The 72,089-nt window shown below is 40.0% G+C and overlaps 1 protein-coding gene across 1 annotated transcript; it reads right to left on the bottom strand.

The window, feature by feature from the left end:
- Positions 1 to 20,092: 20,092 nt before the first annotated feature.
- LOC122641384 (protein FATTY ACID EXPORT 1, chloroplastic-like) lies at positions 20,093 to 52,857 on the bottom strand. The gene is made up of 6 exons (XM_043834595.1): positions 52,673 to 52,857; positions 28,886 to 29,129; positions 22,601 to 22,768; positions 20,809 to 20,855; positions 20,644 to 20,684; positions 20,093 to 20,351 (listed from the first exon to the last, which is right to left on the bottom strand). The coding sequence occupies exons 1-6, from the start codon at positions 52,769 to 52,771 to the stop codon at positions 20,258 to 20,260; spliced, it is 693 nt and encodes a 230-aa protein (XP_043690530.1). The 5' UTR covers positions 52,772 to 52,857; the 3' UTR covers positions 20,093 to 20,257.
- Between the last annotated feature and the right edge of the window lie 19,232 nt (positions 52,858 to 72,089).

Raw genomic sequence — 72,089 nt, 5'->3', positions numbered from 1 at the left:
CGATCAGATACACAGACGCTCTTATATGGACATGTACTATGGATTGGGGTTTGACAGCACATGTGTACATCCCCTAGATTCCATAATGATGGTGTTGATTAGTGGGGGGGTTGTATATGATAAATAGTTATCATATAGGGAGTTATTTGGAATTTGCTAATTTAATTGGCTCTTTATTTAATTAATGGTTTTTTGTGCTAATTGTAATTATCCATTAATAATTAAATAAAGTAGTTAATTAACACATTCCCTATTAGATTCTGCTTCTTCACCTAGTAAAGGACTTTGAGATAGACAGAAAGAGCCAATCAAGAGATATATCAGGAGAGAGAGAGTTAGACTCTCACTGTGATTATATTAAATCCTATTAGGATTTAATTTAATATTTTTTTATTTAAAAGGAGACCAAAACGTGGGAGAGGAGGCTTCCACGTTTTTCAAAGCTAAACCCTATCCACGTTTTTGGCTCCCCCTTCTCTCTCTCTTGTGTTTTCTTCTTCTTGCTCTCTAGTTCTTAAGGGCTAGGGTTTTAGAAACCCAGATCCAGTTCGAGATATGTTGGGATTGGCTTGGAGAACCTTGGTAGCACCGGTTGAGGTTAAGATCTGTCTACTCGAAGTGCTTCTTGGAGGAAGAACGACTATCTATTGGAGGAGCAACACTTGAGGCTCACTAGGTTAGCAGTTCTTGAATAATTTTTTTTTGTTTTAATTATTTAATGTTCAAGGGATGCAAAAGAAACTCGAATTGACCTTTTCCACTACGCATTCGAGTTAGGGATGGATCCCCCTTGCCATGTGATGGACTAGGGATGAGTTTCTTCGTCCCTACTGTAATAATAAATTTTATGGGACACATGAGGGAAGGAGAAACCCTAACAGGGATACACCAGGGTTCCCATGGGCGACCATGGAAAGCCCTAAAAATTAAATGGAGCACCCATGAGACACCATGGGCTAACCCAGGGCGTGCAAAACCCTAAGGATAAATATCTTGGTCTCCCTAGGGAACCATGGTCTGATCCCTAGACCGTTGTTTGACCCACAGTGTGGTATCAAGCCATCTTTCCCATCCATGAATATTGCATAATTAATGGTTAATATGATTATCATAAGTGCGATGCAAGTTGGCACATGGGTGGTTAGAATATGGTTGTTGTAACAACCTTCCCATGTGCACATGGGTAGTTACAAGGTTGTTAGTGTAACAACCAACCCATGTGATGATGGATTTGATTTATTTTATTTATTTCAATTATTGAAACATGTATCCAATTAAGGAGTGATTATTAATTTTATTAATTTAAAATTTTTTTAATCATGTTTATATGTGGGGGGGGGGGGGGGGAGCGCACGCTGCCAAGCCTCTGCGCACGCCCTACCCCTATTGCCTGCCTAAGTGCGCATTCCCTTTGCGGGCTGCTGCCTGCAGGCAGCAAGCCTAGAAGCTGCAGCTTACAGGTTGCTGTCTGTGGGCAGCAAGCCTATGGGCAGCAGGCCTGCGGGCTTGGCCATGGGCTGCTGCCCGTGGGCCTTGGGCTTGCGAGCTGCGCAGGGAGTGCCTGTAGCCTGCGCAAGTGGGCTGCATGCACCCCCCTTGTTTTCCCTCCAGTTTAATTAAAAAAAAAAAAAAGGGAATTATTTTTCAAAACAGAATTTTATTATTTTGTTTTGTTTTTGGAGGATGATGATGGGTAAAGAGATTCCCTCTTTACCCACTTGCAATTAAAATGCGATTTTAATTTGATGGGCTTGGATACATGTTATCACATGCGATGTGGTGGTTCAATAATTGAAGGAATCCATGTTTTAATTTTTGGTTCACTTGCTTTAATGCACATGCATGAAATTATATTATGATGTGATTATGGGAATGGCATTCTAATAAATGGATGGATTGTTTATGTATGTGATACATGGGGTTATGGGTGGATGTGTTGCTTCTCTCTCTTTCTCTCTCTCCCCCTTTCTTTTTTATAAACAAATGTACTCCACCCCATGGGCAGCCCAAATGGTGGGTTGGTTTCTCCATGCGGGGTTTCTTTATTATTATGGAAAGGAAAGTGTATAGAATTTTTCCTCGATTTCCATTATAATTTTAGAAGAGTTAGGACTCCCAGGGCATGTAGATGTGATCCACATGTGGCGCTCAAAGCTTATGGAGATGCAAGTCACCTACTTTGAAGACGTGATCGGGCAGAGGAGATGATCGAGGTGTGGCATCCATGGCATGATAAATGCACCCAAAGTTATTAGTTTTATTTTTTTTGGGAGGGTTCTTTAATTGCTTCTGATAAAAATGCCGCCATCCCATAATCACTTTTAATTAATGTTGATTAATTATGTTATTTTATTCCATCCATAATATGTATGTGAGAGTTGCTTAATCCCTCTTTAATCATAATACATGTATGATATGGACTAGTCTTAATCGGTAGACATGTCCATGGCCTCCTATTGAAGATAAATGTAGATATCGTATGATATGCCCCGCATACGCCTATAGGACATTGCCAGGACCACTGTCACATTTATCTATATTTACCTCTATCAAGATACGTTAGGGTATGGATAGTGAGAGGGCACTGCGACAGTGGGCCATCTTTCATGATTCCATGATTCTAACTAATGTGATAGGTAAGTACATGACTTGGGTGTGTGTCAGCCGATAGGATCTGGACATGGTACCCAGGTGGCTGAAAATATTAGAAGCCCATGAGGCGAACAGCTTAGTCCACACTACCACGGTGTATATAATGACTCCCGACAGGGTAAGTTATGCATGCAAGGGTTGTAGGTATCCAATTCATCTTTTGGGTTATGAGGAAAACCCAAATCATGAAAGACCATTGATATGTGTGCTCAATTTATTATTTTCAATGGTCATTAATTAGCATGTGATTATTTACTTATGCATGTGTAGATTAATATACGATGGCTGCCGTTAATTCCAACCTGTTAACACTCATTAGCGAATACAAACTTAATGGTACAAACTATGTCGATTGGAACCGGAGCATTAAGTTGCTCTTGACTGCTGAAGGACTGTACACGGTTCTAGATGAACAAGTTCCTCCTCAACCCGACCCGAACGATTTTGAGGCAAATGAAGAGATGCAGGAGTTTCTCATGAGGGATTCCAAGGCATCACTCTATATCCTAGGATCGTTGGAAAAGCCAGTTGTAGACTCAGTCAAGGATATACGCACTGCTGGGGGTAAAATGGATAAGCTTGCTGAATTGTTCAACAGACAGTTGACACACGCACATTCTGATGCGGTGAGTCAAATTCATAACTCCAAGATGTCCCAGGGGACTCCAGTAATGGATCATGTAATAAAAATGATCAATCTGTTTGAAAAATTAGAATCCATGGGGACTAATTTCAAGCTGCGATATAAGACTGATGTGATCTTAGCGTCACTCACTTTTGCCTACGCACCATTTAGGATGTCCTACAAGATGTCCGAGAAGGAGATGGAGCTCACCGAGCTTGCTAATGCACTGGTAGAGGCTGAAGCGTCCTTGAAAAAGGACAAGGCTGAGGTCAATGCAATTGAGGCAAAGCCTTCTTCAAACGGGAAGAAGAAGAAAAAGGGAAGTAAGGCCAAGACCCTAAAAGCCAAGGGTGGGAAGTCTGGCAATAAAAGCAAAGGCAAGTGCTTCTATTGCAAGAAGGAGGGTCACTGGAAAAGAAACTGTCGTGCTTACCTGGCAACTTTGAAGGACAAGAAGCCTGATGAAACAGAGGCTATTAAAGAAGGTACATGTGATGTTCACATTCTTTATGAGTCTAATTTGTCTTTTGAACCGACCAATTCTTAGTTGGTGGATAGTGGATCCACTGTTCACATTTGCAATGATTTACAGGGGTTCAAGGAGATAAGGAACCTGGAAAGAAATGAAGTGCGTCTTCGGATGGGCACTAGAGCTGAGACCATGGCGATGGCTATGGGAACTTTTATTTTAAATTTTAGTTCTGCTAGTTTAGTTTTAAAGGATTACTATTATGTACCCTCTTTCAAGAGGAAGATAATTTTAGTTTTAAAACTTGTTTTGGATGGATATAGTTTTTCCTTTAATTCTAAATTGATTATTCGTTTTAATAATTCCTTTGTGGCATCTGGATATATGCAAAGTGGTTTGTATTTTCTAGATTGTCCTATTAGAACGAATGTTGTTTCAAATGTTTATTTGAAACGGAAAGCAGCTCCAGTGAACTCAACATATCTGTGGCATCTAAGATTGGGTCACATTAATGTGGACCGAATCAGTAGATTGGTGAGGGATGGGCCCTTAGAAAGTCTGAAGGTGGAACCATTCCCCACCTGTGAGTCATGCCTTCAGGGTAAAATGACCAAGAAACCCTTTAGCAATAAAGGTGCTAGAGCCACAGATCTGTTGGTGTTGATACACACTGACGTGTGTGGACCCATAAACATACAAGCAAGATATGGGTATGAATACTTTATCACGTTCACCGATGATTACGCGTAGGAAATCGGAAGCCTTTGATAAATTCAAAGAATTCCAAGCCAAGGTTGAAAGACAACTCGATAAACGCATCAAGTCCTTACGATCAGATCGTGGAGGGGAGTATCTATTGGATGAGTTTAAAGAACATCTCATATCCCAAGGGATAGTTAGTCAACTAACTAATCCAGGCACACCACAACAAAATGGTGTATCCGAACGACGCAATTAGACCCTATTGGATATGGTCAGGACGATGCTCACTTATAGTGAGCTGCCTCTTTCTTTCTGGGGGTACGCTTTAGAGACGGCGATATATATCTTGAATAGGGTTCCATCTAAGTCTATAGCCAAGACACCCTTTGAGTTGTGGAAAGGGCGAAAGCCCAGTATTCAACACCTTAGGGTATGGGGTTGCATAGCACATGTGCGAAAGCAACAGATAGACAAGTTAGAATCTAGGACTTCGAGATGCTATTTCTTAGGCTACCCCAAAGGCACGATAGGCTATTATTTCTATGACCCAGTTGACCAAAAGGTCATTGTAAGTAAACATGTCACATTTTTGGAGGAAGAAATGATGACCCAGAGGTCCGAACCAGTAGTCATAAAAGAGCTATCAGATGGCTCAAAAACGTCACTTCCAGAAGTGAGACCAACTGGCATACCCATTGAAATACCAATACCTGAGGAACCTCGATGCAGTGGGAGGACTATTCGACCACCCACCAGGCTAACTCTTCTAACTGAAGAGGAAACAGTGGAAGAGTTCCACATGGTATCGGTTGAATTGGATGATGATCCGATAACATACTCTGAGGCTCTAAAGGATGTTGATGCCACTAGGTGGTTGGAGGCAATGCGCTCTGAAATTGATTTGATGCATTCCAACAAGGTCTGGACTCTAGTCTATCCACCGCTTGGCGTCAAGCCTATTGGATGCAAATGGATCTTCAAGAGGAAGAAGGGCGCAGATGGAAAGGTCGAAAGATTCAAAGCGAGACTGGTGGCAAAGGACTATACCTAGAAAGAGGGTATAGACTGTGAGGAAACCTTTTCACCAGTGGCGATGATGAAATCCATCAGGATTTTATTGGCTATCGCCACACACTTGGATTATGAAATCTGGCAGATGGATGTGCAGACTGCATTCCTAAACGGGTTCCTACAAGAGGAAATCTACATGGAACAGCCAGAGGGGTTCTCTTCCTTGGAGGAAGAAAGAAAGGTGTGCAAATTGCAGAGGTCTATTTATGGACTGAAGCAGGCTTCCAGGAGCTGGAACATCAGGTTTGATCAATCAATCAAATCATTTGATTTTGATCAAAACATGGATGAACCATGCGTTTACAAGAAGATTAGTGGGAGGGCAGTATGTTTTCTTGTTTTATACGTAGATGGCATATTGTTGATTGGTAATGATGTAGGTTTTCTTTCATCAGTAAAACAGTGGTTATCCACAACGTTTTCGATGAAAGACCTTGGTGAAGCTAGCTATATCCTTGGGATCAAACTCATAAGAGATCGCCAGAAAAGGATGCTAGGCTTGTCACAGGCTACCTATATAGACAAAGTCCTGGCCAGATTTAGTATGGAGAACTCCAAGAGGGGAAGTGTTCCCTTCAGACATGGAGTCAATCTTTCCAGATCTCAATGTCCTCAGTCTCAGACAGACATTGAAGAGATGAAGAGGATTCCTTATGCCTCAGCAGTATGGAGTCTTATATACGCTATGTTGTGTATGAGGCCGGACATTTGCTATGCAGCAGGTATGGTAAGTCATTATCAATCTAACCCTGGACACGAGCATTGGAGTGCTGTCAAGAATATCCTCAAATACCTGAGAAGGACTAAGGAACATTTCTTGGTTTTTGGATCTGATCAGTTGTCAGTATTGGGATACACAGATTCGGATTTCCAAACTGACAAGGATGAAAAAAAATCCACGTCCGGGATGGTATATCTAATGGGTGGAGGTGCCATTGTGTGGCGGAGTGCGAAATAAAAGTCTACAGCCGACTCTACTACAGAAGCAGAATACCTTGCAGCTTGTGATGCAGCAAAAGAAGGTGTTTGGCTGAAAAAATTCCTATCAGATTTAGAGGTAGTCCCTGATCTTGTCAACGGCCCTATTCCCCTGTTATGTGACAACAAAGGGGCCATTGCACAAGCTAAGGAGCCTAGGGCTCATCAGAGGAACAAGCACGTGCAGCGGAAGTATCACCTCATCAGAGAGATTATCCAGCAAAGTGACGTGAGTATCTCTAAAGTGGACACAACTAAAAATGTGTCTGATGCCATGACAAAGGGTTTGTCACCAGGTGTGTTTGAGAAACACATGGAGGGCATGGGTTTAAAATGTATGGGGAATTGGCTTTGATGTACAAGTGGGAGATTGTTGGACAAGTGTGTGTCCATCAAACCCGGTTCTGTCCGGTTCAACCCGGTTCACTTTTATATTGAACATTTATACATTTTAGTTTAATATTGTCACATGCGATATAAACTTTTTGAGCATTATGTATCCGTAAGTTATACATAAAATGGTAGTCACGACTAGGGTTTGGGCTGGGCACCCTTATCATATGGTCGTCGCATTAGGTATGCCTAGACATGTGATGTTAGGGTACGAATGCGAGTGCTCACATGTTTGATGTGTGCATTGGCGAAGAATCTACTTTGTCGATTCCCTCATGTATTACTGCCAGATGTAGGAAGGGATAGACATGTGTCACCGACACCCTGTACCTAAGGGAACCCTATCACTGCAAAGTGTGATCGCATTCTTTGGTTCATCAATGACTGAGACTCAAGCGAGTCAAAGCCGGTGTTCTGGGAATGCGTGAACACTTTGTGAGTGAAGGAGTTATCCAACACAGTCACCACTGCCCGATTGGGGAACACCAAGATAGAGACTGTCTGTGCATGGTCGGATCAGAATCTGGATCCAGTGCTGTTTTGAAAATGGCTTTGCAAAAATCTATTTTACATAAAATGATACATTATTTATAATTATTTGAACAAAGTATTTTATCGAGTTTTGCGGAACCCGATTAGATGCATAGACGCTCTTATATGGACATGTACTATGGATTGGGGTTTGGCAGTACATGTGTACATGCCCTAGATTCCATAATGATGGTGTTGATTAGGGGGGGTTGTATATGATAAATAGTTATCATATAGGGAGTTATTTGGAATTTGCTAATTTAATTGGCTCTTTATTTAATTAATGGTTTTTTGTGCTAATTTTAATTATCCATTAATAATTAAATAAATTAGCTAATTAATACATTTCCTATTAGATTCTGCTTCTTCACCTAGTAAAGGACTTTGAGATAGACAGAAAGAGCCAATCAAGAGATATATCAGGAGAGAGAGAGTTAGACTCTCACTGTGATTATATTAAATCCTATTAGGATTTAATTTAATATTTTTTTTATTTAAAAGGAGACCAAAACGTGGGAGAGGAGGCTTCCACGTTTTTCAAAGCTAAACCCTCTCCACGTTTTTGGCTCCCCCTTCTCTCTCTTGTGTTTTCTTCTTCTTGCTCTCTAGTTCTTGAGGGCTAGGGTTTTAGAAACCCAAATCCAGTTCGAGATACATTGGGATTGGCTTAGAGAACCTTGGTAGCACCGGTTGAGGTTCAGATCTGTCTGCTCGAAGTGCTTCTTAGAGGAAGAACCACTATCTATTGGAGGAGCAACACTTAAGGCTCACCAGGTTAGCAGTTCTTGAATAATCTTTTTGTTTTAATTATTTAATGTTCATGGGATGCGAAAGAAACTCGAAACACCTTTTCTGCTGCACATTCGAGTTAGGGATGGATCCCCCTTGCCATGTGATGGACTAGGGATGAGTTTCTTCGTCCCTACTGTGATAATAAATTTTATGGGACACATGAGGGAAGGAGAAACCCTAACAGGGATGCACCAGGGTTCCCATGGGTGACCATGGGAAGCCCTAAAAATTAAATGGGACACCATGGGCTAACCCAGGGCGTGCAAAACCCTGAGGATAAATATCTTGGTCTCCCTAGGGAACCATGGTCTGATCCCTGGACCGTTGTTTGACCCACAGTGTGGTATCAGAGCCACCTTTTCCACCCATGAATATTGAATAATTAATGATTAATATGATTATCATGAGTGGGATGCAAGTTGGCACATGGGTGGTTAGAATATGGTTGTTGTAATAACCTTCCCATGTGCCCATGAACAAATGTTGATGGTAGATGGTTCTAGACATTTATATTTCTAAAATTTTCATGGATTTCAATTTTAGAATGCATAGGATAGATGGATAATTAAAATGGATACATATCTACAAGTCATGGATGAATATCATTATTAAACTGTGATTTACAAGGTCGTGGATGTTAATGTAAGTGCATGGTTATAGGGGATACATTGATGAAATTTTTTGGAAATGAAAGGAAAACGAATAGGAAACAAAAAATTTAACTTCGTTATTTAACGGTGGCTCACGAATGCTTGCATCCATATATTACCCAGATTTTGTGGCACTACAGCCAATCCCCATAACCACCCTGTTTAACCTTTGAGAGACCAAATTTAGACAAAAGAAAACATGGTTTGAAATAGGGGGCAACATACATCCTCCTGACAAACTAATAATAGTCAAACCAGGAGGGATCCTAACCCTGTAAGCCAAAACACTATAGAAATCCAAGCAAACAACAACCATGTCACGGAAACCTTTCTTGCCAACACTGATCCCAACCATGAAACTCTGATAACTCGTGCAGAGTTCAACCAACTCGACCAACGCCTCCACAACATCTCGGGGGCTTTGTGTAGTCTGGTCCAAACCATTACTAACCGAAAAAAATCAGATCTTCATGTTGAGCACAGCAAAACTGCTTCAACACCTCTAGCACGTGCTTAAGGAAGCCACACGATTGTCACTCGGACACTCCATGAAAGCGGAGGTGAAACCAAAATTGGCCGAAGTAATCAGATAAGATCATGGTGAGACCTCCCTCCCCGCAGCCAAGAGGGCGACTAAAGAAACCTGCAAAGGAACAAAGGCAATGATGAGCTCGACAGGATCTATCCACCAATAAGATAGCTTTCACTAACGTGGTTGTAGTTGTTCCTCTCCCCCACCAACTTCAGGTTTCCTGTTATTAAGTCATACAATGCCTTAACAGATTGTCAAGAGCATTTGGATACATTCAAAGTTGTGATGGCTCTAACAGGTGCGGGTGATGCCATTTTGACAAGAGCATTCAGTACCACTTTGGAAGTTCTAAGAAAATAATTAGCATCTTTCCCAAGTTAGGTGAAGCCTTTACTTATTATTTTATGAGCAGCAAACCTCGTCATCAATCTTTGGTCAGTTTGATGACAATTTGACAATGATTCAATGAATCACTTTGAGACTACCTCAGACCCTTCACCCAAGAGAGCACATTGGTGAAGGACTTGAGTTCCCATATCTCCTTTACCACTCTCCTTGCTAGAATCCGAGACATCGAGTTAGCCAAGTCAATAGCGATGGAAAAACCGAAAGATCTTATGGGGTTGTTGTCAAGTTTTGAGAAATTCATCAACCTGGCCGAGATGATGGAAGCCAGGAAAAGTTACGATGGAGTAGCACCACAAAAAAGGAAACCCCAAGAAGGGCAAGAAATGAAAATCAACTACTATGACAAGAAGTCACACCATGACCAGATCTATGGTCGACCAAGGAGTCCCCTCAGACTAGAAGCCATCTACACGCTCTTAACCCACACTCTTACAAATATTTTAAATGCAATTCAGGATCAGGGTATCTTTAACTGGCCCCAAAGGATGCCTCCCACTATGATGTGCAAAGATCATTCCAAATATTTTCGTTTCCATAAAAAATATGGCCATGTGATGGACTAATGTAAAATACTGAAGAAGTAGATTTAATAGCCCATCCAAAGAGGTTACCAACGACAATACGTCAAACAAGATGATGCTCGAATAAGGATGTACCTGGAAAGATGGAATCAGACAAGAGAAGGTCCAAGAAGTCTAGAGCTCAAGAGAAGAAGTTACCAAAGACTCCCAAAGCTCTCTATGACTATAAATATGTCAGATCCTAAGCCCTTCAATAAAAGCCTGCTTACCGACATGATTAGGATCATTAATGGCGGTCCAGCAGCCGGAGGCATCTCCAATTCAGCTCGCAAGGAATATGCAAGAGAAGTACTCAACACAGAGCGGATCAATCAGAAGTTAAAAACTGGTCAGGTCATATCTTTCTCGGATGATGATCTATATAACATTCATCTTCCATATGATGATGATGTCATCATAACCTCTACAATTGCTAACTTTGGAGTCTAGTGCATCTTGGTTGACAATGGAAGTTCTGCAGACTTCCTCTTCTATGAGGCTTACCAGAAGATGAGGCTTGAAGATAAATAGTACAATAGACTAATGGCCCCTTATATGACTTCTCAGTAGCATTTGTATTATATAGGGAGTCCATAGTGCTGCCAGTGAAAGTTGGTGTTGAGCCTTTACAATCTACGATTTGGACAACCTTCATGGTCATTTCAGTTTCGACCTCATACAATGCAATCTTTGGACGGCCCATCCTCAACACCCTAAGAGTTGTGATCTTAACCTATCACCTCAAAATTAAATTCCCAACACAGAATGGAGTTGGCAAATGTATTGGAGATCATAAGATGGCTTGGAAGTGTTACATCAACAGTGTGAAAGGAAAAGCGATGGCAAATCAATCCCTCTCCATTCTATTGAAGATCTAAGGGACAACTCCAATGAATAACAAGGAGAACCTACAAAATAGTTCATTTCTACAGAGATCAAAGAGGCAATCCATCTCGAACGGTACAAAAAGAAGCAGGTCTGGGGATGATCGGCATGACGAGCTTATTCAATTTCTAAGATGTAATGTTGATGTATTCTCCTGGTCGGCAGCCGACATGCCAAGCATGGCCCGAGAAGTTATCAAGCATAGGCTCAGCATTAACCTAGCTCTGAAATCGGTTAGGTAGAAGAGAAGGGCTTTTGCACCCGATAGGCAAGAGCATAACACAGAAGAAGTCGACAAACCAAAGAGTACAGGCTTCATCAGGATGATCTATTATCTCCAATGTTGTCATGGTCCCAAAGGCCGATGGAAAGTGGTGCATATGTATCGACTATTCTGACTTGAATAAAATATTCCCTGAGGAATATTACTTTTTTTTTTTTTTTGATAGGTAGGGGGGATGTAGGATGTGAACCAGGAGGCTTGAACTCAAGACCTCCTGGTAGCAATGGGCCTTTACGCACCACTAGCTACCAAGTGTGCTAGGCACTTGACCACCCTGAGGAATATTACTATTACACATGTACCCAAAATCCCATTCTAATTTGAACTTTGTGTGTAGATCTGGCAGCGGAGTACGCCGAGGACATGTGGGTTATGATACTCAAGCCATCGCATAAGATAATTGATTGGGCGATGGGAGAATCTGTCAAAGAAAGGTTCATTTATAGGGATAAGGGAGGTTTGTCGAGTGTAGATGATTCATAGATTACCCTCTAACCATATCCCCGGAGTTTGAAGAGAGCCGGAGGCAATATACGAGACCACTTTCGAAATGACTGGTGGTAAGTAACTAACCATGACCTACTTAACTTAACCATGCATGGTAGTTAATACTTTGAAACATTTTAATCATTTAAACGAAGTCCAGGTGTGTACGAGAGCACCAGAGAAGACCCTGGGTTAATTGGAGAACAAATCAACCCTTAAGTAGCATGAATAGCACCATGCGGCTGATGGATTCCATCAAACGCATTATCAGTCGCATGTGCTATTGTGCCAAGAAAATGATGTTTTTGAACATGGGTTGAGTGGGACTCACCCCCCGATGGATCTATGATGTGTATGTCATATCTAGGGTACCTGTACTCTCGAAACACCTAGTCTATGGGCCTACATAGTCCAAATAGTGATTTAAATTGATTTAAATGGGACTTTAAAACTTGCCAGCCAAATGGGCCTTAGTAAGGCTCATGTATATAAACAAACATAAGTTTTTTGAACTCATTTCATTTCTCCAACACTCAAATTCGTGGAGAGGAGAAGAAGAAGAGGAAAGGAAGGAAGAGAAGGTGGATCCATTTTCCCCTTGTTGCCCCTCACCCAAGGTAATCCTCTCTATCTCTCTCTCCTCTCATTTATGTAATTTAGGACTTGGGGTTTTGGGTGGAGACCATGGCTTCCACTTAAGGCCATCATTAAGGGCTTTCATTGGAGTCCTTGTACTCCACTTCTCATCCCCAACTCGCCCCTTTATAAGTCATTGCACTCATCCCTTTGGAAGAGGAGGTTAAGGTTAGGGTTTGGGTTTTGTATGTGAAATGCAAGATTAAAGCTTAGGTTCCTTGTAGAACCATTAATTAGGACTTGAATGGAGCTCATTAAACTCCATTCTCACCCCCATTCAAGTCCCATTGCATACCCAAGCTTCCTTGTATGGAAAATGATCCAAATAGGGGCTTTTTATGTAAGAACCTTCAATGAACCAAACTACTACACCCCAACCCCCATCCTAGGGTTATGGTATGACTAGGATGCTTACCAACATCCCAAACCACTACCAGGATCTCGATGCAGTGGCTTGAATCACAATCACCTCAATATAATTCTCACAATAATATCAGAGTATGGAAGAAAAAAGAATAATACATTTCAAATTTAAAATCAAGAGTGCGGAAGCGTTTTATCAATGAATAAAAGGGTCTGAAAGTTTAAGATCCTAATGTATATTACATTTTATCCCCAAACGATTTACCACAACTAGAGTTATCAGTTCTATTACAAGATTACACGATGCAAATGATAAACAAAAAGGAATAAAAAGATGAAATTGTGCCCCAACGGCACAGTTCTTGAACTGAACACCAAAAAATCAAGTCCTAGGCCACCGGCTCGAATCGGTTCACATCAAGAGGAGGAGCATCATCAAAACATCACCTGCATATATCTAAAAGGGGTTACGCAACAAAGGTTAGCTCCACTGAGCCAATGAGGGAGAAAAAGGGATGCACAAATACATAGTTCAGAAATAGTCCATGATGCATGTATATGTTAGTACATTTTCCACCTAACACATCAACTAAGTCAATGGGTATATGCTACTATAACAACTTGCAAGACACTGTGGGTCCTTCCATTCTCACCACAGTGAAACCTCAATTATAACCATGGCCCCCGTGTTGGACATAGCCTCATACCACCCAGAGGCAGACCCTAATAACCAATGACTACCTCTGGCCTAGCCTCTCACACTCTCCACAGGTGGTAAGTGCCCTGATTACCCAACACCTAAACCCCTGTTGGTAAGGATCGTAGCATAAAGAATGAAATCCTAACCGCAGTTATACTATATGGAAACCTATCGTATTGAGAAGTATTCCGGGTGCATCAATGTCCCATACCATTTAGCACCCGGGTACCAGCACAACACCGCGCATACAGTTCAACATGGCATACAATAGAAGTTCATGTAATCATGGGGTCCAATGTCTGCACTTCCCGGCACCGAACCCAACCCAAAGTAAGAAATACAAATCACCACAATTCTCATATCAAATCATCAATTAAGAAATAATATACAAATATGCAAAATGCTAATAATGATGCATATAGCATGATAGATACATGTTAAGTTAAATCAAACCCATAGAATCACCTAAGACCCACTCACCAATAGTTAACTTATCGATTGTGTTGCTCGTTATCGTTTGACATGGTACACGCTCTCCCGTAGTAATTTAGTTACCTAAGGATGCGTGAATACAAGTGTTAGGGTGTGTAGGGGGGTCCTAAGAGGGTCCTCAAAGGTTACTGTTAAGTGTGACAAAACAGAGCACGAATGGACACATCAGCACCTTGGTCCGTCCAGGCCAAAGGTCCAAAACACAAAGGACGGATTTACGAATGGATTCTGCTTGTTGGATCCATTCATAAATCCATTCTCAATCATGAAAAAAACCGAATAGAACAGATTCATGGATGGAGTCAACATGTGAGTCCAGTCATGAGTTCGTTCAGGTATAATGCCTTGAAGGCAAGGATCAGATCCTCGAACGGAGGCACGATAATGGATCCGTTCGTAGATCCATTCAAGGTTAAGCTTGAAATCTTTAGATTTTCAACTTCCAACCTCTTTCCTTGAGGTTAAACAGCCTTAAAGGCTAGGGAGGTGTGTCCTAAGGTTCTCTAATGTCACAATGTCATATTACATAGCAAGGAGATAGGGGATTTAATGGATTAAATCCCCTAAGATTCCTACCTAGGGTTTCAAGTCTTAGAGACCTAAGTTCAAGAGGAAAGGTTCAATGGGGTCTCAAGTACATTGCATTAGGGTCAATTGATCCATAAATGGATCCATATTTGAAGTCTCCATCCAAGCCTTGGGTTCTGAGTGGCACCCTAGACAAAGCCAAACCCATAGATCCCAAAACCCAAAACGAAGGGGGAGGGAGATCGAGGGGTAGATCTTAGCACCACCTAGGGTTACCTAATTAGCATATTTAGGAGTCATTTATGGGTGAAGGTAGACCCATTAGACTCCTCAAAATTATACTTAGACAACCAAGAACTAAGCAAGGTTACCAGGGTACAATTCCAATTCCAACATTGCTATCATAACACAATAGCATGGTTTGGACCCACTTTGGAGGACCTTAAACTCAAATTTAGTCATGGGTTTCTTTAAATAAAATGTATCCCTTTAAATCTAGTTTATAATGCAACTTGAATCACATCGATATGATGTATATAGACCAAGTTATGGCCAAAATAGTGAGCAGAGGTCAAGTAGTCAGTAATTCTGGGGATGAACGGATTCTGTTAGGTGAGTCCATTCGTGAGTCCGTTCATAGTCAAACAAAATCGAGAGGAACGGACATACAAATGGAGGCACGATGGTGAGTCCGTTCGCACCCAAAACATAGGTTTTAATCTCATAATTCATCCAACTTGATTCCCAAGGCCATTAATTGCTCCAAAGGCTTGGGGAAAGTGTTCTAGGGTCTCCTAGGGTGAAGGAAACCTTTCTAAACCAAGGTCTAGAGGGGATTAAAGGTTTCAATGGAGGATTGATCCTCCCATTATGAACTAAACCTAGGATTTGAGAGGTTGAAGCCTTAGGCTTTCAATGGGGTTAAAGGGAAGGTTAATGGACATTAGGAGAGTGGAATTGGTCTCTCCATAAGTCCAAATAGCTGTACACAACCATCCCTTGGGTTCCAAACCTCAAAATCCAAACCCTAAAGCTAAGAAATAGAACAATGGAGAGGGAGGAATGGGAAGGACACTTACCACTCATGGAGGAAAGAAGGACTAGGGCTAGGTGAGCCCCCTTTGAGCTTACTCCTCCATCTTCTTCTTCTCCTTCTTCATCTTCTCCTTCTTCCTTGGCTTCCTCTTCTTGACCAGACAGCAATTGGGGAGGGAAAATGATGAACAAGAGAGGAGGGCAACAAGAGGTAGCTTCCTCCTCCCTTTCCCTTCTTCCTTCTTCTTCTCCTCTTTTCCTTTTCTCCTCTCCTTACCATGTTTTTGTCTTGAGGAGGAAATGAAATGGCTGAGGAAGAAAGCTCATGCCCTTTTTATAACTTGAAATAGGCCTTAGGGCCTGTTTGGATGGTAGCCAAAAGCTCCAAAACTCATGAATGCTCTAATTGAGCCATATGGGTCCACCTATATGACTCAACAAAGTGAGGGAAAGATAGGGGTGGGGTCCACCATGCCCAGGAACTCATGTACGATGTCCGGCACACAGAACAAGTGGGTCCCATAGGGTTCTCTTCACAAAAGGGCCAAAATAACACAAACGGATTTACGAACGGACTTATCAACAGTGGGTCCATTCCTGCTGAAAATGAAAACACAAGGGCAAGGCCATCGAGCCTTGACCCGCACTTCAAGGACTTCAAGGGGGTATGTATACATAACATCTAGAGTTAAAAACTCACCCTTGGGTGGTGTCATTGCCCATCAAACCAAAATTCCAGCTATCCCCTTGACTGCCACGACCCAAGGTCACAGGTGTTGACCGTTGACAGCGTCGCAACACCTACAAATGGAAAATCAATTTAGCCCAAAAATTTTAGGGTGTATTTTGGGCATGGTTATCACACAAACTCTCCCTGAATAGAGTGAATCTTAGGGTTCTAAACCACCCTTGGGTGTAGAAAGACCACTCAAACAGCCCCTTATGAGCTCAGCCTTGATGGAGCCCGAGCCCTAGCTAAAAATCAGCAATTCGAGCATCTTGGGCTTGTGTGACTGATCAATCCATTGGCTACATAGAAATGTAGCTTCTACCCCCATCAGCCACACAACATAGTTTGGCTACTGTCAAGGGGCAGATGATGGAGAACTTGTGTGGTGCCTTGTATTAACATAAGTACACACATAATATAGGCTTAAACCTGAATTTTTAGGGTAACACCAACCTTCGATGAGGTTGTTACACCCTCAATCTCACCCTTTTGATACCCATTACACTCACCCCTCTTCCTCTTGTCATTTATTTAGCCTAAAGTTTGAGACCTAGGTTAGGGTTTGGAATCCATAGCCTTAGGGGGTGTTGTGTAAGTGAGGTTTAAGACTTCAAATAGAGTCTTCACACACCGTTACTATCGCTCCCCTACCTTATTTAAGATCCAACAAACCCTAGATGCTTAGAGGGTATATTTTTGGGATTTTGGGTTTCAAACCCAATGTGTGTATTAGACCATATTTAGGAATGATTCCTTGGGGTATACACACTCCCCTTGGGTGTAAAAAGGTCCCCCAACAATCCCCTTGGCTTACATAAGCTCAACCACAGCTGAAGCCTGAACCATTGCTGATTCACAGGCAAACTGGGATGTGCGGCTGATCAACGCATCAACCGCATAGCTTACACAGCCTCTGCCTCCATCAGCCGCACAAGGTAGTTTGGTTGCTGTCAAGGGGCTGTTGATGGAGGGATTTTGTGGGACTTTAAACCAACCTAGTACATGACTAATATGGCCTTAAACCTGAACCTTTAAGGTAATAAAAACCTTCGGTGAGATCGTTCGGACATGCGGGAATCCGAGTTTGGAATCGATGCATCAAGTCAAAGAAGACTAGGTGAGTGTGTTAGATACTTGAATTGATTTTTGGAGTGTTTATAACCTTGGATTATGTGTATGATGCATTCATGCATATTCATCAAATGCTTGTTACTCATACATGCTTGGTATGCTAAATTTCTATGACATTCACTATGCTTGCAAGGCTAGGAATGTAAAAACTCATCATGCTTGCTAGTTTAGGATTATTACTCAGTATGTTTGTTTATTTTACGTTTGATAAGTTTCATTTTGTATGTTATGATTTAAATGTTTAGGTTCTATTGTACATGCTTGACTTGTATATGATGGTTTTGAATATTGTGTGAAAATGGGCTCCGGGAGCCAAAGGAAATGTCAAGCCCGTGATCGCCATACTACCATGACATCATGTTGCATTAGATTCAGCTTTGGAAACGGGTTGCAGCGTGGTCGATGGGGATACCGGTGTCGTATTCGCTGTACTTATTCGCATGTGTATGTCTATGCTTGAGGTGACAGGAGGACAGTGTGGCCAATGGGATTCCGGTACTGTGATCGCTGGCCTCATGCATACATGTATACATGTGAGAACTATCATAATACATTTATCGTGCTTGTGTATCTGTTTATCCGTGGTATGGGACGCAGATTTATTTATATACTTGCTAGCATTTATCGTATAGATTGAATGATGGTTAGGATGATTACCCAGTGCTACACCCCTTGCCAACAGGAGGTAAGGTGTTGGATAATCGATGGTTATATCCGATGTACTAGAATAACATTCTCGAACTTAGGAAAACTGTGATAGTTCTGGTACCAAGTGAGAGCTAGGATTATATCAGGGGTTTCCTGGGAGGATCGAGGGATAATGTCGAGACTGACAGGCTTCCAATCACAATCAGGGCTACTACTAGGAGATGAGACACTTATCGGTCCAGAGGGTACCACCTGTGTTGCAGTAGCACGATTACCAAAGACTTGAGCATTTATTGTTAGGTAAGGGTGTCAATCGGTTCGGTTTCGGTTCTAATTCCATGCTTTGATGGTGTGATCCAAAATCAAACTGAGAACCGACTCGGTTTTGGAAGTGGAAACTGAATCCAAACCTATTCAGTTCGGTTCAGTTACAGTTATAATTTGTTTTTTCAATGCGGGTCTAAATTGGTTCTCCAATACGGTTCCAATTTAGTTCTCCAATACAATTCCATCCTACTAGGCCGTCAATTGGTGTTGCCTTCTTGTCTTCTCAAGAAACTCCATTTGTATAAATAAAATGCTCACAAAACCTTAAAGGAACTTGAAATATTAATAAATAAATAAAAATCCCAAATGAGTTATCCACTTTCATATCTTATCTTTTAGCTTACCCATCAATAAAGTAAGAGAAACACATCAAAATTATAGTTGCAAAAGGAAGTGCAACACCATAAAAAAATAAAAAAAAAGAAAAAGGGTTATAGGGTTATGGATTTAAGTGTGGTATTCTCTTTGGTTTCGATTCAAATTGACAGTTTTAAGTGAAATTGAAACCGAACCGAACTGAATTAAATGCTCATATACCAAAACCAAATCGAATTTATTTGATTCGGTTCTATTCGATTAATTTGGCCAAATCAAATTTATTTGATTCGGTTCTATTCGATTAATTTGGCTCAGTTTTAGATTCAGTATTCGGTTTTGGCTTGGTTTTGACATCCTTATTGTTAGGTGAATAATATTAAAATGAACCACAGCACCCACAGCACTGCATCATAAACTATGTGTATGCTTGTACGTTCTGACTCCTCACTGAACTTAGTGAAGCTCATTCCATGTGGATATCTCCTTTTAGATTGTGATGCAGGTATTCCTGTGTTGGTAGGCACAGATGTTTTTTATGTTGCTGTTGACCCAATGAGGTCTAGCAGACATCAGAACCCAAGAGGCATGATGTTGGATGCAGATGTGATGACTGTGCCTATAAGACACATTGACCAAGAATGTTGGCCTCACTTATCTTTTTGATGCATTGATGTATTTTTAAATCTTTTGATACGTTGATGCATACTTTCTTATTTATAATATTTACGTCTTGATTAAATATTGAATAGTAATGAAGGATAATGAATACACAGTTTATTTATATGATATCACATTGTAGATTTTAATTTCTAGATTTTGTTGTTAAATCTTATCTTCCGCTGCTCTAATGTATTTGATTTTGGTTTTGGACGGCGAAATAATATAATTTCTCGGTGGTCCTACCAATTGGATGGTTGTAGGCATCCTAGTCACACTACTCTAGGTTTAGGGAGTGAGGGTGTGACAGTTACGCTTTATCTCGCATTGACATACTCATTGAAAGAAAAGATAAAAAAAACTTGATACTCAATGTATTAAGCTAAAACATTACATGAAGACATGTAGAAAGATGATAACATTCCACACAACACATCATATATACCTTCTTAATGGCTTTTACTGGCTACAGGTTCTCTCTCTCTCTCTCTCTCTCTCTCTCTCTCTCTCCATAAACCATCGCCGCATTCTATTTATATCCTTCTGATCCCAGAGTTATTCATTATGAGTGAACTAAATAACAAAACCTGGGTCTCATTCACTCACAACTTAAATACACCTCATATAAAAGATAATATCGCATGAAAGAGCAGACGCATTCAATTTTACTTTCCGTTAAGATGGAGCACCTTTGGCTGACTTCAACTTCTTTGGTGGAGGGTTTCCTCCAGAGATCACCACATAGGAAAAGAAACACAGCATTGCAGCACTGCAATTGAAATAAACAATAATCAAAATAATAATAATGAGAAATGTTCTCTGCACTGGGAGCGTAGGATGCACTCAGACATGGGGGAGCGGCGAAATTATCACCCCACCCCCCTGAATGATCGAAATGACCACCTTGTTCTGTCCCGTGTATGGGCGCAGCCTGCACCCCGGTGCGCTCCCGGACAGAGAACAACACCCCTAACCACAATAATAACAATAACAATAACAACAATTGTTTTTGCGTCAGGCCTAACACTCTAGACTTCAATCAAGCTTTGATTGGGAAGTACCTAACAATGGCATAGAATCCAGCGGGCAGTAACTTCTTCGTCTGCATCCACAATATCAGACTATCACATATAGTTCCAGCTAAGGAATTGAATGATCACAAAAGCATGGTAATAGGATGTTACCACCAATCAACAAATAACCCAAAAACAAAAGAAGGCATATACCAATGAATAGGTCCGATAATAATTCCCAAGAAGTGCTGCTGCAAGTGCTGTAGGATCAGAAAAGCACAGGTGAAACACCAACAGATCAGATAAGTTCAACAATGAAAAAGTAAACTTGATAGAGTTCTACTGCAACAACCCTTAACAACAGAGGGTCCAATAATTATGAGCGTTTCCAGTATCCCAATTCACCATTCTTGAGTATTTTTGCATCCAGAACAATATGAAATTTAAAGCTCAAATTCTCAGTTCATAAAATTTCTGACTTCAAAATAAGTCTTAATCACAGTTCATCATCATAAATAAATTAACCCTAATGCTTCTAAGAATGGAAAATTTCTCACATTCTTATTGTATTAGAAAAATGGAATGTGCTATATAGCAGATATAATGCATCAAACTTGATACCTGTAAAATGTCTCAGTTAAAACTTTCCTTCCTTTATTTTCAGGGAAACAGAAAATCTTTCTGTCATGTAAAAAAAACGAACTTTCACAAAGTGGGAGTTTTTTTTAATCCCTTCCTGATGATCTTCTGGTTTAAGGTCCATTTGTGAATTCTTGGCAAATGAAAAGGGAGTACCAAGAATACTACTTCCGAATCAAGTCTGGTCAATGTAACTTTCATTGGTAATGAGACGGAGGTAGAGTAGTTGCCTAGTTTGGAAAAATCTCAATTCTTAAAAGGATTCAAAGAGTTACGAGCAACACATACTTTACACACAATCCCAGCACTGCTTTCATGGAAGGAAAATGGCAGCTTGCTTCATAGGTGAGATAGTATATAACAGGTGCGAAAAAGAACGCTGCCTGGTCACGTGGAACCTGTGCCCAAACACGGGCACAGAATTACCGCCCTGCACCCCGTGAAATTAAAAATCCCATCCACGTTGATGCCCCTGCGCACACTCTCATTGGTCTAGTGCTAGTGCAGGGGCTAGGCGACCAGGCAGAGATCTAGAAAACTACTCAAATTAACTCCATTACATTCCATGTCTTAAAAACTGGTTCAAAGAATTTTTTGTTTTGGAGTGGGGATGTTCAAAGGCAAAGCACATTTAGTTGTTTTTATTTCAGGTCACAAATCTATCCATTTAATTTGATGGCAATCAGGTTCATGTACACTTTGGCACAAATCCAAATCAACTTAAAAATTAATGAGAATTTGTGTTTTTATTTTTTATTTTTTAGCCAGGTGTTGGTGACTGATTTGGCCCTAAAAATTCAAGAGTTTTGGAAAACTCACTTGATGAATCATTTGAGAATTATCTGGGAAACAAGCAAACGAATCGGAATCTTTAGAAAAAATCAATAAAGTAATTTAGAGAAAGAGGGTGCAAAATTTTTTGTCCCAAATTTCTGAAACATAAACGTTTAATAACCCGAATTAAACTGAACTCAACTCAAATCAACTAAGTCTTTTCCTCACTAAATTGTAATACTCAAATTAAATCTACTCTCAAATTTTTTTTCCATTGTCCATTTCTTTAACATTTTACAGTTTTTTCTTTTTAAATTTGCAAATCAAATTAAACCCCCGAATCCAAATTTGTTAACCATGGTCGCAATATGTGCAATTAATGCTTCCTCATACACTAGGAAGTGTTAACTATTAAAACAAGAAGGCCCTTAAGTTGGGTACTTGGTTAGCAGTGTCTGCATTGAAGCCACTTGCACACATACAGTTGTCATCACCAATCATATCTATCAACTTTCTAAATTAAAAAAAAAAAACATTATTAATACTTCAAGAAAGAAATTCTGAGTGTCAAAAAGTAAACAGATAATTCTACCTGCTTGTCCCAATATAAATGGTAAGCTGGATTTCCCTTGCCTCCAAACCTTTAAGCTAGTGGTGCTCAGGGCCAACAAAGCACCTCCAAAGAGCATGCCAGTGATTAGAGTTGTGACATTTCTCGAGAAAACAAATCCAGCAAGACCTCCACTTAAAACAAGCCCACCTGTGATCAACCAAAAAATATAATTAGTAACTGGAACTGATAATCACCTTAAACACCAAAAAGCACAAGATTAGCAAACTTGAACATTCAACTACAGAACATAGATCTAAACAAAAATAACCCAACCTAACCTGAAGGGAGAAAAGAATAATGATGAAGTACGATATGGTTTACTTAAACCACAAAGCAAAACCAGAGCACAACTATACAAGTTAGGTAAGACTGATGAAACACCGGCAACCTGGTGGAGGGCCGGTAGGAAAGAAATTGCAAGGGAGAGGAGAAATTACATAAGAAGAAGAAGAAAGGGGGGAGGGGGGAAGAAGAGTGCACACGCACAGTAACAGAGGCTACTCAAACCATAACTAAAAAGGACGTACCCATTGCACGAGGCTCCTGCCACTACAGGGTCTGGAGAGGGTCATAATGTATGCAGCCTTACCCCTGCTTTCGCAGAGAGGCTGTTTCCAAACTCTAACCCGTGACCACTTGGTCACAATGGAGCAACCTTTACTGTTGCACCAAGGCCCGCCCTCAAACAATGAGGAATTACATCATATATAAAGAAAAATAAAAGACTCCTAAAAATAAAGACTTCACTCTCTAGCTAGGAAACTTGTTCAAATAAAGAAACTAAGAACAATTGGGAAACCAAATATCTTATGCAACTAACTTCTAAAATAAACTAAAAGACATTATTTCTCCAAATAACATAAATTCCTAAAATCCTACTAAATTCCAAAAACTCAATCCGAACCCGGTTCATCTTCGTCTAGCTACCCAAATTTGGGTCGGGGTCGGCCCAAGGTAGTGTATCTACATCACAAGTCACAACTCATCAGGCTTGGACAAGAACTAATCAAGCTCCCCAGCGCCCAAGGCATCGGAGGGGGCTGGACACAAGGCGACCAAGGTGTCGCTTGACAACTATGCTTTGGATTATATATAACACCTTGACCCCAAGCCTTTTCAAAGGAGGCAAGGCGAAGCATGTGAACCAGGTTAATAACTGGTCTAGATAGCCAGTCATAAAAGGTCGTACCCAGTGCACGCGGCTTCTGCCACTGCGGGTTTGGAGAGGTTCAAAAATGCACACAGCCTTACCCCTGCTTTCACAAAGGCTGTTTCCAGACTCAAACCCATGACCACTTGGTCACAATGGAGCAACCTTAACGTTGCACCAAGGCCCGCCCTCTATCTAGATAGCCAATCATGAAAGCCTGAAAGGTCAAATTTTGCATGTGAATTAGGTAAGAAAGTATAGGGGATGATCCAAAATGATTAGCATGTAGTACAAAACCATGGCGTGATACCAAGTACGGAAACATAAAATACGAAAGTTACATCCAAAGATTTGAGCCATGAAGGGTTTCAAGAACAAGAGTATACATTAATAATAGAGGATCCATTACATATCTTTCAGTGACTTTTAGAATTCATGTACAGAGGAATACATGGCTATTTTTATGAAGTATGTTTCCAATAAAGTCTTCCTAATCACGTGGTGGGTTGATCCTTTATCTGCTTGCTTTTTGGCCTTTTGGGGAATCTTGCCATTTTCCTGTCTTTCACATGGCTTCTTTTTTTCCATGTTAATATATAATTTTAGGGCAAGAGATCTCTACTTGGTTGTATGGTCTCCATACAAGTGTCTGGGCCAATGGGGGAGCACGCCTGGGTATCTACTGTAGTGATTCAATTGCAAGGTCCTATGATGCAGGTGCAATGCCTTGGATAGACCCAAACTGATTTAGGTATCCATGTGAAGATGACCTGGTACAATTGGATCTTTAGTTTCAGTAGGACATTTAATTTATTTATTAGGGTTTTTATTAGTTGGGATTTTCTCTTGTAATCTTTTACTTTGAATGGGTTATCTATTAGTGGTAGACTCCTTTCTATATTTTAATAGGTTAATTAAAGATAGAGTTGATTTAGGATTTTATTTCAGTTATGAGTCTCAACTCTCAATTAGGAGTCTTTATGTTTAATTTCAGTTTTAGGTTACAAATAGGAGTCTTTATGTTTAAGTTTTGTTTTAGGTTACAATTAGGAGTCTTTATTTTCTCTTTAAATACAAGTTTGTAACTGTCGCCTTACTCAGATTTGAGAATATTGAATGAAAATTGAGTTCGTTGGTTGCAGCCAAGAATCGGCGAGTGTGTGCTCTCTCTCTCTCTCTCTCCTTTTCACTTCCCAGCAATCATTCTCTACTCTTTTTTTATTGTGTTCTTTAAATACCATACCTATACTGTTACTCTGTTTCTGGCGGTAGAATCAGACCCATATTGTTGGGTTGAACCCCTTTGTGTTTTGTCTTCTCCCCCGAACTTTGATTCCCTGACATTTATCCCTGGAGTGATTCTGCAGTTGATCTTTTCTAGCGATATTCTATTATCTGTATGAATCAAAACCTGCAAACCAGGTTGTTCCAAAACCACCACTAGATCTGATTTCAAGGGGTGAAAGTCCTCTCTTCACTTGCTGATTGGGTTGAACCTTAGTTGCATTCAAGAAATCTATCTATCATCTACCTCCCCTTAAAATCCTAGGTCAAACCGAGAAGCACTGAAGGAGTGCTATCCTTCGAAAGCCTGCTGGTTTGTCTGCCTCTTGCTTGGCTGAAGGTTGAAGACAACCCCAAACCCAAATCGTGGGTTTTGTTCAGGGTAAAATATACATACCCCCCTAAAATGTACCCCCCTAAAATGTACCCAATATTCCTCATGCATCCCTAAGGTTCTGACAATTCCACACACACCCCTTGAAAATTCCACGTACACCCTCTACTTTACAACCTAAAGCCATTTAATTCCACGCCGTTAATTTCAGGCGATAAATGCTAACGGATCTGAAATTGAAGAATGTAATCAGTTATACCCTTGTTAGGGCATAATTAACAAAATGCCCTCATCATCCCCAAATAGTTTCCCCAAAATCCATCTTCCATTTCTGAAACTTCTCTCAAAACCCATATACCTAAATACCCTTAGATAGAGATTTACCGGCGGCCGCTGCAATCGATTAAGAACGGAGAAGAAGAAGAGGGCAAGGGCTAGGGTTTTGATCTCTAATGGCTACCACACTTAGAATGGAGAAGAAGAAGAAGAGAGCAGGGGCTAGGGTTTTGCAGAAACAAGTAAAACGGTAAAATTAAAATCAAAAGTTTTTTAGCCTGCTAACAATAAGAAAGTTTATTTATGTTCTAGTTCCTGATTCTGACAATTTTGGTGTTGCATTAATATTTCCTCTCTTCATCGAAGCCGGAGAGATTTTGGATGGTGAAAACGAAAAAAAAAATTCCCTTTTCCGAGATCGCTTTGCCTCAACAATTCCAAGAGCTCCAACCAATGGGTGGAGGAATTGAGATGTGAGATCTTCGAACCTAGGAGAAATATTGAAGAAGCATAGGAGAAATCGCTATAAGCCTCTGTTCCTCAAGGTGAGGCTTATATTCTCATAAAAAATTGAAAGTCATTAACATTCCGTGATGAAATCGTTGAAGCTTTTCCCTCCCGTGATGAAATCTCTGAAGTTGCTGAAGCGGTTTCTTATGCGATGAAATGCATCTTCTACTCCAATGACCACAGAGAAACCAAGGATAGCGATCAAAGATTGAACCAGATCATATAGAAACAGAGCACAAGAAATGAATGCTTTATGCGTTTAATCTCTCTTCTTTCCATGGGGCAATTTGAATGTTATTTGGGCTTGGCATTGAATTTAGAATTGTTTTAATTTATGCGTTGGTTTATCTGTTGATTTCCATGTTCATTACTAGCAGCATCCATGACTCTGATTCTAGGCTTTTACGGGTCTATGAATTTCCAGTTGAGCCCAAAATACTCTCGATGTTGAAACCAGTTGGTCTAAAACCCTAATCTTTCTATTGCATCAGAATCAGAGAAGAAGAAGGTTGATGGGCCGTATCTGAGGGAGGATCTAAATGGGGAGATTCAAGTTACTTCAGCTGCTTTGAGGTCAATTGATAGTTTGATTCAGTTTGATAAGCCCCTTCTCCGCAGTAACCGCTCAAATCATCCTGATTCCCATCTAAGAGAAGATCCATTAATGGATTGGAGTGGATTTGCAGGTTTGGGGAAGATGAGTTGCAGGTTAAACCAATTGGGGAAGATGAGGGTTGGGCAAAAAGGTCTTTTCAAATTACAGGGGGGGTTAGAAGAAATGGTAGTTTGGCCAATAAAAAAAATTTTAACATCTGACGCCTGAAATTAACAGCGTGGACTCAAATGGCTTTAGATTGAAAAGTAGGGGGTGTACATGGAATTTTCAAGGGGTGCATGTGGAATTGTCAGAACCTTAGGGGTGCATGAGGAATATTGGGTACATTTTAGGGGGGTATGTGTATTTAACCCTTTTGTTTATAAGTATTTCTTAGTTTCCAAAACTACCCTCCTTATTCCTTTAATCCACTTATATCATATTTTACATACCTTTCCAAGTTTGTCCCTAGATAATAAATAACAACCCCTATCATATCCCTTTCTCTCTACTTACCTAGTTAACCCTTGAAAATTCTGGTTAATTTACAATTGTGCCATTGCACCTTGTAATTGAGTTATCTATTATTCGAGTGGGGCCATAGGCGATCCAAATAGGGTTTTCGAACCCTGCATCTGCATCATCCTAGGTGGTGTGATTCCTATGGCTGGTTGGTGGTGAAGCTGACCTAGGCTTGCTGGTGATACCAAGTCATATTCCACTACTTTTCTCCCATCTTCTCCCTTTCTTTTTCTTCTTCTGCCTTGATGTTCTGTCGATTTCTAGCTACTTCTTTCTCTCCTATTGTGGTCATCCATAGGTAATATGTATTCCCTCTTATGTTCTTTTTATTAACTATAATATATCTATTTGTTAGCCATTATTTCTGCAGGTTTATCTTTTGTTTTCCTTCTACAGTTTCTGGTTTTACCATATTCTAACAGTGGCTTTGTCATATTGTTTTTCCCAATACAGCCATTGGATGGGCTTCAACTTTTGATATTATCTTCTCCTCCTTCCTCACTACCTTCAACCATAATTTGGTAGATATTTGATCCACAAATTTAGAGTTATTTTAGAGTTTGCAATTCTGTTTTTTTTTTTTTAGTTTATATTTTCTGTTCTTGCTTGTTTCTTCTAATCCAATTTTTTGTTTGCCTTGATATTTTAGACACCTAGCCTATCCATTAGGAGCTCCATTCAACCCAAGTTTCAGTCCTAGCAGACGAATGGATTGAAAGATATAACACTGTCCAGTTTCTGCGCGATATTCTCAGTATTGTTTCACTATGATTCTGGCTTTTCTAGTAGGTTTTCTGGTGTTGCTTTTTTCATCCTAGCAAACCTCATCAAGAAAAGGGAAAGAGGGGGGGGGGGGACAAGGGAAATTGGGGGAAATGGCAAGAAGAAGAAGACAGAAGTAGTAGCAGCAACAGCCGTAGAAGCTGGATCTGTTGCCAAAATGCAAGGGTCATTGCCGCTACAACCATTGCTGCCGCCTCCACCGGATAAAGAAGCAGCCAGAGCTGTTGCCAGATGTTGCCGCTATAAGGGATGTACGTACCTGGAACTCTGGCTGCAACCACCACCTCTTCCACCGTTGACCACATCAAAGAGGAAGAAGCATTTGTTAAATAATAAGTTTAAAACATATATATTTTTTAATTATATACAGTGCTCCCTCATATTTTACAAGTAAAAGGAAAAAAAATCATTTTACATATTAATACCTCCTCAAAATTACGTCTTAAAGGAAAGAAAAGCATATTTTGCATCAACCCCCCCCCCCCCCCAAAAAAAATATGCATGCCTTAGTCACCTAGGCACCTGGCCACCGCCTGGGTTTGCCTTGGCGCCATGACAACTATATTAGCAGTAAAACCTCAGACACACAAGCACAAAATTAAAGCATAATTAATAGCTAACCAAGTATTATCTCATACCAAATAGTTGGGATAAGGCTTTACTAAGTTGAGTTAGATTTAGGTTTCAAGCAAAAAAGCATGCTTCACAATCCCTGTAGCAAATGTTATGGACCTGCTTTGTTTAATAAGTTAAATGCAGCATAATAGATCATACACTAAAATTTTATCATTAACAATGAAGCTCACTCACCAAATGGGATCCCAAAACAAAAATCATGTATCTTTGCTGCCCTTTTCTGTTGGGTGACAACTTGCTCCTGTAATTGGTCACCTACCCCTAACTTACCACCAACTTGTTCTTCATTATTTGGATAGGATTTCATTGTACTCTCAATATGTGACGTTGATGGATCAGCGGTATAACTTAAGGTAGTCATAGTCTCTGAACGAGTACGTTCCATTCCACTTCCTTCAAGGTGCATAGATACTGACAACTGAACAACAAAAAGTCTCAGCTATTAATATCACTCCAGATTTTTTCAAGAACATTGCCATATAACTGGAATTAAAGAACCAAATATGCAAAGTACTCGAGCACTATTTCTATCAACAATCAAAATAGGCATAGAAACATGACAAACACCACCATGGAAATTGCACCAAAGAATGTAAACATTACGGCAAAACATTATTGCATATTTGTGCTGAATGTAAAAGGCCTGCCAAGGTTAACAAAGGTGCAAAGGCTCAATACATATGAAACAATACAGAATTGTGTATCCATTTTCCAGCCAAACAAATACACTTGCATTTGAAACAGGTCATTCAGTATGTAGGCATAATATCTGATTGAGAAGATTTGACAAAAAGAATTCCAAGAATGCGAGTAACCAATTGATGCTCCTACGATTGGCTATTAAAGTGTAAGCTATAGAAGGATCTAACCTGAATTATATAGTCATAAAGGAAGAAAATATGGACTAATTGGTGAAACAGACTGAAGGAAGGTTAAAGATGGGATTATGAAGCAAGTAGAAGAAGGTAGATACTATGTCTTGGAGGCCATACTTGAAGGGAGAATAGGATAGAGAAGAAAGAAGAAAGAGGTAGAGAGAGAGAGAGAAGGAACGAACTAGGTAGCTCCTAATTTTACAACTGAAAAAATCCAGCTCAAACTAATTCCATTTCATTCAAGTTCTTTTGTTATATATGATGGTGACTATCTCATCATATAGACTTTTCTCACAAACTCTCCTACTAATGACATGCATTGAACTAATAAAACTACATACATTGGACACACTAATGAACACACTGAACACAGAAGACCAGATCTTCCTAACTCTTTAATAACATTGGAAGACTAAAAGACTTTGAACAGTCATTGGAGTTACAGATTCAAAGGACCTTTGCACTAACCCATGTACTAATTCTACCAAAAAAAAAAAAACCCATGTACTAATTAGTAGATTAGAAAGATATTTAGGATTAAACAGCCTCTATATACATTGAACCCAAGATAAAATCTATCCGAGCCTCTATATACATTGAACCCAGGATAAGATCTATCCGAGGTCATGGATCCTTGCCCTCCTATACGCTCTATCCGAGGTCATACTTGGAACAAGACCTAGACTATGCATGTCCTTCCTCACAACCCCTATAGTCATTTTAGGCCTGCCCCTAGCTCCTTCTATAGGGATCATATCACTCCTCCTTATTGGGGCATCCCTAGGCCTACGTTGAACATGACCAAACCACCTCAAACGACTCTCCTAGAGCTTGTCACTGATAAGGGCAATTCCAAGTCAGCTCTTATATGCCCATTCCTTACTTTGTCCCTCCTAGTTTTTCTACACATCCAGCTTGACAACCTCATCTCTGCTACACATAGCTTCACAATATAAAGGCCGTACCCAATGCACAACATTCCCGCATTTAGCAGGGTCTAGGGAGGGTCAAATGTACGCAGCCTTACACATAGCTTCACAATATGACATTTTTTTACTGTCCAACACTCTACCCCGTACATCATAGCCAGTCGTACAACAGTCCTATAGAAATTATCTTTAAGCTTTAAAGGAATACGTCGGTCACACAACACTCCAAACGCACCTCTCCACTTTAACCATCCCACTTTAATTCTCTAAGAAATATCCTCCTCTATGTCACCTTTTTTATTTATTATTAACCCCAAAGATCTAAAATAGTCACTTTGTGGTATCTCTCGTTCCTTAATTCGCACTTTGTTAGTATCTATCATAGTGTGACTAAAATTACACATCATATACTCGTCTTCCTTCGACTAATCTTAAATCCTCTTATTTCCAAGGTTGATCTCCATAACTCTAACTTCACGTTAATCCTTGCTTTTGTCTCATCCACCAAAATGATATCATTGGCGAAGAGCATACATCACCGGACCTCATTTTGGATGTTCTTGGTTAGGTAATCCATGATAAGCGCAATTAGATAAAGGCCTAATGCTAATCCTTGATGTAGCTCAATCGTAATTGGGAATTCTTTCCTCTGACCTCCCACAGATCTCACACTAGTCACCACTCCCTCGTACATATCTTTAATAACATCTACATATTTACCCGATACCCCTCTCTTTAGGAGAACATACCAGATTAAATCTCTAGGGACTCAGTCATATGTTTTTTCTAGGTCAATAAAGACCAAATGGAGATCTTTCTTGTTATCTTTATATCTTTCCATGAGCCTCCTCAATAAATAGATAGCTTCTGTCTTGGATCTACCTAGCATAAAGCCAAATTGGTTCACTGAAATATGAGTCTCTCTTTGCAAACGGGCCTCAATAACCTTCTCCCAAAGTTTTATAGTGTACCACTATGACTCATAAGCTTTATACTTCTATATTTATTGCAATATTGGATATAGCCTTTCTTTTATAGATCGGGACTACAATGCTTCTCCTCCATTCATATGGCATCTTCTATGCGTTCATAATCTTGTTAAATAGATTGGTTAACCAATAAACTCCACAACCTCCTAGGGTTTGCCATACCTCTATTGGGATCTCATTTGGGCTTGGCTTCTTGCCTGCTTTCATCTTTCTTATGGCTTCTTTAACTTCTGCCACACTAACCTTTCTTACATATCTATGACATGTGGTGTCTTATTGAATAATGTAATCAATCGGGTCATTTCTACTCGACCTGTTTCCATTTAGTAGGTCACAAACATACTCATCCCATCTCTTCACAATGTCCTCATCCCTTACCAACACTCTTCCATCATTACCCTTGATATACCTCACCGGATCAAAATCTCTACTATTCCTTTCTCTCATCTTAGATATCTTATATATAGATTTTTCCCTTTCTTAGTGTTTCAGTTGATAGAGAGATCCTCATACTTTTTAGCCCTATCCATCCCCACAGTCTTCCTAGCTTCATTTATGGCATCATTATATCTCTTTTTATCTTCTGCTTCTTTAGTCCTTTGCCATGTCTTAAAACACTTTTGCTTGGTCTTAACGGCTACTTAGACCTCATCGTTCCACCATCAAGTATCCCTAGGGGCCTAACGACTACCCTTCACTTCCCCTAGCACACCTTTGGCAACCCTCTTAATACAAGTCATCATCTCGTTCCACATCTCATTGGTGTCTCCCTCAAAGTCCTACTTTCCTTGTTTGACCACATTATCGGTAATTGTTCTTAGGGACACTCCCCTTTTAATCTCCACCACCTAATCTTAGGGTTCAAATGTTCCTTCCTACGCTTATGTGCACTCAGGCACATATCCAGGATCTCCAGTCTATGTTGGGTGGTTAGGCTCTCTCGAGGGATAACCATACAGTCCTTACACACCAATCTGTCTGCCTTTTTTGTTAAGAAGAAGTCTATTTGGCTGGTATGATTTCCACTTTTATAGGTAACTAAGTGCTCTCTTTTTCAAAGAAAATGTTCACAATAGAAAGATCATAAGCTACAACAAAGTCTAGGATTGAGGTCCCCTCCTCGTTCCTCTCTCCAACCCCATAACCGCCATGAACACTTCCATATCCTCTATGGTCACTCCTAATATGTCCGTTCAAGTCACCTCCAATAACAATCAAATTATCCTGGCTAAAGCCATGCAATAACTCATCCATGAGTTCCCAAAATTGTCGCTTACTACTTTCATCCAATCCTACTTGGGATGCATAAGCGGAAACAATATTGACAACCTCGTTTTCCAAAAACCAGTTTTATAGACATAAGCATGTCCCCTAGTCTTTTGACCTCTACTACATCATTTTTGAGGTCTTTGTCCACAATCATACCCACTCTGCTTCTATTACTATGTTCTCCTGAATATCAAAGTTTGAAGTCATCCAACACCTCAACTTTGTTACCCTTCCATATTGTCTCTTGGATACATGCAATGTTTATCCTTCGTTTCCTTATAACATCTACCAACTCCAGGCTCTTAGCTATTAACGATCCAATGTTCCAAGAGGCTAATCTAATCCTACGCTTCTGGGCTGAAATAAATCCTCTCACATACCCTTGACTAGTTATCACCGTATTCAGGCGTCTGCACGGTGCATCATTTATGGGGGACGCCCTAGAAGAAAGAGGACGGAAAGACATGAGATTAAGAGAAAAAAATAAAAAATAAAACAAAAGGATCCATGCAAAAGGTGATTGGCCAAATTTACTGAAGTGCCAGTTGCCGACCTGACGCACCACTATAGGAAAATAGATTATTTGTTAGAAAATTATAAACAATGGATTCCCAAGTATTAAACAAAGAGATATATATATACTTAACCAAGACAAAGAATCAGCTTCAATGGGACAAAATCCCTTAGGCATCAGACAATGGGTTCCCCAAAAATATATAAGCCGAAGGATGCAACATCAAAAGCCGATACATCAGACTAACAGAGACCATTAATCTCAATTAGTAATACCTTTTCAGCTTAAAAAAAGGCAAGAAAGAAAATTTCCGCACAATATATCACACACAATAACAAGAAAATAACAGAGGAAAGTATCATAAATAAAACTACTTGCCAAATCAGCTACTAGCAGTTCACCAGAAATAAAGGGGCCGACAAATAATCAGCTCACAGATGAACAAATAGCGGCCAGCAAGATAAGTAGCTCAAGAAGTAATAGGTAAAGTAACAAACTTAACACAGTAATACTCGAAATGAAGTAATAGGTACAATAACAAACAAGACACAGTGCTAATTGTAAAGAAACAGGTCACGGATAGAGTAACAGGGTACTTACCAGAATCCACGACATACACAGCACGAAAAACAAAAGGTTATTGCTGCAATAGAAACTAGAGTAACCAAGTGCCCTTCACTCCAAGGAGAAGAAGAATCTTACCGAAGTGATGTACTATACGTAACTAACCGATTAATGAGTTTCACAAGGCAGCTCCACCGAGGGTTGCAGCAAAGTACACAGTGGGTTACCAACACCAGTGTTGTAAGAAGGATATTCATGATGGGTGATGGGCTGAGTGGGTTTTGGGGGGGGGGGGGGGGGAATTGTTTGGGGGAGTTGTTGTCTGCACGGTCTCGAAATAGGGTGGAGAAGAGCTAGCCAGGCTGGGGTCGGAGGAGGTGAAATGGAGAGCTGTTGATGGAGTGTTGTCTGCAGAGAGGTCAAAGATGGGGCTGTGGGATGGGAATCATGAGTGTGAGTGGCTATGAAAGGCGGGTGGTAAAATCCTAGGGGATGGCTGTGAAAAGGAGTCATGAGAGGGAGTCGTGGGAGGGTAAAATCATGGTACTAGATCTCGTTTCGTTTCGGTGTTTCGGTCTGACCGAAATTTCCGAGATACCGAAATTTCATCGAAATATGGTATTGTTTTGTGGGTGTAAAATGCCAAAAATGACCGAGATTTCCGAAATTTTCGAAACGAGATGACCGAAATTACCGAGATTTTCGAAATTTCCGAAACAAGATGACCGAAATTTCCGAAATTTTGCATTTTTTCATATCGGACTTGCGTTTCGTTTCGGACAGGTCAAGATACTCGAAATATTCGATATCTCGACCAAAATTTCGCGAGTTTTAGTACTATGGGTAAAATCACAGGGGATTGTTGCGAGAGGAAATCGTGGGATGGGATGTAGAGATGGGTGGTAAAATCACAGGTGATGGCTGTAGGTGGGTGGAGTGATAGTGGTAGGTGAGAGAGTAGTGTTAGTAGCTGTGGGAAAGAGGTCTTAGATAAGAGAAATGAGGCAATCGGTCTAGGTGAGTTGGGTGTCAGAGAGGGTAGGGTGTGAAAGGCTTTGAGAAGGAGGTCTGTAAGATACTCGTGACTCTCTGAGGAGTGCAAAGAGAGAATGTGAAGGCGTCGTGGTAGGAGATTTGTGGAATCGTGGTACGGGTGAGAGGAGGTCATCGATTTGAGAGAAAGAGAGAATCGAAGAGGAAGGGGCAGAAGAAAAATCGTAGTTTGTAAGGAGGACATGGGGTTTATGAAGAGGGAGAACCGAAGGGGGTGGTTACGTACCTAGGTCAGGGAGAATCGAGGGCTTCACGAAATAGCTCCACAGGAGAGGCGGCTTCGTAAAACCTAAATGGTGGCGAACTGCTGTGGTGGTGGGAGTTTAGAGGAAGTGCAAACCAGTGAAATAGCCGGATTAACCACCTGAGATGAGAGCAAGGGGCTCACCGATCTCTCTGATCTCGCTGGGAGACCCTGCGAGTAAATCTGACCGTTATAGAGAGCGAGAGCATCAGGCAAGAACAAAGTTAGTTATTTGCTTCTTATTGATGTAAACTGGCTGTCTAAAACCAGCTGTAGGTGTAAAGACTCTACCCTACACCAACATGAGTGCCCATCGGGTAGGTGCAGGGGAATCCCTACACCAGCAGTTAAAATCGTGGGCTGAGTTAGGATTTTTTTTAATTTATTATTTTTTTTTAAGCAGTCTTTATTTGAATTGTAATTCTAATTAGGATTCCTAGTGCAAGTTTAAATCCTAGTTAAAAGTCCTACTTAGTATTCCTAATAGTTATGAGTCCTAATTAAGTTTTGAGTCATAGTTAGAATTCGAGTTTTGTCCAGCCATAAGACTATATATTTGTAAGAGCTCTTGAGAGCCTCCCACGATTTAATGAATGAGAATTTGCTTTGCAATCAACACTGTCCTGAGATAGGCTGTGAGGGTGGGATGCCCAGGCCAAGATAGCCTTCACTGCCTCTCTCTCCTTTGTTCTGCATTCAAGCTTCAAGTAATCTAAATTCTGCCTGATCGATATTTGGAAGATTCAGTTCATTGCTGGAATTTCTGCTTCTGGATTCAAGCTCACTTAAATTGGCAAGTAAGTACAACACCCCAACCCTAAATCCTTCTTCTTCTAATCCTCTAAACCTAACCCTAACATTCCCCCCATATCCGAACTCCATTCCCATACCCCAAAACCTGACCAGCCCAATTCCCTCATCAAAATCCCACCTTTCCAGATTCGATCTTTCCCCCACACCATAAGGGAGACTCGATTCTGGTTCTAGCCCTAGGTGATCACTCTAAACCCTAGATTCTCCTACATTCCAATTTCCCAAAACCCATAAGCCCAAACCCTAATTTAATAATCACTTTTGTTTACATACCCAACCTCCATAAAACATCTCAGGACCTTCACTGGAAGTCTTCCCTTTACTAACCTAACCTAACCCTACCTTCTAACCTTAGATCCCATCTAACATTCTAACCCTAACCCTAATTTTAGAATTTTCACCTATTTTAACCTAGGCGATCCCTCCAACCCTTAGCAAATCCTGGTTATTGGTTCTAGTTGGTATTCCAGCCACCTAGAATTACATTATTTGGTATCAGAGTAAGCTATGGGTTCTCCAAATATAAGTGATCCAATCACTCTACAACAACTAGCTGAAATAGTCAAAGTTTTATCTGAAGATGCGAAGACAATCAAGCAGCAGGTTGACGTGCTGTCACAACAAGGTCCTACTGCACCTCCACAACAGATGCCACAAATTGAAGTTGCTACTTCCTACAATAACAACCGGCAGCCACGTAGGTTACCACAAATAGTTCCAACACAACAGACACACAGGATCATCAACAATTCTGCCTTGGAAGACTATGAAGATTATGATGGAAATCAGTATTACCGTGATGATTAACATACGGTCAAGCTGGATCTTAAAGAATATAATGGGAAACATGATCTCTTTGTTTTCCATGACTGGTTAAGTGCTCTAGATGATTACTTCAAGTGGTTTTGCTTTTCTGAGGACCGAAAGATGCAGTTGGCCAGTACTAAGTTAACTGGAGGGGCTAGAGATTGGTGGCACGCACATGAAGATAGGTTGATCCGCCGTCACATAGAACCAGTTACTTGGGCAGCTATGAAAGAGATTCTCAAAGAGAAGTACCAACCTCCTTCTTATCAAAGGCATTTGCACGATCAGCTGAACACCATACGACAAGTTACTTTAACTGTTGAGGAATATATTGATAAATTTAATGACTTGCTTTCACGCACTAGTGTAGATGAGAATGATGACCAGCTTATATCCTGTTTCAAGTTGGGATGCAGGAATGACATTAGGGGCAAAATGGGTGTGGTTGAAATATATAACCTGAATCACTGTTTTGAAAAGGCCATGGACGCTGAAGACTTAATCAAAGCTGCCCCACGAAAATTCACACCACCATCTGGTGATGTTAAGAGAGCTTTTGTTCCTAACAGACCTAGTGGTTTTCCTACTCGAACTCCACCAACTACACAGGAAAGAAGTAAGGCACCAATGGATAGTCAAAACCCCAACAAATGTTTCCATTGCCAACAAGAGGGTCATTATGCACGGTACTGTCCACAAAGAGGGAGGTTCAACTCAGTGATTGCAGCTATGGAAGCTAGTCCAGACGTTCAAGTGTGTGACCCATAGCTTAATGACAATTGGGCTGTTAATGCTTCCCTTGATGGAGAAAACTATGATGACACCTTGGAAAATGATACTTATGAAGTGAATGTAGTAACCCACGTTCTAGTTGCTGAGTCTAAAGGAGAGGATTGGTGTCGACATTGTATCTTTTATACACTGATGGCTACTGGATCATCGACCGCACAAGTGATCATGGACAGTGGTAGTTGTGTCAACGACTCAACGTGGTTTCTCAAGCCTTTGTCTTTGAAGAGAAGCTTAAAGCTGAACCTCACCCACAACCCTTGGGCTGTTAATCCTTCCCTTGAGGGAGAAGACTATTGATGACACCTTGGAAGATGATACTTATGAAGTGAATGTAGTAACCCACATTCTGGTTGATGAGTCTAAAGGAGAGCATTGGCGTCGACATTGTCTCTTTTATACACTGATGGATAGTGGATCATCAACCGCACAAGTGATCGTGGACGGTGGTAGTTCTGTCAACGTGGTTTCTCAAGCCTTTGTCTTTGAAGAGAAGCTTAAAGCTGAACCTCACCCAAAACCCTACAAGGTTACTTTACTTAATAGTGATACTTTAGAGGTTAATCAGCAATGCTCAGTGCCACTTAAGATTTCTGGTTACGAGGAGAATGTTTGGTGTGATGTGATTCCCATAATTTTGACTGATGTATTACTTGGGAGGCCGTGGTTGTATGATAACAATATGTTGACGGGAGGTACTAAGAATCAGTGCTTCTTTGACTTCAAAGGGAAGCCACTGGTTCTCAACCCACTCAATATATCATTGATGAAACCAAGGCTTAGAGCTACCCAATTGAAGTGACAACAGATTTTGAAGACTATTGACAAGAAGCAGCCAACAAAAGAAGGATCAAACAGCAAGGCACCACGTACTAGTACAGGTACCATCAAGGCAAAACCCATGGAGCCACGACTCCTGCCCCTACCTCACCGAGAATTCCTTGCTACCAGCAAAGAGACAGGGCTGATATTAGCCTTGGTCATGAAAGCAGTGTCACCAACCACTCTTGTTAGTCATCCCAAGCCCATAAAAAGCTACTTGAAGACTTTTCAGATTTAGTACCAGACGATCTTACGGATGAGCTACCTCTTATGAGAGATATTCAGCATGCCATTGACCTAGTACCAAGGTCGGTGCTACCAAATCTGCCCACTCATCGTCTCAACCCTACTGAGAATGCCGAGCTCAAGAGACAAGTGGATGAACTGGTTCACAAGGGGTTTATTGTTGAGAGCATGAGCCCATGTGCTGTCCCAGCATTACTTATCCCAAAGAAAGATGGTACATGGCGGGTATATATTGATAACAGGGCAATAAACAAGTTCACCGTCAAGTACAGGTTTCTTATCCCAAGCCTAGACGACATGTGAGATATGCTCATGGGTGCTTCCATCTTTTCGAAGATTAACTTGAAAAGCAGATATCATCAGATTCGGATCCGCCCAGGGGATGAGTGGAAGACTGCTTTCAAGACAAAGGATGGTCTATATGAGTGGAAAATGATGCCCTTCGGTCTCACCAATGCACCAAGCACTTTCATGCATGTCATGACACAGGTACTTCGTTCATTCATCGACAAGTTTCTCGTGGTTTACTTTGAAGACATTCTTTTCTATAGTTACACCACTGAGGAGCATCTCAATCATCTAAAACATGTGATGAGAGTGTAACATACAGAGAAACTCTTCATCAACCTCAAGAAGTGTTCTTTTATGTTGCCTAAGGTAATCTTTCTGGGGTTATTATATCTTCCGAAGGGGTTGAAGCTGATCCGGAGAAGGTGCAAAGCATAGTCGATTGGCCAGTACCACAACCCTGACAGAGGTCAGAAGTTTCCATAGCCTAGCATCATTTTATCAGCGTTTTATTCGGAACTTCAGTGGCATCAAGGCACCTATTACTGAATGCATGAAGGAAAGTAAAGGCAAATTTCAATGGACACCGGCTGCTACCAAAGCTTTTGCATTGATCAAGCAAAAGATGACTGAAGCACCTGTTCTACGACTCCCAAACTTTGATGTCTTATTTAAGGTGGCTACAGATGCATCCCATGTTGGGATTGGGGGAGTCCTCATGCATTCAAATCATCCCATTGCCTTCTACAGTGAGAAACTCAACGATGCTAAGCGACATTATTCTACCTATGACTTGGAGCTTTATGCAGTGATCCAGATTTTGAAGCATTGAAGACACTAACTTGTGGGCAAGGAATTTATTCTATACTCTAACCATGAAGCCCTTAAGTATCTTCGTTCTCAACGATCCATAAGCAACTGGCATGCTAAATGGATTGCCTATCTCCAGGAGTTTCATTTCTCTCTGTAGTACAAAGCGGCAAAGAGAACCAGGTAGCTGATGCACAAAGCCGTAAAGTACTCACTATGTCCACAGCATCGAACATATCAGAGATGAGTACACGGCTGATTCTGACTTTTCTCCCATTCATACTACATTACAACAAGGCGGGACTGATGCAAAATACTCCCTACGTGATGGCTATCTCTTCTTAGGGACACGCTTATGTATTCCTAACACGTCCCTTCGACAACACCTCATTAGGGAACTACATGGCGGTGGCATGGGAGGGCATTTTGGAGTCAGCAAGACATATGTTGCAGTTGCTGATTTGTAGTATTGGCCACATCTCAAGCACGATGTACAGCAAGTGATACAATGTTGTCGTACTTGTCAGCTTGCCAAGGGTGATAAGCAAAACACAGGCCTCGACACACCTCTCCCAGTGCCTCATGCACCCTAGTTGCATATTAGTATGGACTTTTGTTGGCAGAATCGTGGGTTAGAAAGAGAGAATGAGAGAATGGAATAGCTTAGTTTCATTTATAGGCAAGCCCCTCTATTTATAATAGAAATGAACATTACAAAGGGACTAGAATAGACAGCAATACCCCAAACTAACTGACTCTATAAGAGCAGCAGTAAATACCTAATAACATAAGAATTAAACTACCCCCAAAAGGACCAGAACACCCCCATGATATTCGGGATTACATATTCCAACAACTTTGTTATGGGTTTACCATCTACACGTGAGCGTCATGATTCTATATTTGTGGTAGTAGACAGGTTTTCGAAGATGGCTCATTTTATTCCCTGCCGAAAGACATTTGATGCAAGTCATATAGCCAAACTCTTCTTCAAAGAGGTGGTGCGTATTCATGGGTTGCCAGAATCTATTGTTTCTGATCGTGATGTGAAATTCACTGTTATTTTTGGAAGACCATGTGGATGAAGACCAGTACAAAGTTAAGTTTTCCACCGCCTTTCATCTTCAAACAGATGGGCAAACTGAAGTGGTTAATCACAGCTTAGGCAATCTTCTCAAGAGTCTTGTTGGTGATCATGAGAGAGAATGGCCTTCTATCCTTAATATTGCATAGTTCGCCTACAACAGCTCTGTCAATTGAACCACTGGCCGTACCCCTTCTGACATTGTTTTGGGTATGCAACCTAAGCGCCCCGTGGACTTGATTCCTCTTCCTCCTCATGTTCATGTTAGTGTGGAAACTGATGAGTTCCTCTAACACATCACCGAGGTCCATACCAACGTTTGCCAACGCATTGCTATTAACAATGAAGGATACAAGGCAGCAACTGATCGTCATCACCGATATGTGGAATTCAAACCAGGTGATTTGGTGATGGTTCAAAATTCTCCTGAGCGACTTCCTTCTAGGGCCAATCATAAGCTCCATCCTCGTAAGATGGGTCCTTTCAAGGTGTTGCAACGCATTGGGACCAATGCCTATATGCTCGAACTCCCTCCGACCATGAATATTAACAATGTCTTCAACGTGGCTGATCTTACGCTCTATGTCGGCCACCATTCGAACGAAGGTGACACTGAACATGCTCCCCGACTCCCACAGTTTACCACTCCTATAGCTGATGTCATTGAAAATGTGCTTGACAACAAGTTTACTACTATGTGGGGTGGTCGCGGCTATTACTCTTTTCTTGTTAAATGGAAGGATCGCCCTGACAGTAACAGTACATGGATTCACGTTGACAACTTCAAGCGCCTTGATCTTGATCTCTACAAGCACTACATGTCTTTCATCCATTCGTTGGAGACGAATGTTTTTAAGAGGGGGGAGTTGATGTAAACTGGTTGTTTAAAACCAGCCGCAGGTGTAGGGATTCTACCTTACAACAGCATGAGTAGCCATCGGGTAGGTGTAGGGGAATCCCTACACCAACAGTTAAAATCGTGGGCTGAGTTAGGATTTTTTTTAAGTCAGTCTTTATTTGAATTGTAATTCTAATTAGGATTCCTAGGGCAAGTCTGAATCCTAGTTAGAAATCCTAGTTAGTATTCCTATTTCAGTTATGAGTCCTAATTAAGTTTTGAGTCATAGAGAGTTTGAGTTCTGTCCAGCCATAATGCTATATATTTGTAAGAGCTCTAGAGAGCCTCCCACGATTTAATGAATGAGAATTTGCTTTTCAATCAACACTGTCCTGAGATAGGCTGTGAGGGTGGGATGCCCAGGCTGAGATAGCCTTCACTGCCTCTCGATATTGGGAATGGGGCTGGTCAGGTTTTAGGGTATGGGAATGGAGTTCGGCTATGGGGGGAATGTTAGGGTTAGGTTTAGAGGATTAGAGGAAGGATGATTTAGGGTTGGGGTGTTGTACTTACTTGCCGATTTAAGTCAGCTTGAATCCAGAAGCAGAAATCTCAGCAATGAACTAAAATTGTTCTACATTCAAGCTTCAAGTAATCTAAAATTCTGCCTGATCGATATTTGGAATATTCAGTTCATTGCTGAGATTTCTGCTTCTGGATTCAAGCTGACTTAAATCGGCAAGTAAGTACAACACCCCAACCCTAAATCCTTCTTCTTCTAATCCTCTAAACCTAACCCTAACATTCCCCCCCATATCCGAACTCCATTCCCATACCCTAAAACCTGACCAGCCCCATTCCCGCATCGAAATCCCACCTTTCCAGATTCGATCTTTCCCCCACACCATAAGGGAGATCGATTCTGGTTCTAGCCCTAGGTGATCACTCTAAACCCTAGATTCTCCTACATTCCAATTTCCCAAAACCCATAAGCCCAAACCCTAATTTAATAATCACTTTTGTTTACATACCCAACCTCCATAAAACATCTCAGGACCTTCACTGGAAGACTTCCCTTTACTAACCTAACCTAACCCTACCTTCAAACCTTAGATCCCATCTAACATTCTAACCCTAACCCTAATTTTAGAATTTTCACCTATTTTAACCTAGGCGATCCCTCCAACCCTTAGCAGATCCTGGTTATTAGTTCTAGTTGGTATTCCAGTCACCTTGAATTACATTACTTATCTTTGACAAGTTGAAGATAAGTGAGCCATTAATGAGCAGGCCTTCTCCTCATAGTTGTCAAGGCGTCGCCTAGGCATCCAGGCGCCTTGCCCTCGCCTTGATTTCTGGTATCAGCTTGGTCACCTAGGCAACACCTTGTCGACTTGTTTTTTATCCCCCTCGACCGCCTTGATTCGCCTAGGCGCCTTAACAACTATGCTTCTCCTGATAGTGGAAAGAAAGCCATATCCGTGGTTATTACTTGATCGAATGAACAACGAGCTTTAGTTGATTGACCAACTCTACTTCACTGTACCTTCTTACCTCTACCTGGCCACCCGCCATTGTTACCTTCCTCACAAAACTGTCTACAGCCGTCACACAATTAGAACGATAAGATTAGATAGTAACAGTATAGTAAGGCCTTTTCTTTGCTTCTTTTCTTTAAATGCAATTCCAACCTCTTAGCATCAAAATGTCTATAATTTATGAAGGGAAAGGCCTGAATGGAAATGAACCATTTTGTTTATGCACGGCAGCCACCCACATTTGAGTGTTCACAAACATCTTAGTTGAATTTGGATTCTAATACCAATCCTATCCTATTGACTTTTCAAACTTCTAATTACAGTTTTCTTTTGAAGAAAAAAATAAACAAGCACCAAACTACCTTCCATCCCTAAGTCGTCGAAGAACAGCTGAATTCATCTGTAGTCACAATCTCAAACATTGTTATAAGAGATCTTCATCATCCTCTTGCATATTCTGTTCTTACTTGGGGTTCATTTCCTTCTGAGATGGATGTCTTGCCAATTCTGTTTTCTCAATACATTCTTTTTTCTCAGTAAAAAAGATCGGCAATAGTCTTCAATTCTTAATAAACTTTTCGAATTTGCAGATTTATCCTCCTGAACTCTAAAAGTTAGAGAGGGATAGTGACCGGCAACATTTGGTTGAGTAACTAGATTGTCAACCAATGAAAAATATTGCATGGAATTTATCTAAAATGGACAAAGTATCCACGTTGCACGTCTGTTAGATGCCAATAATTCATGAATTCTGATGTCCCACTTCTGAATTCCCCTTATAAATTCTTTTTACTTGTCGCCATTACAAGATCTATCATTGGTGTTTCTGCAATATGATCTGCGGACAGACACATGGAGTGTCAGACATGACCACGACAAGAAATCTAGAGAAGGGGATCATACACATACATTGTATGTCGATTAAGATACAATCTTAAGGTGCGGAAAACTAAGATTTTTTACACAAGAGGGATCAATGTAAGTATGTGTTAAAAAATATAAAGGTACTGAAGTTGAGTAATAAAAGCAAAGGGGGTAAGCGCAAAAAAGACAAATTAAAAAGACACATGGAGAACTTGGAAGTCAAAATTAGAACAAGTTAAAAGGACAAAAAAATTATGGTTTCCACTTTCTCAGCATTAGAGAGTTTGGGACCTTGAGTTGCAGTGGCAGACTAGATACGTTCATATTCTCTCTTCTTCTTCCTCCCTTTATTTTCTTATTTTCCTTCCTTTTTCCTCCTCTTCTTCTTCTTTTCTTGTTTCATCTCGGTTTCTTCTTGGTTCTTTCCCTCCCACCAAAGACCATCCAAACATGCCTCCAGCTGTGTCGAATAGAATCTTCCATGTCAGAAGGTGTCAACAAGTGAATCTTTTGCAGATTGACATGTCCTACAAATCATCGTTGAGACATCCCTCTTTACCACTAAATATTATCTCCCTAATATGGGGCCAAATGAAGCCCAAAGAACATCACTTGATCCCAGCTGTTATAGCATTCAACACATCATTGCTCCCAATAAAGTAGGTGTTCCATTTCCAAGCTGTACCTTAAAATATCCCAAGTTCCAAAAGGACCATGTTCCTTGGTAATGTAGTCCTAGATAGGTAAGAGACCTACTAGGAGACAGGTAGATCAAACTCTCACAAAGGTGCTGGCTGAATGGGGCAGATTGGGGTATTTTAGGTCAAATCTAGGGTTAGGTTTATGAGAATAGGTTTGAATCTTATATGGTTTTAATGGGCAGGTCTATGAGAAGCTAATAGGGTAGGTTTGAACAAGGTTTAAACAAAATTAAAAAATTTCAGAAATTAGGGTTAGGGTTTCGGGTTTTAGAATTTAGGTTAAAACTAGGGTTTAAACTTGGAATTTGGGAAAGGGGCTAAGGTCGAGTGCTAGGGGCAATGGGAAGGGTACTCGGCTGTAATATGGTGTAATTCTGATGGCTGAATTGGGCTATGCAGAATTTAAGGTTTTTTTGGGTTCTACAAAGACAAGGTAAATTAGGGTTTGAGTGGTTGGGTGGGGCTGTAAGTTAGGTCGAGTGGAGGAGGAGATGAGAGGGGGCTGTAGTTGAAATTTGGTTGAGATTGGGTGGAGGACCAAGGCTGGACAGAATTTAGAACAATTAGGGTTTATGGGGATCGATGGGGCTGGGTTTAGAGGATTAGGAGAAGAAGGGTGATTGCTGAAACTGTAAATTACTTACTTGAACACTGATCTTCAATGGCAGAAGCTTTGAAGATGAGCAATGGGGTCACCAGATCTACAAGATGCAAGGAGTCGATTGGAGATCTACCAATCCCTTCACCTTGATATTACTCACAAGGCACACTCATGATGGAGCAAAGGCAGCAAGCATAAAGCTGAGTTTTTATTAATCAAATTTGTATTCAATGTTGGCCTCCCTTACAAACTTATATAGAAGACTCAAAAATAGACTTAGCCACTAAAAAGGAAAGGCCTAACTCTATCCTTAACCTATTAGGTAATTTAAATTGACTAGGAAACTGAAATAGAGTCCTAATCCAGCCCAACTAAACAACTAAAAGAAAAACTAATAAAATCACTTAAATTGAACCACTGGTTCCAACCAGCTTTGGACCGGTTCAATTTCAAACATTAAAAATATGAAAATAAACTAAGTATAGGGCTAATCCTGTATTCAACCTATATACCCCTAGTTTAGGCCCATTAAAGTGGCCTTTTACATAGAAAACCCTTGGGATCAAAGGCCCAACATATATATCCCACCCCTAGACTTATTTCTAAAGAAATAAGCCCATTTCGATGATGAATCTGCATCAACTCCCCCCCCCCCCAGCTTGAAAAAATTCGTCCTCGAATTTTGCAGTGATGAGGGGGAAACAACATATGAGTAGCAACTTTAACCATTCCCAAACAAAATTTTGGTGATGCAGGAACATTAGGGATAAAATCTTCAATGCGTGGAGCTTTCCCTTCGAAGAACTATGGTGGCATAACAAACTCTATGTGTTCAACTTCTGAATCAACCGTGAATGCCCTATCCATAGAGTCTTCAGTATTAGTAACCTTCTTAGACATAAGCTCCATCTCTTTAAGGACAGCATTTTGAATGCCATTGTTTTCCTGTGGAATGTTATCAACCACCTCTTCAACTTCCACTATATCAGCCTTTTCTACATTGGCTTCTTCGACATAGACCACTTCATTAGGATCTTCTACATGTTGACTTTCCATCTTTGAAGCTATGAGAATGGTCTCTTTCTTTTCATCACAATTCACTGTTACTTTAGCTTTATCTTCAACTTCCTTTGGCATTGAAAATTTGTATTCTCTATACCTGTATTCCTTGTTATACTCGTGCCTTTCTCTGTCTTCTCTGTAATCCTTGTGCCTCCTAGAAGGGTGGTGGACTTGGGGTTGCACCTGATATCTGCATTTGTCCATGGGCAGATTACTGTCTCTAATAGGAGTAGCCTGTCATTGCAGAATTCGTTGTAATGTTCCATTCGTAGCTCTCATTATTTCAAGTGTAGTCCTCTATTCAGCATCGAACTATTGAAGCATCTCCAGTATTGTAGCCATAGGGTCGAGTGGATGTGGTAGTAATGGATTCAATGCTGGATTGCCATGTTGATCCATGGCTTTGATACCACTTAATGTAGTCCTTAGATAGGTAGGAGACCTACTAGGAGCCAGGTAAATCAAACTCTCACAAAGGTGCTAGCTGATTGGGGCAGATTGGGGTATTTTAGGTCAAATCTAGGGTTAGGTTTATGAGAATAGGGTTGAATCTTATATGGTTTTAATGGGCAGGTCTAAGAGAAGCTAATAGGATAGGTTTGAACAAGGTTTAAACAAAATTCAAATATTTCAGAAATTAGGGTTAGGGATTCGGGTTTTAGAATTTAGGTTAAAACTAGGGTTTAAACTTGGAATTAGGGTAAGGGGATAAGGTCGAGTACTAGGGGCAATGGGAAGGCTACTCGGCTGTAATATGGTGTAATTCTTATGGCTGAATTGGGACAGAATTTAGGGTTTTTTTGGGCTCCACAGAGACAAGGTAAATTAGGGTTTGAGTGGTTGGGTGGGGCTGCAAGTTAGGTCGAGTGGAGGAGGAGATGAGAGGGGGCTGTAGTTGAAATTTGGTAGAGATTGGATGGAGGACCAAGGCTGGACAGAATTTAGAACAATTAGGGTTTATGGGGATCGATGGGGCTGGGTTTAGAGGATTAGGAGAAGAAGGCTGATTTCTGAAACTGCGAAGTACTTACTTGAACACTGATCTTCAATGGCAACAGCTTTGAAGATGAACAATGGGGTCTCCCAATCTATAAGCTGCAAGGAGATAAGTAGCAACCCTCCCGATCTACAAGATGCAAGGAGTCGGTTGGATATCCACCAATCCCTTCACCTTGATATTACTCACAAGGCACACTCACGATGGAGCAGAGGCAGCAAGCATAAAGCTGAGTTTTTATTAATCAAATTCGTATTCAATGCTGGCCTCCCTTACAAACTTATATAGAAGACTCAAAAATAGACTTAGACACTAAAAAGGAAAGGCCTAACCCTAACCTATTAGGTAACTTAAACTGACTAGAAAACTGAAATAGACTCAAAATAGAGTCATAATCCAGCCCAACTAAAAAACTAAAAGAAAAACTAATAAAATCACTTAAACTGAACCACTGGTTCAAACCAGCTTTGGACCGGTTCAGTTTAAAACATTAAAAACATGAAAATAAACTAAGCATAGGGCTAATCCCGTATGAAACCTATGTACCCCTAGTCTAGGCCCATTAAAGTGGCCTTTTACATAGAAAATCCTTGGGATCAAAGGCTCAACATATATATATATATATATATATATATATATATATATATATATCCCAACCCTAGACTTATTTCTAAAGAAATAAGCCCATTTTGATGATGAATTTGCATCACTTGGGCTTAGATTTTTTGAAAAAAAAGTGGATTTTGATTGATTATCGTAATGAAATACCAAAGCAATCAAAGAATAGAGAGAGGGGAGAATAATGATATCAGGTTGATTTCTGATACTGGAATCAATAAAGATACCCTTGATATATCCCTAGTAGAAACCTGAAACATGCAGCATTGATAGTGACTCTTATCATCATCTTGCATCCATATTTTTATCATAAATTCCTCTTTTTCTTTCCCTCCATGTCTACTACATACCATCAATTAAAATTCAACTCCAAAGAAACTCGCCTTGTTTAACAAGCAGCCAAGCATGGCACGGAATACTTTCCCATAGATGTGTAAAGAATGAAACAATTTAAACCATAATGGCCAAAAGATTGTTGCCATAGTTCCCCAGCATACCACCAATGAATAAACAAATGGTTAATGAATCATCCAACTAGTGCATGGGGCATATACGAGATAAGATCTACCATCCCTGATGCAGTTCAAGACAGAAATCACTGTTCATGTGAGCATTAGTCGTAGGACTATTCTGGTCCATATTTTGGCATATGTGTTAAGGATGTTCCAGGCCAAACATGACCATCGATCAGCAATATTTGGAGATCTTTGATTGATTTTGTGGGCCCATGCTGGTCTTGCATGGAGTTATTTGGAGAGGACAGAAAGCTGTTGCGTGTTGGTCTATTTTCTCTTTTAGAAGATCCTTGGTGAGGCCCATAGGTCACAGCATAATAGAAGAATGGATTCTTAGAAGATCTTCCTTATTTTTGTTTCTTTACTAATTAGTTTTCGGTTTGGTTGTAATTAGAGAGTAGGAAGTTTCTAAATTCAATTTTAGCAAGTAGTTTCCTTTCCATTGTAATAGCAAACTAGGACTTTCTATTACTGTCCAAACTCTCTCTCACGCAAGAAGTCAGTTTTGTATTCAGGATTGCATCATCATAAATTAAAGTTAAAGGGGAACATACTAATGTAGTCCTAGATTGGTAGAAGACCAACTAGGAGCCTGTAAACCAGGATCTATTATGAACAGGTGAATCGGCTAGGTCAAAAATAGGTTTTTTGGTGAAATTAGGGTTAGGGTTAGGGTTAGGGTTAGGGTTAGGGTTTGATAATATTGGTTATGTCAAGTTGAGGTAGGGGCGTCTATTAGTGAAGGTTACGTTAAGTTTTGATGGAGGAATGTATGCTGGAATGAATTGGCAGCAAGTTAGGTTTTGGGTTTTGGGTTTTGGATTTTGAAAGGTGGAAGATGATGGAATCTAGGTTTATAATAACAGGAAATCAGGTGGTTGACTGGGCTTAATATTTAGGTCGAGTGCGGGTAGGGTGGAGGGGAATATATGCTAAAAGTTACGGCTAAATCAGATGGTTAAATCAGGAGTTATGGAGGTTACATAGTAGAGATAGGAGAGGAGTAAAAGTGTAATTTCAGACAATCGGCTGGGTGGATGGTAATGAAATTTGGATCAAGTCTCTATTAGGGTTTGAGGAAGATTTGATCAAAATTTTGCAGGTTCTAACGGTTAGATTTGGCTGGGCAGAATTCTTACGAAAATCACCTTGCATGTGACCTTAGAAGGGAAGAAGAATAGTTGCAGGTTTGCAGTTCTAGACTTACTTGTGGATGAAGAACAGATTCAATCAGGCTTGAGGTGATGTTGCAGACTTGAACAATGCTTGATATATAGATCACTCTTGAAATCAAAACTTGAATGTAGAACTTGAATGTAACAGCAATGGAGAAAACAAATAACCAATTCGAACCACCCAGGCTTCACACCGCAAGGTGTCAATCGGATCAAACACCGATTCCTTCAAACGATCCACCCGGGCTTCACACCGCAAGCTGTCGATTGGATCAAACACCAATCCCACCAGTCTTAATCAAACACAAAGCAATCTTCACAGTGGAAGAGAAGCAACAGCAGCTTGCACAAGTAGAATTTCAATTTCAAAGTGGAGAGTAATGAGCTCCACGAATTCTATTGATTTAAATAGGGCTTAAGAGCCTTACACCTATTCAGCCTAGGAGTCTAACCACCCCCAGCCGACTTAAATTAGTCAACACTCCTCTAAATCGTTGGAGTGTGGTTTGGACCCAAAAAAAAAAAAAAAAAACAGAAAATTACATAATAATAAAAGGGGTGACTCAAGTCACTTAAATTGATCCACTGGTTCAACCAGGTTGGGCCGGTTCAATTTAAAAACATAAAAACTCTTAACAGAAACTAAGTATAGGTCCACTACTGCTACTACTTGGGCAGCAGCTTCTTGTTCTTCTTCTTCTTCTTGCCAATGTAGTGCTTCAGCTCTGCATCACATACCCACATGATTTGAGTAGAAAAAGATAGTTCTTGTGAGAGGCAGGTATAGTGAGAGACCATGGGGGAGAGATCCTTCTATCCTCTTCCAATCCTTTTTCTTCTTCTATTTTCTCTTCAAAGAGATCTCCCTCCATTCTCCTACTTCCTATTTTGTTTTTTAAGTCTGCAACCTGCAACCGTGGCCTTTTATTGGACTTCTCTGATCAATTGAAGGCTACTGTCAACCTTAGTTGCCACTGGAAGTTTAATTGCTGGTCGTGAAGGTCCAGAACCCTGCTGATAGCTTACCTTCTATTTTTATGCTGCTGTTCTGCTCTACTTTATGTCATTAACCAGAGGCTTTCTTGCACTGCAACTCTGAGGTTCAGTTAACCTCCCAAGGGCTCCATTCAAATGCCATATTGATCCCTGATCAGGCCTTAGCTGATCAAGCACCAGAAACCATCGATTTTTCACCTGTTCTATTCAATCGGCTGGGGTTGTTTAAAACCTATTCGTGCCATAACTTGAAGAGGGCATATCTCTGCAACCACTAGTCAGAATCAGCTAAGATTTGGGGACTTATTTTCTGTCACTGAGGTCTATCTGCGAACCCAGTTTGACACCATTCTGCTAGCTGGTTTGGCTTGAATCACTTAACCTTTTATTTTCTTTACTAGTTTCTAATTTCATGATCTAGTGAAATCTTAAATTCTGAAAGTTAACCAAACCTAAGATTTTCAGCAACCTTACATCTATATTAGACCTTGGCTCCATAGGAGCACAAACCCAATTCGAAGCCTACAGTTTGTAATTCTGGTTTAAGTTATTTCCTGGCCGTATATTCCCATTGTTATAGGCTTGTGGCAGACTTGTTAGCTGCTGGTTAATGATTTCTTTTCCTGGATTGTAATATGTTATTGTGGGTACTACTAGAATTAGATTACTTGTAAATTGACCTTACATTAACCTCCTTTGTGCCAGCACTGGAAGGTTCCATAAGCCTACACAATCCAAGAAATTTTTGGGGAAGAAAAATATGCAAAAAACCCTTTAACTTTCACACTAATGCTTGAGTTATAAATAAAAAATGGAAAAAGTTTCTGAAAATGTTTCCCACAACGCTAATGACTAGTGTACTATCGCCCTCTCACCATAGTTATCAAGGCGTCCGCCATGGCATCCAAACTCCTTGGGCGCCTTGCCACCATGGCGGTGTCGCCTTGTTTTTTTGCCCTCTAAAACGCCATGGTCGCCTTCCCGCCTTGATAACTATGCCTCTCACATGGGGTATTTATTGCTTTCTATCTATCCTGCCTGACCATGTGGCCCTTATATGAATGATACCACTCTCAGCACCGCCATTGGTTGTGGTATGGGAGATTACCCCACAGTAGCGTTGTGGGGAACCCTCTTCTCTAAAATTATTTTAAAAGAAAAACAACTCAGTTTACCTAAGGAAATAAGTTTAATTAATTTGATTTTTGGTAATCAAATTACTATATCCACACCAAACTAGCAACAGAAAATTTTTCAATTGAGAACAGAAGCACAAGCCAAGCACATTGACAATGTAATTCTGCAGAGACCCTTAATGATACTAATTAAAAACTGAATGAGAGTCTAATCAAAACTAACCACCACCACCATCTGTAATTTTTTAACTTCAAAGATGCTCAAGATCCATTAAGTTAGCCACTCCGTTTGCATAATTAGCAAGCAGACTCTTCAACTTACACCTTTACGTTCAGGAAAAAAAAAACCCTCTAAACACCAGTTGCAGTTGAGTAGAATATCACGAGCTCAATCATGCTTACTAAATATTCCCACAGCCACTAGTGATACTTTCAGCGTTGCCCAACGGTAGCTATTTTAATACCATGTATTAACCATCTTAATTTCGTCCAAAGCCGCATCTTGATTAAGAAGTAAGCCAAACGTGTCGGATTGTAAACAGATTTCCGAAATCTTTTTTTGATAAACAAAAAATTTTCGACATCATATGAGCAAATTAGACTAATTTATTTATTAGTTCAAAGAAAAAAATCATGAATTACAAACGCTGAAACACATCTATTAGACGTGAATCTATATTTGCAAAAAAAGGATAATTGTTTGCCCTAATTTCATACATGTAACAAGATAGAAAGATTGGTTTTTCGCACGCAACTGCAACCATCTCATGATGTTTTGCTCTATTAAAATAGGATAAAACAAGGGCTTGAATGGAATGAAATACCTTAAAACGAAGAGAAGCAGGAGGGAATAATGGTTTCTGTAACTGTAGTTTGCGATTGATTGAAGAGATGGAAGAAAGCTGACCGATTGCAGAAGTCATGATGATGATGATCCGAAAACGATTCCGTTTCGAAGGAAGAAATGCAAATTGAGAATGACGGAGTCACGAAGCCTTGGCCTGGCTATAGTGTCTCAAGCAGTCTAAACTCTAAAGTCAACTAACCGTCGCTGTTCCCATAAAAAACAAAAAACTAAGCGTCGCTGTTCAAAGTGGCGACTCGGTCACGGGACAAGAGAATTTGCAGTTAAGGGCACCGACTTTTGTTAGCCCGCCTGTCACAGCCCGCCCAACAAAGCCCACGGATTTCATCAGAAAAAAAAAACAAAAAACAAAGCCCACGGACCTAAAGTGCACGTGCATGGATTTGGACATTAAGCTAAGGCCAAATCCATGACATAAAACTCTTTACAATTGAAGAAAGAGTTTAGAGATATTCTAGAACTTCTAGAAACAATGAAGGATAAAGAAGGTTCTATAAGAAGCTTCTAGAGAAGCCTTGTAAATAGCTAAAGAAAGAGGAAACTTCTAGAGTTCTCCAAGTAACTAGGAAGTCTTGTAAATAATTAAAGAAAGAGGAGGCTTTTAGAGTTCTCCAAGTAATTAGAATTCTTCACAAATGAGGTAGGAAGGTTCTAATCTCTTAGGCTAGAAAGTTCTCCATCATTGGATGGAAGATACTTATAATTTTCTTAGGCATTCTTTGGGTTCTTGGTTGCCTATAAATAGAGATGGCCTCATTTGACGAGGGCACCATGCAAGTGAGTTTTCAAACCTTATATTCAAGCTTTCTAGTTCAATTTAAGTTCATTCTCTCAAACTCTCTCATGTGTTCTATAAGTTCTTTGCCCAAGTCCCTTAATAGAATTGTGAAAGGCTGACTTAGTACTAGCATGAGTGCTAAGTGTCAGCGTGGTTTCTTAGAGGTTTAAGTGCGTGACAATTGTGGTATCAGAGCTTCAGTTGCGAGGGAGCATACTTGTAGAAATTGACATCATGCCTAACACATCAGATGTAATACCCTGATTTTGAACTAGGGTAATTTGGTCTTTTTACCTAATGCGGGATTAGTGCAGACCGAAATGTAGGAACTTGGACTAGCTGGAGGTGCATGCATGCATGCATAGTAAGTAGTGTGCCTTAGTATAACACCCTCATTTTGTGTTTATTCCTTGTCCAAGTGTAGAATTAGGGTTTTATTTATAATATATATAATTTGATTTGAAAAATAACTCATAGTTAGGGAATTTGTTAGAGGTCTAAGGTTCTATTATTTAGAGGTGCAATTAAATATTTTATTTTTTTTTATAATTTTATAGGGCTTAAAAGGGGCTTCCATGATTCTAACTTGGGAGGTCTTAGATTTTAGTTAGGAAAGTATTATGAATTGATAAGGATAGGTGAGATGGCAATCTCTACTTAGCTAGAAACTCAATCTTGGAGAAAGAAAGTCTTCATAAAATAAAATCCCAACAAAAAGGACTTTAGCTAAAATTAAACTACCTAATCTAAAATTTTAATCTTAAGTCAAGATTCCTTTTAAAATATTTTCATTAAAAGAAAAGTAGAGAGATCTAGTTAGAGACTAAATAGAATTCTTCTCATCTCCTTCTCTTTTGTTAGAATTAAATTCAAATAACCAAATCTCAAACCCCATTCCTTTTATCATAAATTTGAGAGAGAGAGAGGAAGAGAGGAAAATTCGTGGACTATAAAGAGGAAAAGAAGAAGGAGATTCGGACTGTACAGAACCAGTCACTTGATATCCAATTTTGACCATTTTCAGAGCTGAATTGAGAAAATCTTATTTCACGATAAAAAGTAGCATCGTCTCTTATCTTTGCAATCCAACTTGAATCAGTCCAAACAGAGATCTGATCAGAGAGATATCGCTAATTTACTGAAGATAGTCATTCTGCCAAAAATCTGTGTTTCTCAAATCCTAGTTTAAGCAATACCTTAAAGTCGATTTCATCATTACCTTACTCATGGGACTCCGTTAAAGTGATTTTGAACTAAAAAGATGTAAATCAATATCATTGAAGCATTGATTTGAGGTCACCTATAGAAATCCTAGTCGCTTCACACAAGGTGAGTAGATCTTCAACCATTTATACTTGATATTTTTCTTACATATAAAATTTACTTTGAAACATTGTTTTAAATCTAGAATTTAATTTTAAAATGAGATTTACCATGTCAAAATTATATTTCATTCATGCTTTTTACTCAATTAAATGATCCACACATGATTGCTTGCAAAGAATGATGAATTTTCTTATGATTTAATTCACATATGTGTGTGCAGAATTTTTTAATAATGTCATGGTTATAGACTAATGAATCCAATGTTTGATTGTTGATAGTATAAGGAAGGTCTATGAATGATTCTTCATGTTTATAGCCTAATGCATGATATTTTTGGATGATGCATAAAAATCTGATTTTGTTTAGAGTTTACCTTTTAATTTTTGTTGGTGTTATTGTTGGATAAGTGATTGCGAAGATTTTGCCTAATCTTCACTATTATTGTTCTTCACTTTATGGATTGATATGTTGATGAAAGTTACTGTTTTCAAACTTTATTTTCATTCTTTTCAATAGTATGTGTTAGGGTGGAATTGGGGAGTCATGACCCTAAGTTCCGAACTTGGATGTGTAGCTTTAAATTATAAGCAAACCCTTGATTGTTATTTTGTTGATTACCTTACCAACATTAGTGAATATGTTGGGATAAGGATACGTTGATGAGTTTTTGAGCTATGGGCTTACCCTTATTGGAGCTATATGGACTACTAAAAAGAGGGAGATGATCAAAAACTCTCCAAGAGGGCATTGCTAGTACAATCTTCGGGGGCTTTGACTCGGTCTGGGGCAAGTTTGGTCACTAGTTTCTCCCTTAGTTTCTTGATGTTGAGAGGGGACAGTGGTGTTGTAGTTGATTATAGCTGGAGTTCATACGCCACTATCATGAGGGCCTTGACCAGTGTATGGTAACTAGTTCGTACTAGTCCATTAGGGAGTGATGTGTTTGTTATTTTACGTTCTTTCAATAGATCTTTTGTTGATTGTTGTCATATATACTTTTCATTACAAAAGTGGTGATTAGCAAATATGGTTATGATCATTTTGTTTTGTTTTTTTTTTTTTCGATCTATATATACATATTATTGTATGTCTTTACATTTTGTATTACTTGTGTATGTTTTCACACTTGTATAGTTGTTATGGATTTACTTGCTAAGCTTTTTCCGAAGCTTACCCTCACCATTTTTTAAATGAACAACTTTATGAATGTGAACCTGGATGTGAGGATGTACTAGAGGAAGAGATCCAAGAGGACGAAGCATTTGGACTAGAAGAGGATAACTACTATTAGAAACTTTATACTTTCTTTCAATTTTAGAAGAACTTATAATTTGTTTGAGTTTAATTTAATTTTGAAGAATGTAACTTTTATTTAAGAATTTTAAGTTTAATTTGGAAGTTGTAATAGCTTAGTTTGACTACCCTACTTTAGTTGAAGCCTTAATCTATACATTTTAGACTTATGTTTATGTTTTAATTCTACTCTGGTTCATATCTCCTTGACATAAACGAACTTGTGGACCATCAATGTCCCTAAACCGCTAGGGTGGTTTTGGAGGCATTACATCGGAGGTGCTAAACATGGCGACAGACGAGCACAACATACATGGAAGGGAGGCCAATCCCAACACGGATAAGCGAAGGGAAAAAGACAAGTCCATTGATGTTGGTGGTGCTATAGAGTCATGTTTAGCTTGGGTGGAGCTGGCAATGGTCGAGGTGAAGGAGCACATTGATGTTGAAGAGCAAAGCGGGGAAGAGTTCAAAGACAACATATTGGAGCTCAAGGAGGAGCTTGTGGGTCACCTGGGGGGGCTCGAGGAGTCCCTACTAAGCACTTTCAACATCATAATGCACACCCAAGGGGAGGAGTTTGCCACCTTCAAGGCTCAAGTGTGGGAAGCGTTGGCCAAGATGGATGCTCGCATCGATCAAGTGCAAGCGGATTGGGCTATGCATAGGAGGGCAGCAGCTGGGGGAACATACCTCTCGTAAGGTGCCTTGGGTGAAGGCGCCAAGGCCCAAGCCATTCGATGGAAAGAGAGACACACGTGAAGTCGACAACTTCTTATGACACATGGAGAGGTACTTCGAGGTGATGACACTCGAGGATGAAGCAACAAAAGTATGGACGACAATACTCTACATCACCAATACAATAACTCTATTGTGGTGTAGGAGGCATGCTGACAAAGAAAAAAGTACGTGCACCATAGACACGTGGGATGAGTTCAAGAAAGAACTAAAGAAGTAATTCTATCCAGAAAATGTTGTTTTCTTAGCTAGAAAGAGCCTCAAAAGGCTCAAACACACAGGTTATATGCCCTAATTTCCTATGCCATAAGATAGCATCATCAATTTTAGATATAAGGCAAGCATAATGAGAGTTTAAGTTAAATATATAAGTATAAACATTGTTTTTCCTACATCCTTCAAGAATCACATGGTTATCATGGTTTTTAACCAAGCATTGTGTAGCATTAAAAATTACATCATATCCTATGTTGCATAACTGACTCATACTAAGTAGATTATACTTTAAGTTGTCAACTAAGCTAACATTTGAAATGATTGAGCCGTTTCCTATGATTCTTCCCTTGCCATTATCTCCAAAGGATACCCATCAACCTTTTTGCTTCTTGAGCTCGGAGAAAAGCTTTGGGTTAGATGTCTTGCATCTCGACTTGGTTATCCTCATCTTCAAGAGCCATGAGTGCTAAGTTGGTTTGCTCTATATCTTAAGATTCTTCATCTTCCTCCTCTTCATCACTTGAGTCAAATGAATGTTCGGCCTTGTATTCCTTTTTGTATTTTTTTTAATTTTGGACAATCTCCCTTGTAATGTCCTGGTTTCCTACACTCAAAGAAAACAATACCTTTTGAAGAAAAGTCAACATTTTCTTTGATAGTGTTCTTACCTTTTTGATCTTTTGAGAATCTCCTTTTGTTGAATGAGGTTTTACCCTTGTTCTTTAGGAACCGTGAGAACTTCTTTGAGAGATATGCGATCTCGTCATTGGAGAGTTCTTCTTCATCTTCGCTTACTTCATAGCAAGTTTTGAAGGCCACAATCTTCTTCTTTGGATCTTTTGGTTCTTCTTCTTTGGCATCTTGCTTGAGTTCCATTTCATGAGTTTGAAGAGATCCCAATAGTTCATCAAGGCTTAATTTCTTGATATCTTTTGATTCCTTGATGGTCGTTGATTTGGGTCTCCATTATTTGAAAAGAGATCTCAAAATCTTTCTCACATTCTCTCTATTTTGTGTAGACTTTGCCTAAGCCTTTCAACTTGTTGACAATGTTAGTAAATCTGGTAAACATAGAATAGATATCTTCATCATTTTTTATTTTGAATAATTCATACTCATTTACTAGCATATCAATTTTGGATTATTTGTGTCAAACCTGCCCCTGATTGAAATTTTGGATGAAGGACAGGGATCTCTGACTAGTCACCCAAACACACTGTGGACCTTTACTCCAGTGGTTGAATTCAGTGGAGAACCCCCGAGGATGTTCCCTATATACCTGTCAGCAGATGGATTGCAGACCTATGCAGCTGCACTGCGCACAGCATGATGTATTGCATCAACCCCAGGTACTCTCTCTCCTATCCATATTTGTGGGGCCCATACCTGTTCAGATGTGTGTCAGACCCTGGATAAGGTGTTGGTGCAATGCCCAAGCCATGGGCCAAGAACCTGTGCAAACCCAAGGCCTATACACCAATGTTGCATTCTCTGGGCGACGCACTGGGCAATTGGCCCAAAGGCCCAGAGCATCGCCCAGAGTGGCTGAAATGAGTTATTTAGACTCCAGACATGTGGGGACCACCCATTCAGACCATGAACACCCTCTAGGGGTAGATGGGAATTTTAGGAATCATTACCCACCCCTGGAACCATGTGGACCCCACCTGTGCAGCCAGAATGGCTTAGAATTTAGTTTAAAATGCATTCTAGGAGAGGGGAGCCGAAGGCCATATAGGCCTTAGTGGGGCCAATCCTATAAAAGGAAGGGCAGCCCCTCATTTCGTTTTTGGTTGTTGTAGCTGAAAGAGAGAAAGAGAAGGAAAAGGAAGAAGAAGAGAAGGAGAAGAAGGATCTGTGCTGCCAATCTACACACTGAATTGGTTGCATATCACCTCCAGGTAATCATCCTTACCTCTACATGTTGTTGTTCTCTGAGTTAGTATCTTGATCTCTGCTCTTTTGTTGTGTATATGGCTAGTAATGCTCAGAACACTTAGAGATTACCTTGGGATGCATCAGATCTAACATGCAAAGCCATTGCAATTAAGATTTGATCATATCATAGCATGTTTTGCTACTGTTTTACTGCTAAGACTGAAACCAGTCTCTGTGCCTGATTGCATAGCCCAGTTGCACCCAGAATAGGCAGTCTAGGCATGGATTTTTGCATGCAAGCTGATCCTTGCTTACCTTAGTATAGGATCAGCGTCCTGCCATTAAAGTATACGTAAAAGAGGCCTTGCATGCAGCCCAAACTGAATCCTTGGGCTTGAGTTCAGCCAAGACAGCTGTTCTCTGTACTGTCAGAACAACTCTTGGTTTCCAAATGGGAAAACCAAACCTAAAACCATTGGAACCATTGGATTATACTCCAATTGTGGTCCATGACCATCCCTCATGCCTCCATGATCGATGCCATGGCAGCCTCTATTGCAAAATCCAAGAAAAACTGCTCAAACTCGTCTCAAATAGGCTCTGGGCGATGCACTAGGCGATTGGGCCAATCACCGAATGAAATGCCCAGAGATATATTTTGGGCTTATTTAGTGGCCTGTCTTTTTGGGCCTTCACCAGTGACCTAAGGACTATGTGATGAAGTGGTAAATGACCAAAATACCCCTCTCCATATATGTTTGCTATCCTCCATACCTTGGGTACCCAAGTGGGCCCCACAAGGCCAGGTAGCCATGCCCAGGAATGGATTCAGCTGAATTACTGACCTGGGTACTAGTTTGTATGACTATCTAGGGCATGTATTGGCTAACTATACTGTTAGGTAACAAGTCAGATAGAATTTCACATCTCTGGATGATGCACAGGGAGATAGACCCATAAGCCCAGTGCAAGACCCAGAGAATTCTAAGTGACATCAGTATAAACACAAAGTCAGACCAGTAAGCCTAGACCAACACTAGGATATTAATACAACTACAAATATTAATTAACACACATTTATGATCCGATAAATTAGGTGTTGATCCTGTGCTCGAGGTACACGGTTACACCCCAAACCACCCCTAGGAGGATTGGATAGGTGACCCGAATTGCATAACGGCAATCCGCCAAATCCCACGGATCTTGAAGCAGTGCTTACGATTATGGAACACAACCATCTCTTTCCAAAGGCAAGATCAAAGTGTCGCAGATAACTAGAGTTTAATAACAAAAGGAAACGTAGTGATACAGGGAAATGGTGATAATATATACATATAAGAGTTTTACATTTCCCAACAACCCACACATAGAGAAAACTAAGAAACAAAGCTGATAAGTACAGTACTACATACAAAAATATATACAGGGCGAGCATACTCAGCCCCAAAAAGGAAAAGTAGAAAAACTACAACCAGCCAGTCAGAACGGGGATAACTCCAGAAAACCCAAAAGAAGTTCCCAAGTTAAAAAGCTAACATGAACACACTTCAATGGTCTTCATCAACAACCACTGAAAATGTACGCAGGATCGGTATGACCTCCGTCGGGGTCCACACCAACATCATCATAACAATTAGGACTCTTCTCCTCGAGATAGCCCGCCATGCCACAGCGGCATCCACCTGCAAGATCATCAAAGCAACACATTGTATAACAGATTGTGAGCCCCACTGAGCTCGTGAGCAAATAACATCAATCATGTATGCACTTACAATCACAATTCATAATTCACAATTCACAATTCATATGATCCTACATGATATACAAGTCCAGATTTTATTATTAGCCACCTATCATTACAACTAAGTCAGGTATGTGCCACTACAATCCCCAATACATGTATCCCTGGTGCGGGCTTCTAACCCCTTCCCGCGATACACCCATTGAGTTGTCGGAGAGGACCAGTCAGCTCTCGCATTCGTTCACCAAGGTCAGCCAGACCAGCCCTCTGTGATTAACCCGTGGAGTAATCCATTTCTTTTTTTCTTTTCTTTTCTAGCTTATAACCCATGTGCACCATTCCGGTGTTCTATTCATTTCATGCACCATTCTGGTGTTCTTTTCATTTCTTTTCTCTTTTCACATATTCTGATGGTCGCACCCACAGGCATCCAACACCTTAATCCCCGTTGGCAAGGGTGCGTGGCATGGGTGATGAAACTCTAGCCCCATGTGTAACGCCCCCAAAACCACCCTAGTAGTTTAGGGACATTGACGGTCCACAAGATCGTTTATGTCAAGGAGATATGAACCGGAGTAGAACCAAAACACAAACACATGTCTAAAATGTATAGATTAAGACTTCAAATAAAGTATGGTAGTCAAACCAAATTATTACGACTTTAAAATTAAACTTAAAATTCTGAAATAAAGGTTACAATCTCCAAAATTAATTAAACTCAAATAAATTATAAGTTCTTCTAAAATTGAAAGAAAGTGTAAAGTTTTAATAGTAGTTGTCATCTTTTACTCCAAATGCTTCGTCCTCTTGGACCTCCTCCTCTAATACATCCTCACATCCAGGTTCGCATTCATAAAGTTGTTCATCTGAAAAGTAGTGAGGGTAAGCTTCGAAAAAAGCTTAGCAAGTAAATCCACAACAACTATACAGGTGTGAAAACATGCACAAGTAATACAAAATATAAAGACATACAATAATATGTATATATAAATCCAAAAAAAAACTAAATAAAATGATCATAACCATATTTTCTTATCACCACTATTGTAATGAAAAGTATATATGACAACAATTAACGAAAGATATATCGAAAGAATGTAAAATAACAAACACATCACTCCCTAATGGACTAGTGTGAACTAGTTACGAAACACTGGTCAAGGCCCTCATGATAGCGGCGTATGACTCCAGCTATGATCAACTACAACACCACTGTCCCCTCTCAATATCAAGAAACTAATGGAGAAACTAGTGACCAAACTTGCCCCAGACTGAGTCAAAGCCCCCGAAGGTTTACCAGCAATGCCCTCCTGGAGAGTTTTTTTATCATCACCCCTCTTTCTAGTAGTCCATATAACCATATTTTCTTATCACCACTATTGTAATGAAAAGTATATATGACAACAATCAACGAAAGATATATCGAAAGAATGTAAAATAACAAACACATCACTCCCTAATGGACTAGTGTGAACTAGTTACGAAACACTGGTCAAGGCCCTCATGATAGCGGCGTATGACTCCAGCTATGATCAACTACAACACCACTGTCCCCTCTCAATATCAAGAAACTAATGGAGAAACTAGTGACCAAACTTGCCCCAGACTGAGTCAAAGCCCCCGAAGGTTTACCAGCAATGCCCTCCTGGAGAGTTTTTTTATCATCACCCCTCTTTCTAGTAGTCCATATAGCTCCAATAAGGGTAAGCCCGTAGCTCAAAAACTCGCCAACTTATCCTTACCCCAACATATTCACCAATGTCGGTAAGGTAAACAACAAAATAACAATCAAGGGTTTGCTTATAATTTAAAGATATACATCCAAGTTCGGAACTTAGGGTTAGCAACTCCCCAATTCCACCCTAACACATGCTATTGAAAAGAATAAAATAACGTGTGAAAATAGTAACTTTCATCAACATATCAATATATAAAGTGAAGAACAATAATAGAGAAAATTGGACAAAATCTTCACAATCACTTATCCAACAATAACATCAATGAAAATTAAAAATAAACCCTAGACAAAATCAAATTTTTATGCATCATCCAAAAACATCATGCATTATGTTATAATCATGAAGAATCATTCATAGACCTTCATCATACTATCAACAAATAAGCATTGGATTCATTATTCTAAAATTCTACACGCACATATGTGAATTAAATCATAAGGGAATCACCATTCCTTGCAAGCAATCATGTGTGAACAATTTAATGGAGTAAAAGCATGAATGAAATATATTTTTGGCATGATAAATCTCAATCTAAAACTAAATTCCAGATTTAAAATAATGTTTTAAAACAAATTTTATATATAAGAAAAATATCAAGTATAATGGTTGAAGATCTACTCACCTTGTGTGAAGCAATTAGGGTTTCTATAAGTGACCTCAAATCAATGCTTCAATTAGGGCTGCAACAGGGTCGGGTTGGGCCGGGCTTTGTAGTACCCTAGCCCAACCCTAAGTCCCCTTAGCTGGGCCCAGGCCCGACCCGACCCTGACTCAGGGCTAAAACAATCCAACCCTGACCCGCCCTCAGGGTCGGGCCGGGTCTACCCTGATTGGCCCTGATCATGGGGAGGGGAAAAGAAATGCATGGGCTGGAATGGGCTGGGAAGAACATTATTAATTTTACATAAAATAACAATATAATAAATTATATTATAATACTTATTATCTTCATATATAGTATATTATATAAAAAAATGTGGGTGAAATTTAAAGTTTATTATGTATAAATTATATCAACATATATTTTATAGTATAACTTAAATCAGGGTCGGGCCGGGCCGGGCCAAGCTTAGCTCGAGGCCTCAACCCTAACCTGACCCGACCCTAACTCAGGGCCAGAAATTTCCAGCCTTGACCCGCCCTCAGGGCCAAATATCTTAGCCTAGACCCTGTTCGGGCTCAGGGCGGGCCAGGGCGGGTTCGGGCCGATAGGGCCAAACTTGCACCCCTAGCTTCAATAATATTGATATATATATTCTTATTTCAGAACCACTTTAATGGAGTCCTATGGTTAAGATAATAATGAAATCAACATCAATATATTGCATAAACTCGGATTTGGGAAACACAGATTTTTGATAGAATGACCTACTTTCAGTAAATCAGCAATATCTCTCTATTCAGAACTATGTTTGGGCTGATTTAAGTTGGGCTGCGAAGATAAGAGATGAGGCTACATTTTATTGTGAAATAGGATTTTTCCAATTCGGCTCCAAAAAGGATCAAAATTGGACGTCAAGTTGTTGGTTCTGTATAGTCCGAATCTCCGTATTCTCGATACTTCTTCTTCTTCTTCTTCCTCTCTATAGTCCATGAACTTTCATCTCTCCCTCTCTCTCTCTCTCTCTCTCTCTCTCAAATTTATGATAAAAGGAATGAGGATTGGGATTTAGTTATGGAGATTTAATCCTAACAAGAAAGAAGGTGGGAAGAATCCAATTTTGTCTCTAACTACATCTATTTACTTGTCCTCCAATGAAAATATTTTAAAAGGAATCTTGACTTAAGATTTTTAATTTAAGACTTTAGATTAGATAATTTAATTTTAGCTAAAATTCCTTTTTTGTTAGGATTTTATTTTATGAAGACTTTCTTTTTCCAAGTTTGGATTTCTAACCAATTGGAGATTGCCACCTCACCTTTCCTTATCAATCCATAATACGTCCCTAATTAAAATATAAGACCTCCTAAGTTAGAATCATGGAAGCCCATTCTAAGCCCTATAAAATTATAAAAAATAAAATATTTAATTGCTCCTTTAAAGAATAGAACCTTAGACCTCTAATAAATTAAATTAAACATCTAAGCACTAGGCTAGGTTACTAACTATGAATTATTTTCCAAATCAAATTATATAGTTTATAAGTAAAACCCTAATTCTACACTTAAACAATGAATAAACTCAAAATGAGGGTGTTACACTAGGGCACACTACTTACCATACATACGTGTGTGCACCTCTAGCTAGTCCAAGTTCCTACACTTCGGCTTGCCCTAATCCTACATTAGATAAAAAGACCAAATTACCCCTAGTCCAAAATCAAGGTATTACTCTGTAACGCCCCCAAAACCACCCTAGTGGTTTAGGGACATTGATGGTCCACAAGATCATTTATGTCAAGGAGATATGAACCGGAATAGAACCAAAACACAAACACATGTCTAAAATGTATAGATTAAGACTTCAAATAAAGTATGGTAGTCAAACTAAATTATTACAACTTCCAAATTAAACTTAAAATTCTGAAATAAAGGTTACAATCTCCAAAATTAATTAAACTCAAATAAATTATAAGTTCTTCTAAAATTGAAAAAAAGTGTAAAGTTTTAATAGTAGTTGTCATCTTCTACTCCAAATGCTTCGTCCTCTTGGACCTCCTCCTCTAATACATCCTCACATCCAGGTTCGCATTCATAAAGTTGTTCATCTGAAAAGTGGTGAGGGTAAGCTTCGGGAAAAGCTTAGTAAATAAATCCACAACAACTATACAGGTGTGAAAATATGCACAAGTAATACAAAATGTAAAGACATACAATAATATGTATATATAAATCCAAAAAAAAACAAAACAAAATGATCATAACCATATTTGCTTATCACCACTATTGTAATGAAAAGTATATATGACAACAATCAACAAAAGATATATCGAAAGAACGTAAAATAACAAACACATCACTCCCTAAAGGACTAGTGTGAACTAGTTACGAAACACTGGTCAAGGCCCTCATGATAGTGGCATATGACTCCAGCTATGATCAGCTACAACACCACTGTCCCCTCTCAACATCAAGAAACTAATGGAGAAACTAGTGACCAAACTTGCCCCAGACCGAATCAAAGCCCCCGAAGGTTTACCAGTAATGCCTTCCTGGAGAGTTTTTGATCATCACCCCTTTTTCTAGTAGTCCATATAATTCCAATAAGGGTAAGCCCGTAGCTCAAAAAGTCGCCAACTTATCCTTACCCCAACATATTCACCAATGTTGGTAAGGTAAACAACAAAATAGCAATAAAGAGTTTGCTTATAATTTAAAGCTATACATCCAAGTTTGGAACTTAGGGTTAGCAACTCCCCAATTCCACCCTAATACATGCTATTGAAAAGAATAAAATAACATGTGAAAACAGTAGCTTTCATCAACATATCAGTACATAAAGTGAAGAACAATAATAGAGAAGATTGGGCAAAATCTTTGCAATCACTTATCCAATAATAACATCAATGAAAATTAAAAGTAAAGCCTAGACAAAATCAGATTTTTATGCATCATCCAAAAACATCATGCATTAGGTTATAATTATGAAGAGTCATTCATAGACCTTCATCATACTATCAATAAATAAGCATTGGATTCATTATTCTATAAACATGACATTATTAAAAATTCTGCACACACATATGTGAATTAAATCATAAGGGAATCACCATTCCTTACAAGCAATCATGTGTGAACAATTTGATGGAGTAAAAGCATGAATGAAATATGTTTTTGGCATGATAAATCTCAATCTAAAACTAAATTCCAAATTTAAAAATAATGTTTCAAAATAAATTTTATATATAAGAAAAATATCAAGTATAATGGTTGAAGATCTACTCACCTTGTGTGAAACAATTAGGGTTTCTATAAGTGACCTCAAATTAATGCTTCAATAATGTTGATATATGTTTTCCTAATTCAGAATCACTTTAATGGAGTCCTATGATTAAGGTAATAATGAAATCAACATCAATATATTGCATAAACTCGGATTTGGGAAACACAGATTTTTGACAAAATAACCTACCTTCAGTAAATCAGTGATATCTCTCTGTTCAGAACTCTGTTTGGGCTGATTCAAGTTGGGTTGCGAAGATAAGAGATGAGACTATGTTTTATTGTGAAATAGGATTTTCTCAATTCGACTCTAAAAGGGTCAAAATTGAATGTCAAGTTGCTGGTTCTGCACAGTCCGAATCTCCTTCATCTCCTTTCTTCTTCTTCTTCTTCTTCTTCTTCTTCTTCTTCTCTCTTCTTCTTCCTCTCTATAGTCCTCGAATTCTCCTCTCTCCCTCTCTCTCAAATTTATGATAAAAGGAATGAGGATTGGGATTTAGTTATGGAGATTTAATCCTAACAAGAAAGAAGGTGGGAAGAATCCAATTTTGTCTCTAACTACATCTATTTACTTGTCCTCCAATGAAAATATTTTAAAAGGAATCTTAACTTAAGATTTTTAATTTAAGACTTTAGATTAGGTAATTTAATTTTAGCTAAAATTCCTTTTTTGTTAGGATTTTATTTTATGAAGACTTTCTTTTTCCAAGTTTGGATTTCTAACCAATTGAAGATTGCTACCTCACCTTTCCTTATCAATCCATAATACTTCCCTAGTTAAAATATAAGACCTCCTAAGTTAGAATCGTGGAAGCCCATTCTAAGTCCTATAAAATTATAAAAAATAAAATATTTAATTGCTCCTCTAAAGAATAGAACCTTAGACCTCTAAAAAATTAAATTAAACATCTAAGCACTAGGCTAGGTTACTAACTGTGAATTATTTTTCAAATCAAATTTTATATTTTATAAGTAAAATCCTAATTCTACACTTAGACAAGGAATAAACTCAAAATGAGGGTGTTACACTAGGGCACACTACTTACCATGCATACGTGTGTGCACCTCCAGCAAGTCCAAGTTCCTACACTTTGGCTTGCCCTAGTCCTGCATTAGATAAAAAGGCCAAATGACCCCTAGTCCAAAATTAGGGTATTACAATTCTCCACCCCTTAACAAAATTTTATCCTCGAAATTTACATATTTGGATCTCCCCATTATGTCGGGATATTACAGCATGTGTATATGGCATCGTATGAGTCAAGCGGTGTCAACCGTACCCCATAATACGGGCTACCACAGGCCCCATTTCCAAGCCGACTATGGCATCTAGTCTGACAATCACATTCATCATGGAAGAGTTCATAGTGTTGATCAACAGACAGTCATTATGCAGTGATTTGAGTAATTGAACAGAAGTAAATAACACAACAATTTTATTCAATTCTTATTAGCCAGCATCAGATCATGATTACATTTACACATGATGGTATTATTCACTCACCAGTACTTGGCTCTAGGTACTCAGTTACAAATTCAGTTCCAGCAGTTGTCTGGTCGTTGACCTTGAGCACAGGATAAAGTCCTGGATGTAAATCAAAAGTTGCCATGTTAAGTTATCAGTCTATCATCCGAAGTCCTAGGGTTACCCTAATCTTACTGGGATGACCCGGGGTTCAATTGGCTCACTCTTGGAATCACTGGGCCATACACTGGGTCTTAGGTCATGTCCCGGTGCATGGGTCAGTGTTTGTGGCACAGGGGCAAAATGGTCATTAATAATGTCAGCACCCGCCTTTAGGTTAGAACATAATCACAGTGCTGTCCACAGCATGTCTGTGCTGTAGGACCAAGCACAGCGATGATACAATCACCCGCGGGGCCCACCAGGGTTCCAAATCATTCTTTAATTATGGATAGATCCCTGTGCTCGGATTAGGAAACTCTTCCAAAATGAGGGATCCCCTCTCGGGATCCAGGATCTTCTCCCATGTGAATTACGGTTGTCAACCTCCATCCACTAGGAAGTTCTTAACTGATTTTGCTGACGTGTCTAGACTAGAACAACCGTTTTGTTAGGGGTCTACCCTATACCGGTCGTGGCTCGGTCACTTATAGTCCGAATCATTCCACGTGTCATGCCTAGATTGGGTAGGTAAAGTGTGGTGTATCAAGCCCCAAACTATTCCAATAACTAGAATGAAGCGAAGAAGTAGTGAATAAATATAAATCTTCCTAACAATTATGGACCATAAAAAATACTAGGGATGTGTAGTAAAAGGTGGGGCAAAAAACAATTGTAATATGGTCCTAAATTTAATGAGTTGTAAGAGATATAATGTTCTGTTTCATTTGAAAGTTCAGATTTATCTAGTTGGCATACCACATGGAAAAAATTTGACTCCTCACCTTCTTTGTTGAAACTACATCCATTTTGCTTCTATTTTTTTCCCTCATTCAAGTTTTTTTTTTTTTTTTTAATGAAATTCCCTTATTCAACTTCACTTCACGAGTTAATATTCTTATGGAAAAAGAAGGTGAGAGACCTGGGAAGAGAACATAAGAGAGAGTTTGAGAGAATGAACTTGTATTGCTCAAAAGCTTTGATTACAATGCTTGATAGCTCACTTGCTTGGTGCCTTGGCCAAATGAAGCCACCCCTATTTATAGGCACTCCTACCTACAGTGAATGGCTAGGATCTGTATAAGTGTCCTCCATCCAATGGTGGACTTTCTAGTAATGGGGCTAGAACATTCTAAGATATTTACAAGTATTCTCTAGAAGTCTCTCTAGAACATTCTTGACTCCTAGAGGTTCTAGAATAAGTCTAGCCTCTTCAAGTGTGGAGAGTTCTAGACCTTGGTTCTTTCTTGGCCCAAGGTCCATGCCCATGGGCCTTGCAAGCTAGGCCTTAGGCCATAATCGGGCAGGCTATGACATTCTCCCCCGCCTAAGTTGGCGATGTCCTCGTCGCGTCCTCCTCATGGAAGCTTCATTTTTTCTCTTGCAACTGCCATAGAGAGTCCGCATGGTCCCAACTGGCCTCGCCCTTCGGTAGTCCCTTCCACTTAACTAAGTACTCCTTACTAGGAGGTACTCCTCATTTTCGGATGACTCGGTCCATGATCATGTACTCAGCCTCCTTTCGTAGGAAGTTGTGATACTCATTGGTGCTCTCATTGACATTCCAGGGTTGGGTCTTCCATGTCTCCATTATAAGGCTTGAGCATGCTTGCATGGAAGACTAGATGTATCTTGAGCTTGGGAGGTAGGCTTACCTCATAAGACACCTTGCCCACCTTCCTCATGATCTTGAATGGGCCCTCGTACCGACGAACCAGCCCCTTGTGCACCTTCTGTAGGGACTTAAATTATTCAGGTAGAAGCTTCACAAGCACTATGTCCCCAACTTCGAACCTTGCTGGTCACCTGTCTATGTGTGCCCACTTCTTCATCTTCTTAGTAGCCTTGTCTAAGTACGACATAGCCACGTCCACCTTCTCTTGCCACTCCTTGGTAAACTTGAATGCCGAGGGGCTCTTCCCCTTGTAGCCTGTCATCACCATATGTGGTGTCAAGGGTTGCTGTCCCGAGGTAATCTCAAATGGACTTTGGTTTGTTACCTCGCTCCTATGGAGATTGTAGGAGAATTGAGCCACATCAAGCAACTTGGCCCAATCTCGTCAGTTGGCACTCACGAAATGCTTTAAGTAGAGCTCCAACAAACTATTGATGCACTCCATCTACCCATCGGTTTGTGGATGGAAGCTTGTAGAGAAGTGTAGTGCTGACCCCATTAACTTGACTAACTCCGTCCAAAACCTCCCCGTGAAGTAAGGGTCTCGATCACTGATGATCAACCGTGGCACACCCCAATACTTGACGATGTGCTTCAAGAATAACCTTGCTGCCTCTTCCACCGTGCGCTCTCTTGGTGCAGCCACAAACTTGCCATACTTAAGTATCTGTCCACAACCACCATGATTGATCCACACCCCTCCAACTTGGGTAGGGCACTAATGAAGTCTATGGAAACACTCTCCCATGCTCTCTCAGGTATAGGAAGTGGCTCCAACAATCCCCTAGGTGGTTGTTTCTCTATCTTGTCTTGTTGGCATACAAGACAAGTTCTCACATAGGCCTCTATATCATTATGCATTTGAGGTCAATAGTACGCCGCCTCCAACAATGTTCACATGCCCCGCTGTCCTGGGTGACCAGCCCACTTGATGTCGTGGCATTCCTAGATCAAATTCTTCCTTAAGTTGTTCCACTTAGGAACATAGAGTCTCCTCTTATTAGCATAGAGCAAGCCATCTTGCTCCCAAAATCTCCGTGTCTTGCCCTCTTTTGTAAGGGCAAGCAAGCTCTTAGCCACTGGGTCATGTTGTAGACATTCCTTGATCAAACCCATGAGTTCTTCCTCCGGTTGGCTAAGGGAAGCCAACTCTGCCTTTTAACTTAGTGCATCAACCACCTCATTGGCCTTGCCCGGCTTGTACTCAAAGACAAAGTCAAAGTCAAATTCCACCAAGAAGTTTTGCCATCTAGCCTGCTTGGGACTTAGCTTCTTCTGGGTCTGAAAGTAGCTAGTGATAACATTGTCCGTCTTCACCATGAACCTCAAACCCAACAGGTAGTGTCGCCATGTCCTTATGCAATGCACCACCGCGGTTATCTCCTTCTCATGGACCATGTAGCACCGCTCCGTGTCATTGAGCTTGCGGCTTTCATAGGTGATGGGATATCTTTCTTGCATCAACACCCCTCTAATAGCAAAGTCTGATGCATTTGTATGCACCTCAAATGGCTTGCCATAGTCAGGCAAGGCAAGCACTGGTTCTTCCATAATCGCCTTCTTCAAATCGTCAAAGGCGTCTTGGCATGAGTCCGACCATTCTCATGCCTTGTTCTTCTTTAGAAGATCAGTGAGTGGAGTTGCCCTCTTTGAATACCCTGCTATGAATCTTCGATTGTAATTCACTAAGCTAAGGAATGACCTTAACTCAGTGACCTTGGTAGGTGCCTCCCATTCCTGTATAGCTCGCACCTTACTCTCATCCATCCTTAGAGTTCTACCCCAAATCTTATGCCCTAGGAACATCACCTCCTCTTGGGCAAAAGAACATTTCTCCTTCTTCACATATAGTTGATTGTCCTTAAGCACCTTAAGAACAACCCTCAAGTATTGTACATGCTCCTCCAAGGTGCTACTATAGACGACAATGTCATCCAAGTATACCACCACGAACTTGTCGATGTAGGGATGGAAGACTTTATTCATCAATGTGCAAAATGTGGCTGGTGCATTGGTGAGGCCAAAGGGCATGACTAAGAACTTATATAAGCCATACCATGTTACACATGTGGTCTTGGCCTCGTCTCCCTCGATGATGCGGACTTGGTAGTAGCCCGACCTCAAATCTAGCTTGGTAAAGTACCTTACCCCACCAAGTCTATCAAATAGATCAGCTATCAAAGGAATGGGATATTTTTTCTTGATGGTTACCTTGTTCAGTACCCGATAGTCGATGCATAGTCGAAGTGACCCATCATGCTTCTACTGGAAGATAATTGGGGCGCCATAAAGAGCTTTGGACAGGCGGAAGAATCCAACATCAAGTAAGTTATTCAATTGCTTTCTTAGCTCCTCCAACTCTGGCGGCGGCATTCGGTAAGGTGCCATGGCTGGTGGCTTCGCACCGGGCTCCAACTAGATTGAATGATCCACCTCCCTCCTAGATGGAAGTGTCTTAGGCAGCTCAGGTTGCATGACATCCT

This window comes from Telopea speciosissima, chromosome 10 (assembly GCF_018873765.1).
Source record: "Telopea speciosissima isolate NSW1024214 ecotype Mountain lineage chromosome 10, Tspe_v1, whole genome shotgun sequence".
NCBI classification, from domain to species: Eukaryota; Viridiplantae; Streptophyta; class Magnoliopsida; order Proteales; family Proteaceae; genus Telopea; species Telopea speciosissima.
The sequence above is the reverse complement of the archived record's forward strand: the minus strand, read 5'-3'. Positions and strand labels throughout refer to the sequence as shown.

What these genes read in the sequence shown, in the direction of transcription:
- LOC122641384 (XM_043834595.1), bottom strand. Translation starts at nt 52,771, where the DNA reads ATGACTTCTGCAATCGGTCAGCTTTCTTCCATCTCTTCAATCAATCGC. An exon ending in CTGCTTCTCTTCGTTTTAAG is followed by an intron (nt 29,130 to 52,672) that starts GTATTTCATTCC and finishes TTTGTTGTTCAG; the next exon opens with TTGTCAGTATCTATGCACCT. An exon ending in GGATTCTATGCCATTGTTAG is followed by an intron (nt 20,352 to 20,643) that starts GTACTTCCCAAT and finishes TTTCAATTGCAG; the next exon opens with TGCTGCAATGCTGTGTTTCT.